The sequence below is a fragment of the Chenopodium quinoa genome, unplaced genomic scaffold, assembly GCF_001683475.1.
Source record: "Chenopodium quinoa cultivar QQ74 unplaced genomic scaffold, ASM168347v1, whole genome shotgun sequence".
NCBI classification, from domain to species: Eukaryota; Viridiplantae; Streptophyta; class Magnoliopsida; order Caryophyllales; family Amaranthaceae; genus Chenopodium; species Chenopodium quinoa.
This window is the reverse complement of record NW_018742461.1, coordinates 3,568,769-3,631,371: the sequence shown is the minus strand read 5'-3', so window position 1 is coordinate 3,631,371 and position 62,603 is coordinate 3,568,769. Positions and strand designations below refer to the sequence as shown.

The 62,603-nt window shown below is 32.7% G+C and overlaps 8 protein-coding genes across 11 annotated transcripts in view; 4 read left to right on the top strand and 4 right to left on the bottom strand.

Moving 5' to 3' along the window:
* LOC110718806 overlaps positions 1-819 on the top strand; it is a 3,119-nt gene extending 2,300 nt beyond the window's left edge. The window contains exon 6 of the mRNA XM_021897718.1: positions 422-819. Coding sequence (XP_021753410.1) covers positions 422-500 — 79 coding nt within the window. The 3' untranslated portion in view covers positions 501-819. The remainder of the gene's footprint in view (positions 1-421) is intronic.
* A 1,133-nt stretch (positions 820-1,952) lies between these two features.
* Positions 1,953-10,589, bottom strand: LOC110718805 (protein unc-50 homolog). The gene is made up of 10 exons (XM_021897717.1): positions 10,183-10,589; positions 7,660-7,727; positions 6,963-6,988; positions 6,230-6,320; positions 4,601-4,696; positions 3,532-3,600; positions 3,303-3,361; positions 3,075-3,197; positions 2,789-2,860; positions 1,953-2,691 (listed from the first exon to the last, which is right to left on the bottom strand). Exons 1-10 carry the CDS (start codon positions 10,270-10,272, stop codon positions 2,627-2,629), a joined length of 759 nt encoding a protein of 252 aa, XP_021753409.1. The 5' UTR covers positions 10,273-10,589; the 3' UTR covers positions 1,953-2,626.
* A 2,728-nt stretch (positions 10,590-13,317) lies between these two features.
* On the bottom strand, positions 13,318-14,454 carry LOC110718804 (transcription factor MYB44-like). The gene has a single exon (XM_021897715.1). It carries the CDS (start codon positions 14,339-14,341, stop codon positions 13,541-13,543), a length of 801 nt encoding a protein of 266 aa, XP_021753407.1. The 5' UTR covers positions 14,342-14,454; the 3' UTR covers positions 13,318-13,540.
* A 13,567-nt stretch (positions 14,455-28,021) lies between these two features.
* On the top strand, positions 28,022-31,616 carry LOC110718803 (biorientation of chromosomes in cell division protein 1-like 1). Of its 3 annotated transcripts, XR_002510977.1 has the most exons (11): positions 28,022-28,674; positions 28,768-28,845; positions 28,937-28,996; positions 29,170-29,313; positions 30,132-30,224; positions 30,336-30,398; positions 30,718-30,794; positions 30,872-30,925; positions 31,042-31,134; positions 31,255-31,348; positions 31,475-31,616. XR_002510977.1 is itself a non-coding variant. In XM_021897714.1 (10 exons), the coding sequence occupies exons 1-10, from the start codon at positions 28,631-28,633 to the stop codon at positions 31,281-31,283; spliced, it is 735 nt and encodes a 244-aa protein (XP_021753406.1). In that variant the 5' UTR covers positions 28,022-28,630; the 3' UTR covers positions 31,284-31,459. The 3 variants fall into 3 exon arrangements, 1 of the variants encoding a protein (XP_021753406.1); XR_002510978.1 differs by lacking the exon at positions 30,132-30,224; XM_021897714.1 differs by lacking the exon at positions 31,475-31,616 and having other exon boundaries at positions 31,255-31,459.
* LOC110718980 lies at positions 31,319-35,007 on the top strand. Its single transcript, XM_021897916.1, has 12 exons — positions 31,319-31,364; positions 31,475-31,693; positions 31,775-31,981; positions 32,056-32,121; positions 32,258-33,012; positions 33,091-33,366; positions 33,462-33,638; positions 33,729-34,101; positions 34,184-34,246; positions 34,368-34,436; positions 34,522-34,581; positions 34,665-35,007. Exons 1-12 carry the CDS (start codon positions 31,319-31,321, stop codon positions 34,787-34,789), a joined length of 2,436 nt encoding a protein of 811 aa, XP_021753608.1. The 3' UTR covers positions 34,790-35,007.
* Positions 34,791-36,835, top strand: LOC110718801. Of its 2 annotated transcripts, XM_021897713.1 has the most exons (8): positions 34,791-34,804; positions 35,104-35,304; positions 35,398-35,532; positions 35,620-35,779; positions 35,882-36,010; positions 36,086-36,229; positions 36,343-36,543; positions 36,643-36,835. In XM_021897713.1, the coding sequence occupies exons 2-8, from the start codon at positions 35,171-35,173 to the stop codon at positions 36,754-36,756; spliced, it is 1,017 nt and encodes a 338-aa protein (XP_021753405.1). In that variant the 5' UTR covers positions 34,791-34,804; positions 35,104-35,170; the 3' UTR covers positions 36,757-36,835. The 2 variants fall into 2 exon arrangements, with proteins under 2 accessions (XP_021753405.1, XP_021753404.1); XM_021897712.1 differs by lacking the exon at positions 34,791-34,804 and having other exon boundaries at positions 35,097-35,304.
* Positions 36,836-36,963: 128 nt separating this feature from the next.
* Positions 36,964-41,191, bottom strand: LOC110718979 (protein FAR1-RELATED SEQUENCE 5-like). The gene is made up of 7 exons (XM_021897915.1): positions 40,915-41,191; positions 39,283-40,390; positions 38,036-39,038; positions 37,867-37,956; positions 37,708-37,791; positions 37,558-37,623; positions 36,964-37,469 (listed from the first exon to the last, which is right to left on the bottom strand). Exons 1-7 carry the CDS (start codon positions 41,147-41,149, stop codon positions 36,987-36,989), a joined length of 3,069 nt encoding a protein of 1,022 aa, XP_021753607.1. The 5' UTR covers positions 41,150-41,191; the 3' UTR covers positions 36,964-36,986.
* A 3,880-nt stretch (positions 41,192-45,071) lies between these two features.
* On the bottom strand, positions 45,072-48,123 carry LOC110718977 (putative disease resistance protein RGA3). Its single transcript, XM_021897914.1, has 3 exons — positions 47,796-48,123; positions 47,561-47,731; positions 45,072-47,440 (listed from the first exon to the last, which is right to left on the bottom strand). The coding sequence occupies exons 1-3, from the start codon at positions 48,121-48,123 to the stop codon at positions 45,072-45,074; spliced, it is 2,868 nt and encodes a 955-aa protein (XP_021753606.1).
* Between the last annotated feature and the right edge of the window lie 14,480 nt (positions 48,124-62,603).

Genomic DNA, 62,603 nt, shown 5'->3' with positions numbered 1-62,603 from the left:
ACCTACTGCATACTATGGAGACAATGTGTTCCTATAATACTTCCAATTAGATCATAATCATACTTAGAATGCAAATTGCACATTCAAGTGAATATGTACATAGCAGTTCTTTTGTTCCTCACAATCAACAAGTCACAAAAAAAAAAAAAAAAAAAAAAAAAAAAAAAAAAAAAAAAAACAATTAACAGTTTGTCCCTTGAATACTGCCAAGTAGATCATCATATTTAGAATGCAAATTGCACTTTCAAGTGAGATTGTGCATAGCAATTCTTTTGTTCCTCACATTTAATGACAGTTTGTTCCTAGAATACTGTCAAGCAGATGATCATATTTCGAATGCAAATTGCACTTTCAAGTGTGTTTGTGCGTAGCAATTCTTTTGTTCCTCACATGTAACTTCAATTTTCATCATGTTACACAGATATGAAGGGTCAATAGGATCCGCGTCGTGTGCTGCTGCTGATCAGTTTGCAACTCAGCTAAGTCGAAAGAGCTTTTGACTTCAAATTGTTAGGGTGAGCGCGGAAATGCCAGCATCTTGTAAGAGTTTTTAATAGTGAGAAAAATATTTTCCAAGAAAGGTGATTTCCCATTTTCTTGGGTTTGGTTTGGGAAGAATGGGAAACAGGTTTCCCAATTGTTAAAAATACTAGTTCTCTGCAGGGTGTAAAGCATTTTTTCTTCGTAAGGGAAGCCATTCCTTTTGTTTATCTTACATTCCTCTTTCCCTTTTCCCCGTACCATTTCCATTTTTCATTTTGTCCCCAACCCTTCTTGCAAGGAACCAAATACATGAAATTAATTTTCAATTGTGGTTTATCTTTTTTAGATTCTTAAAAAAGAAAAGAGCACTTTTGTCTTAAACTAAATTTCTTATAATGATAAAAGTTGCTAGATGAAATAAAACGGCATTGCAGAGGTCATCTTATAAACAAAATGTAGCACTAGTAATCTGAGAACAGCAGGGCAGTTTAAGAGGGAAGGCCTGGATTAGTCCTGGACAGAGAGATTCAGAGGATGTGGCTGTGCAACATACATGAAAATTAGGGATATAACTAAATTTGGCTAGTCCTTCCTGCCTTGGGGTCACTAGGCACTACATCTTCTTTCTCGTCAGGCCAAAGCAGTTCTTCAGTTTAAGTGATTTTAGGGAAGTGAGCTGGCACATTGTGTCTGGCAGTGAGTTCAACTTAGAGCAGCTGGATATCACTAGCAACCGCAAATATGTGAAGCAAGGGAGCCATTCTGGGAGAACTGTTGATCCGTAGCATTGTGATAGAGACAGGTACTCAAGAGCAGTCATGTACTAGAATGCTGTTGGAATTCACTCCAGGCTCGGAAGTAGAAAGACAGTAAAGGAAAAGCGGAACTGAAGAAATTTCCATGGCATCCCTTCCTCCGTGCCCTCATGCTCTTGAGGATTGCCAGGTCTATGCTCTTCCAAGTCCAAATTGTTAGCCTGCATAATTGAGAGGTTATGCTGGTTGGTCAGCTCAATTCCCCATCTATAAACTCTGCAGGTTTTCGAGATGCTTTAATCCTCCTGATGGATTCTGGACTCTCCCACCTCTTTGTTATGTTATAGTTGGGAGTTTTGGTAGGTTGGAGAGATGATTCCATCTTCAAACAGACTCTTCAGGTGGTATCAACCAGAAAGTCCTCAGATCCTCCAAAGTTGGATATTAGGAATTTTCATGGAAATTTACATTAGTTCGATGTTACAATTCGGAAAATTCAGGTGTCTTAGAGGGAAGCGTAGCAACTCTGAAACTTCTAACAATCAGAAAATTGTTCTCTTGCTTTATTTTGAGAACACGGCAGCATTAGCCTAAAATTTTACGTACATAAGTTCTTGTATGTGCAAGATTCTTGGATTGGGACTTAAAATTAGCACCGTGGCAATGAACTCACATAGTCGTGTATTACAGACACCCTTATCCAACATTGACCAGAAAAAGAACAAACTTGTGTATTCGTATTCAACAAACAAGCAACCTGAATTTCAGTTCAAATGTACAAAAACACTACCATACACCCATACGAGAAGGAGGCTTGACTCAGTTGGCCAAGTTTCTCGAATTCCAAGTGATAGACCTAGGTTCGATTCTCATCCAACTCGCCTTGGAGGATTTTCCTTAGCTTATTCCCCCCTCTCAAGGTAAGTGTTCACCTTAACACCCATACACAGAAGAAACAAAGACATTTTCTATTTGCCTGAAAATGTACTGCTTGTAAAGCTCTAATTATCTTCACATTTCCAAGTTTACATTAGTAAAAGTGCGGAATTCTTTTAACAAAGGAACTACTGGAGCGGACAGGTTAAAAGAATAAGCGGAACCATTACATTTAGCATTTTGTTGACAAGATCCACCAATTCCCTTCATCGGCATCCTATTTCTCATTGCCCCAAAAAATTAAAGGTAAAAAATCTGTAGAAATAAGAAGGGGGGAGGGGGGAATAGGCCGTATAGGGTAAAAAATTTCAAAAGCTCCCACAAATGACCATCAGGAAATCTTCATACTTCAAGGGGCATTCATAGCACTTCCTGTTCACAACATGTGCCTACTGTCATCTACTGTTTCCGGCTCACTGTATGTGCTTACATCACAAGCTTCGACCTCAGAATTATAGTCGCATACTGAAGTACATGTTCATTATATATCTCGAGGGATTAAAGCCACTAAGAATAACTGCATAAACAAAATAGAATAAGAATCAGACAAAATCATGACAGTAATTGATAAAGCTAATTTTACGACTAATAAAGGAACAATATCTCATACTTACAAATTGGAGAAAGGATTAGAACAACGCCGATAGGATAGAGGAAAAAAGTTGTCCTCTCCAGGAAGGGTAACACTGCATTACGACGAAGGATTAGTCAAAAACAAACAAAATCTTGAAATAAGCTCTATATCTACTCTAAAATGACAATATGCCATTAGCTTATGGAATTTTTCGCATATGGATAAATATAGTCATTCTGAGCCATGATGGATATGAAGCAACAGTTTTAAACCCGTCTTGTCCTACCAACCAAATAAAATTTCCAGATCAAAAATGTAAGTCTTACCATCATAACCTAGAAAGTTGAGATAATGGTAGTATGACACAGCAGCCATGAAGAGCAAATTTGACAACAGAACAGGTATGAATCCATGTGCAAGAAGCAGTGGTGACAAAAAGTAATGTATCACTGCAAGCAAAAAAATTTCATTAAAAATCAGTAGTAAGCCTGTATAAATGTCTCCAGTTACTGAAAACAAAGTTTATGCAAATACCTGAAAGAACAGAAACTTACCATATAGTAAAACAAACATCGGGAAGAAAGAATTGCAGTGCACATCAAATGCATACAGCCTAACATACCAAATCACACAGTCAAGTCAAACGCAATCACAAGCTTTTAGAATGCAATACCAAAAGTAAACAGAGAGAAACCCCTCATGATACCCAGCGTATACGTGAAAGAAGGCCATTCTGATTGATATAATAATTTGCTCAAGTAGAAATCCAGAAGCCAAACTCACCATTCTACCCGCTGTTCAACCACATAACTATTCGGAGCCTCTTCTCTTAGGTAATTATTTGTAAGAAACCTGTATATTCAAGGCAAAATCATCATCAATATATTCACAAGACATGATTCAAAGACCCAGCATATCACAAACACAAAGTGACATAATGAATCATCAAAGAATATGTCTTTCACATTATTAAGCCACTCTCCTCATATGTTCTCCTCGATCAAGTATCAATATTTGTCCCAGGGTCATAGCATAGTGTATAGATCCCACTCATCCCAGACAGAATTTACAACAGATCAAGTTTACCTATTCAACAAGGACCTTAGCAATTAGGTCATGTACTAAACAAAATTGCATCTTTGTATTACTTACGATTTCAAAATTACTGGATCGTCGGCTATAAGACATGTAATTATTGGCTCACAAAATTACCAGAGACCCATCAATAACAACAGTATTCAGCATCTAGTTCAAAAATGTCTCTCTGGTTTAAATAGGAACTATACAGATTTTCAGTCAAAACATATACACTATATAACCCACAAATAAAACATGTCATTCATCAAAAAAGAAACTTGTAGATGTCATTTAGAGAACAGACCTACTAAAGAGAGTCCACCACTTAAAACCCACAGACATTATACATAAATTGGGCCTAGGATCATATGCTCAACCAAGTGAAAGAATACAGGAATAAGCGTCTAGGTAATATAAAGAACAGGTGCATACCCTAATTACCAAGCTAAAATACAGGAAATCAACAATACAAAGATTTCCATTTATTTTTCCCACCACTGAGGCACAGCCAACTAGCCAAGCACTCAATGATTCATTCATCATTAAAAAAAAAAAAGTACTATCTAATGCACACAGGTTTATCATGATAGCTTAGCATACCAGAGCTGGGAATCATTTAGTTGAGCAAGCAATAACATCCTATTTAATAATTCAAGTGAGAAGCCACAGCATACTAGCATAGGAAGAAAAGCGGCAAATTTCCATAAGAATATAGAGCATGAAGGGACTTCTTTTTTTGGAATGAAGGGGGATTGGGGTAAGGGAGTGGATTTACCAACAACAGGTTGCCAACACTGCTCCAGTTATGATGAAATGAAAAAGCAAAACTGAAAGAACTACGTAAACAGCATGTCCTGTGCTATGATCATACCTGCATTCCGTACCAATAAAAGGCAATGTCAGAAAATTTGCACTAGACAATACCTAAGACTCTAAGAGCAATAGCAAAATAGCAAAGACCTTAAGGAGAGGTCATATATTTTTGTTTCCATAATGATCATATGTTGAACGTCAAGAGTCAACAGAACCATAATTTTGATTTTGTTAGACAGAAAATAATGGGGTTGGGGTACAGGTGAGTGGGGCAAAATACGATATAGGTTCAAAAAAAAAAAATTGGGTCATTAAATTGGAGGGAATAAAGGACAGAAAGTAAGAGACAGTGCGCATGCTTTAATTGGAACATTGATGCGTCTGTTCAAAAATTACAAGCAATGGTTCCATAACTCCTTCAACAACTATCTGAAAGAGTATTATTGAGTGATTCGGTTAGACAAGTGAAAATACATGCCTCCTAGCTCCAACAAAATGACAGTGCATTATTGACAGTCACAGATGTAATAAGCTGTATAAAGGCAGAGTATACTTTCCCAGAGCTTGACCGGAAAAAAGATCAAATTTTCAGAAAATCAGCTGATGCATCTAAGCATCTAAACAATTCCAAAAACTTCAATGTCAGATTTGTGTCCTTGAAAACTAATTTAGCGAAGCAGGTTAGCAGTACTCTCCTCCCTCCTATACGACTTTTTTAATGCAGATTATATTAGATCTTCTTGCATAGATTTTGTTACAGCACAAGAAGCCAATTCTGGTAGAGCTCCTCATCTGTGTTTCAAAATATTCCATGTTTTACAACAGCCATGAAAATCGCTAAATTGTCTCCTGAAGGTGAAAGTCTCTTATTACAGGAAAAGGCAAAGTTGCAGATAAAAGGTAACAAAACCTTCATACCAAAGAGAGGTGTATGTTTTCTGCATAACCTCTACTTAGCACAGCAGTCATTACGGAAAAATCATTTAATCAAACACACAAGTTCTATTTGGAAAAAGTGAAGCCAATGCAATATACTATTTCTTCAGAAGTTCTTAAAAGACCAAAGATATAAGATCATTTTTAAAGTACACCTTGTAACTACTGTAAGCATTTGGGGGAAAAGAAATGGGAGAAATTCTTCTAGATTACCCTGATGATTGTCAGAAAAAGACCCAAACTATTAGACCAATGAAATTATAAACTAGCATATGTTTGGCAGAAAAGATAATCATTGTTTATCTATCAACCCATCAAAAGAATGCTAGACTTTCGGAGCTTGGAAAATAATATTTTCTTGATATTTTCATGAACGAACTACTACTGTTAGGAGAGTAAGTACTCCGAGCAACTATTCTTTGGAAGCACACATGACAAAGTAATGCGCATCAATATTTTCTAAAATTCTTAATTAAGAAGAGCACGTTAAAGATAGTGCGTATATTCTGCTCTTGAAAGCTAAAATGAACTTGCCAACTTATTAATGTTTTAAATTGCATAATCACCCATAATTTTCATAAGACTGCTACAATCGTGTGGCATAAAACAATTAAGTGGCAAAAGAAAAGTAGAAGTTAGAGTTTTTGAGACTTACGCAGCACAATAGGCCAAAGTCGAAATTACTAAGAGAAGGCTGCAGATAACAACAAAAGCAGGATCATCACGAGCCCATTGATTTTTGGTTTCTGAAAAAACAAGAAATGCAGACAATCAGGGAAAAAAAACCTTTGGAGCAATCAACCTTACATTCCAGAAGTTTAATTGCCACTCAGATACAAAACAGAATTTAAATTTCAAGAAGATATTGACTAAAAAGTAACAAGATCATCCTTAACTCACAAGATTGTGTAATACACAGAACAGGATGACAGCAGGTTAAGCTGGGACTGGCAAATGTACAGGGTAAATGAGTAGTTTTTCCAGCAAACACAGTAAATTTCGGTTGATCCAACAGTTTCTTCCCGTACTTAACAGGACATAGGACATAGTAGCCCAAGATACTACAGATTCAAATTCTTCAACTAAGCTATGATGTTGCAAATGATATGAGACCGAACAACAAATGTCTCATCCCATACAAGACATGTTATGTGTCGCTCAGGCAACATTCATGGGGCCCAATCATCCATAAAGGGCATGTGTAAATATATAGCCCCATCAATTTGAAAGCTATACAGTTACAAACTAGACCAAGGAAAACTTTCACATGACAATCTTGCAATAGCAGATCTCAAAATCAGTAGAACCACTCTAAACTCAACACAGCTAATCTTGTTGCGTTACTTGAATAATTGAAAACATGGAAAAGGGGAAGAATAAAAACTTACGCTTGTGGTACTTTGTGTGTTGATAGCTGCATAATTGAACCATATGATATGCCAAAAAAAAAAACACATGGTTAGACAATTGTCACAATACATCTAATAACAGTACATTATTATGCTGATTTTCTTAGTTCAATATAAGAGAGAGAGTATGGATGCAAACTTGGTTGATCATATAGTTAATAATATTTTGTTGAGGGTGCAAGATGATGGCAGGTATAACTTACTAAGTGTAGGTAATCAAGCCATTATTCTGCACCCCCAAAAATAAAAAATAGAAAAGTGGATTACAAAGTATTCTTAGTTTAGTAATAACACATGTTATCCCTTCAAAAGATGATTAACATAATACGTCAATAGATATGGTATAAAGGTTCCCTTACTCACCACACGGCTAACATCCTACAACCACAACTTCTATACACTCCCTAAATTTACAAGAGACACACACAAGCCACTAATAACAGGTGAACCAAAGGGCATCAACAAAAACGTCTTCTTATAAACCAAAAGAGTAGACCTCTGGCTACAATCATAGGCCTCATAATAAGAAGTGAAAATGTTGATACTAGTAAAAAAAAAAATCTAGGCCTGTTCCTCTCCTCACACAATTTCAGAATAGAATCCAACATCATCAAAGCAAAAGATGATTCCACCAATAGTAAAAGTAGAGTTCAGGCAAATGGTAACAATTACTTACACTACTTTTGGTGAGGTACACAGATGAAGCATTTGCCAGAAGGTGTATTCAACATCCATTTGTTGCCACTGCAAACAATCAGCAAAGTAAAGAAACATACGATGAGCTTATACTTTCTAAACTCCCTTCCCCTGCTTATAGAAGAGAAATATGTGCAAGCAAGATTCCAGCAGAGTCAAATCCACAAAACTTTATGGAAAGTGAAATTCAACAAAGATACGAAAGCCAATGTGGGAATTTGAACCACGCTTATTGACAGGAAAGCATCATCAAGCAATAATAAAGCAAGGCGGTGATTTAGTGCATCAATTAAAGATACTGGACAATTATGTTAGTGAACCCTTCTATTCGTACAAATAAAAATAAAAAATAAAAAACTGTCGTGACATATTCAACCATCTTTCCTCCTTGGAGCACGATGAACACAGCTTCCCTCCTACCAAATGATCAACCAGCAAACAACACAGCACCCTAGGATCTCGAACTGACCTCAATAAATCAGATTTGATTCTTCAAGAATGACGAAAGCAGGAATCATATGAATTTTGCCAATAGTCAAATCCAAATCTAGCTTGAACTTAAAAAACAGTCTTGGCCCTCACCCGGTCCCCCCTCATCAGCAAAAGAATTGGTCAGAGATATGCAACAGCGCATCTGTGAGAGCCAGTCAAAGAATGCTATTAAGGAATGAGGAATCTCATAATTTGCACATCCTAGGCAAAAGCTACAAAAACATTATTCATTGCAGTGGTCTGATTCAACTTTTACCCCAAGAACACATTCAATTCTTTCACTTTGTTCAGCTATGATTCCTTGCATAGTTGCATGTATTTCTATGAAAAACTTCTTAGATAATTGCACTAATTTCCACCAGCAAATAATGTTCCACACTTCATGTAAGGTTCAAGAGCAATGCTTGAAGCAAATCTCACTTGAAATATTACTCTTTCAAACCATTAAGTAAAACAAAAGTCGAAATGAACGATCAATATCACCAGCGTAAGCCACATTCACCCCAAGCACCCCCTTACTCCTCTCTCCTCTGATCCCTACAATTGGCATTTACCAGCCCTTCAAAGAAAAGTCATGATCTTGATTGAGCATGTGACATGGTAGAACCTCGACATGTTAACATTCAATCGTCAACCTAACAATTAAATTAGTAAACAGTTGAAATATGTAAGAGCTCTCCATCCATAATTACTAGCATCATGATCTCCAAAAAAAACCTCCCCTGGCAAGCTCTGCGCTGGGACATCGATGTTGTACCAAACTCATGTAAAATCACCATCCTTCTATCTTTCGGTTTCCAGACATTAATATCAACCCAGGTAATTCTCGTATCTATCACAGGGTTCTCGGCTGCGGTTATAATACTGCATCTCAATAGCATACTTAAGGGCAATGGTCATAAAAGGTTGCAGTTGATGCAGCATTTTTATTTTTTTATTTTTATTTTTTAACAGGGTGTACAGCCCAAATTGGCTTTGTACTGACCAATACATAAAAGGGTCCTTGTAACTCAGGTAAAATTAGTTCTACAAATTGTCTGATACAGCAATTGTTGCAGATCCGTGGACTTAAAAACCATGGGTTATATCAAGATGACCAAGCATCAGTCTTCATCCTCACAGTAAGCTCCTTTCCAAGCCAAATAAAACCAGCAAGAATTTTGAAAAGGTCACAACCCAAGTTCATCAATGTGCACCTAGATGGCTGATCGTCTCATCCTGTTTTACGTATATAAAACTTAAAGCTATTCAAATAAAAATCTTTGGAAGATTATACAGTCCTTGCCAAGATGAAAAGTACTCCAGATTCCACTCCTCTCCACACACTCAAAACACAATGTATACTATCAACTCGTCAATCATCCACATAACATCAACTCCTGTCCCGTTTCCAAAGCCTCACTAGACCTCTCACAGAGATTAAGTTACCACCCAGAACCAGCAAGCTAGAGTGGTAATAATCTTATCAGATCCTTGCAACTAAAAAACAATGCAGTATAATGCAATTGGTTAACACAACTCATATAAAAGTAATATCTTGGATCATCACACAACGAGACTCAGTGATGCCAATTTCAAATGTGCAAGTAAAAAAAACAATGCCATATTGTATTTTTAAAGCAAATACTGCCATAAGCATCAATAATATATTATCAAGTGGGCCGCATTGCCTGATTCACCTCCTACTAAAATTGGCAGTTTATCCCAATTACAAAGTCTAATTACATCAGATCCAAAGAGAAGAATTCGAACATAGCCTTCTAATTACAGAAATTAAAAGCTAAATTACCCAAAAAAATCAGCATATTCAATGTAAATTACTGAAAATTAGATCAACAGCAAATTTAAAAAAAATTAAAATAAAAAGAAAACCCACAAATGATCAAATTGCATATTCGAAATTAACTAACAAAACGAAGGGAAACCCAGATCCAAAAGAAGAATCAACAAGCGTAATTACAAAGCAATTGAAAAATTACAGCAAAAAAAAGGGAATAATAGAAAAAATTACCTTGATAATTCGACGGAGGTAATGAGGGAAAACGGGATTAGGTTGCCGAGAAGTGGACGGCAAACGCCCTTTTGACGTCGTCGGCAACATCTTCAAACTTTCGATCTGAGGATCTCTTCTTCGGCGTTTTCACTTTCTCTCTTTAAGAAGTACGAAAAAGAGTGTGATGAGAAGGGGATCAGTTGAAGTGGGCTAGTCGCAAAGGAGGTGAGAGAAGAAGAAAAGCTTCATCAAGCGCCTTCTTCCATGGATGACTTTCTCTCTCCTCTCTTGTTTCTGTACTCCATTGATAGGTAGATGATGATACTCTTGTTTTGTTTTTTGGGTTTGCGAAAAATATACAGCCAGACTCCAGAAGATTTGATTATCACCAAATTTTGTCTAATTCTTTGTTTAATTATTTCCTTAGTTTATTTCCGTGGGTTGCACGGATTAAATAGAGTAGTCGTTATTTATTTAAAATAGTTGTTAATATTCTTTATTTAAAAATAGTGTAAACATTATCTCAATAATTAATTTTGAAAAAGTACTGAGTATTATATTTATTTAGTCTTAAAAGTTAGGTGGAAAAATAGAGAAAAATAAGAATGATGTCAAAAATAGTTTAGGCGGGAAAAAATTTCGTAAGAAGTTGATATGTGTCCCTTAATGATGTCAGCATGTTTTGTTTTAGTATTAGTTAATAGATTAGTTTTAAGTCCCGAGCAGTACCTCGAGGTTATATATTTCGAATCCCCTCAAAAAAAAATAAAAGTTATATATTTCGGAATGTTTATCTATTATGTACTCCGTAATATTTTACATTAAGAAAACACATCAATAATTAAATGGTTTAGTGGTTAAGACTTTAATATACAAACTTGAGGTTGTGAGATTAAATCTTGTTTTCATTTGGTTAACTATTGCTTGTTATCAAATTGTATAGCCCTTTTAGGGGCCATTAGGATTATGAGCTAAACATTAATTACATTGATTTATACGTGATTTTGTCATACATATCTAAATTAATATCAAATTAAGAAATATATTAAATGTTTTTTTAGCTCTAATTGCTACATATAGCATCGTCATTGATTTTTTTTGAACAAATCCAACAAAATCTTTTATGACTAGCTATTTCCTATTGATTAATGGAATTTAAGGCTTAAGTTTTTAATAACTCGTGCATGAATCAAAATTATTTAAGATTTAAGATTTGGTCGTCTTAACGGAAATGTGTTTGTCTGTAAAACAAAAGGGTGAGGAGCAAAAAAAGCAAAAGACATGTGAAATTTTGTACCCAAATAGGCTAACAAGTCCAAAGTTTTCAAATTTACGGTCAAAATTATTTGTTTACGAAAAACGAATAAGGTAAATTTCCAATTTTGTGGAATAGAATCTAGAGTATTTAAAAGCAATTAATGTCAATATAAACTTGTAATATTATCTATGTATGTATCATAATATGTGTTCACATGTTAGATGCGACATTAAATTTAATGGTTTTCATTACTTAATACGAGTACGCTTATAGATTTCTAAAGTCAAATCAAATACACAAAATATTTTGATGAATTTCCTTACTCATTTACGAACGTGTTCGTAATCTAGCTTTGATTCATTGCCTTACAACATTTGAAATTGCTATGCATGAGTACTAAATTATTAACCGTTGATTATAAAAGTTTGAAAATAAATAAATTAGATTCATTTGATATGTTCTACAGGCATAATTAACAAAAAAAACCTTCCAAGTTCCAACTTCCTCCTTTTTTAAAAAATAATAATAATAATAATAATAATAATAATAATAATAATAATAATAATAATAATAATAAATAAATAAATAAATAAATAAATAAAAATCCTCCTTCCAAGTTAGGTTCACAACTTCACATAAAGAAATTGGAGTACTTTCTCAAAGCTTCTCAAGTTGGTCAGAGTAATCCTTCCTCTTTTCAAAACCCTAGCCTTCATTGTTAAATTTTGAAAGAGCTTCCATTGGTTTTAACCGGTAAAAAGTTGTAATCTTTGTATCTTTAAGTTTTTTTTAGGTTTATAATAATGCTTTCTTCTTTTGGGAAGAACTTTTCTCCCTTGAAAGAAAGGGTTTTCGATCTTCTCGAAAGACAAGGGTTTTTCAACCTCCTTCGAAAGACAAGGTTTATCTCCTCTTTTCAGAAGAAATTTTTTTTCTTTTGAATCCATGATATTAGATGTTATGGATTGTCGTGAAATTATTTCGTTGGTGAAAAAATTATCAAGTTTTCGAATACGGACAAATGAATCAGAATAAAAACATTTACATGGCTACAAAGGATCGTTAAATTGTCTCTCCAACAAGGCTGTATTTTCAAGCGATATAAGCGGGAGATGTTTCACAGTGTAAGATCAACTCAACGATCATAGTTTTTATGAAGAAAAATTTATTTGATTCAATATCTTATGTATTTGTTAACGTTGAACCTCTATTATAAATGTCATATTACTTTTAATTAATGAAATATTTTTGCTATTAAAAAAAAAAAAAAAAGTTGGTTAGAGCAAGAGTAGAACGGTCAACCCTTGAAACGGTTGGACCGACAATTAAGAGCCCATTGGACCTAATAATCAGTTACGAAAGTTACAGTTACAGCCCATGAATTAAGACACACTCGAATTTGTCCAGCTAATATTAACATCCCATCACACCTAATCGAATTGACCATGATACCCCTCCTTCCCCACCGGCCAATGTCCCAGTGATTGTACTGGCGGAAACCGTACAACCTCCGTACCCATGTGACATTTTTATGCTTTAAAATTTTTAATTAATTTTTAGGTTACTCGGTGTTTGATTTTCATGAATTGAGATACGAATATGATATACAATGTCATGAAAATCGAACTAACAAATTTGACAATTGGATTTTATATTCGGCTACTCCGCTACTTCCCTACTAGTGTTCGATATTCATCAATCTGGCTACATACGTGAAACAAGTCATGATAATTAAACTGAATCTAACTCCCGTCCAACTAAAAATGAAGCGAATACTTTGTGTGATTTTAACAAGTAATGCAACAAGTCCGATAATAAGATTTTATCAAGACCGAGAACATAATTTAAAATAATAATTTTAAAGAAAAAAATCCTAATAAAAACTCAAAAGCCAATTTCTACCAAAAATGTGCTGCTTCATATCCATTTTAAAAACCTAAATTCACTGAATTTTCTACTCCTCATTTCTGTACATACATTTTGTGATTTGAAACTACCGAAATTTTAAAAGATTTAAAATAAATGAATGTCTTTTTTCTTTTTTCTTTTTTTTTTGGAGATAATTTCTTCCTTCTTCATCATATCATTTATCATTTGATTCATGTCCTTTGATTGAATTCAATGGAAATGGCCATTGTAAAAACGCTCAACGACGGCGTTTCGAGCAATATCTCCATCAAAATACACCCCACTCTTCTCAGCCTCCGCCATATAATTCCTCACTTCCTTCCTTATCATCTCCTGCATCACATTCATCAACTCAGGTCCAAACGACATCGTTTCCTTCACCGAATCGTTCTTCTGATTCACCTCCTGAGTCATCGCCTCAATCCGACTCGTTGGTTGCTGCTGCTGCTGCTGATGTTGCTCTTCCACTCCAGGAAGCGAAAGAGTCAACGCAGTCAACGGATCATTCTCAATCTTCTCCTTCTCCTCCGCAACCGCCGACCTGAAACCAACGCCGGAATCGCTGACGTCAGATTCCGACGGACTCAACGGAGGAGACGAGTGAGAAATCTCCGGCCGTTTTTCCGGCCGATAAACCTCATCTCCGGCGACGATCGACGAAAACTTCCGCTTCAAGGTGCTATTCCAGTGATTTTTGATCGCGTTGTCGGTGCGACCATTAAGCAGCCTCGAAATAGTGGCCCACTTATTCCCAAACTTCGCGTGCGCTCGAACGATGATATCGTCTTCCTCCGCGGAAAACGCCCGGTGTTCAACCTCCGGCGAGAGCTGATTACACCACCGGAGACGACACGATTTTCCAGACCTTCCAGAAATCGACTTGCTAATAACAGACCAATTCCTAGCGCCATGCTTATCAACAAGCCTTCGTAGGAGTTGGTCCTCTTCGGGACTCCACGGGCCTTTGATACGATCCGCCGCCATTGAAGAGGAGGTTTGAAGGTTATCCATGATACTGTAACCCTAATTTTTGAGAGGGAGGAGAGAGAAAATGAAGGAGGAGGAAGGATAAGAGGTGGAGGCCGGTGGTCTCTGGAGAGAGAGTGGGGGGGGGGGAGAGAATGAGGAGAATATAAAGGAAGGGAAAAAGGGGGAAGAGGTAAAAAAATGTGAAGGAGGAGGATGAGGAGGTTACGGGTATTATCCGGTAAGCGGTTAATTGGGATACAGCTGGAGTGGGGGCCACGCGTCCCCACGTAACTGCTTGGAAATTTACTGGATTTAACTAACTAAAATATCGCCTCGAATAACTTTCTAAATTTTTTAATTACAATTTTATTTAATTAAATTGCCATTCATCATTTATCTTTTTTTAAATAAATTAAATTGAATCAATGTTGTCTTGTAAAAAGAGAGTAATTATATTAAATGCTTTTCTAAATTAAGATTGTGATAAAATCTCACAGGACTAATTTTTTGTTACATATAAATACATATATGGTTATTTTAATTTTTTTAATTTAAGCTAAAAGTAATAAAACTATGCTTAATGTATGAAAAGATTACGTAATTACGCTTAATTTTAATTTGTCTAACTATTCAAAGAATCTAAATATAATTTTAATAACACTATCTCGGTCTAATATAATAAGGTTGATGGTTTCGTAATGTATAATTGCGATATGCGAGCGTTGTTCAGATATATACGTAAATTTGGTATACAGATATATACTTCTCGAAACAAACAATGGTATTATTGGTATATGTGTATATGAGGTGGCTTTTTGGATATAAAAATAATCAAATCTTCATTCTTTATCACTTTGTATTTGCTTAGAATATCTATTCCATTTTAAAAAAAATTGACCTAATTAACCAGGCATTAATTTTAATCAATGCATCCGTACTGAAATTTGATGATCTAGATGACACTCGGTTACTTTTAAAACTAAAGTAATTCATGAGAATATTAACTCTAACCCATGGCTAAGGTTAGACATACTTTTTATTCATAAACCACGGAGTAGTTAATATGAGTAGCAAACTTACAAACTATTTATTTAAAATCATCTCCTAACTCCTAAGCTAATTTATTTTGTGTAGAAAACAATTTAAGGGACGGTCAAAGACAAATTTATAACAAGATGTTATTTGAGAAGCCGCGAAATGATTATTTACTCATACTCTTAAATAAATAATTCAATAGTGTGATGAACTAGTTGACTCTTCTTTTTTTTTTTTTTTTTTCACACACTATCTATGCATTTGATTTTGACAATGTTTTTTTTTTAAGCAAATGATGCACAAGAGAAAAAAAAAATAATTCAGTTAATCACAATAGAAATTGTTTAATTCAATCCGATATATTAGTATATAGTACTATGTACTATAGTAATGTTTTGTATATAAGCTCATCTAAAATTCCTGTTAAAAAATAATCTAAAATTATCAATGATTTATTTTATTTAACAGATTAATTTGGAATTAACGTTTCAATTTTTCTATTTTCGAACCGTACTTGTAACCAAAAATTAAAATTTCATTGAATAGTAGCCGTAGTAGTTATGGAAGTTAGGGGGAAAAAAGGAGCAGATAAGATTATACTCCAAGGGAGTTTTGACTGAGAGACAGGCTGTAAGGCACTGGAGGGAGTGAAGTGTCATTTGTAAAAACGGAAGTTGAGAATCTTAAGCTGAGGTGGACAAAACGACAAAAGTAGAGGGTTTGCGTGGGACCAGGAAACGGAAACGATTTTGCTGAGTTGTAAGTCCAGCCTGTTTAACCTGCGTAAAGTTGGACAACACTCTAACGGCCTATTGCTTCACTGACACCAGTCGGTCACCGTCCTTTCCTTTTTCGGTTTCCCCCCTTCCCCTCTTTTTCAATTTTTTCCCTACCAATCACCGGTTTATCAATCATCTTAATTCTTCTCCATCTATAATTTTTGTTTTAGGCTAATTTATTGGTAATAAATACACCACCTCACACATAGATAATTGTGTTTGGGTTTGGGTTTGGATTTGGATTTGGATTGATGAGTGGTGTGTGATTAATTGGTGATTAGTTGGAGATTGTATCGATAGTTTCAGATGCGGACGATTTTAGTTGAGTCCATACGTAGGTTGTTGTAAAGAAACAAATAAGAGATTGATTTGAAAAAATTAAATAGAGATTTGTTAGAAAGGATGAAATATGTTATTTGTGATTTTAATATGTTTAAAATTGAATTTGAACGTACTTTAATAAAGTTATTATGTTTAATGAAACATTATTGACTCAAATAATTGATTTATCCCAATTGCTCTAGAATCTCAATAGAAGGTAATAACTTCGATTAATCATTATTGTCTCAAACACATTAGGAGTCGTTTAATTGGATTATTTGGAATGGGTTGAAATGGAGTTAGAATCCATTCCATCTAGTTTTTTGTTTGGTTGAGGTTTTTGGTAATGGAATCTCATACCCAAGGGAATCTAACTCCCCCCCCCCCATACCCATGAAATCCCATACCCACCATTTTTCCTAAGATTCACAATTCATTCTATTAATGAAGGATAGAATCCATTACAGCAATAAAACCAAACAATTTTGGACTAGTATGGGTTTTAGAATTCACATTCCACACCTCTCTAGTATGGAATTCCATATCAATCTATTCCAACTAGATGAACCAAAGCTTGACTTGAAGGAAGGCGTGGATAGTACTTTTGCTCGTAATTAAGTTGGAAAATACTCAAATAAAAAGTTAAAATTATCATTACCAACTTTCAAATCGAGGTAAGCATATAGGTGATTAGTTGGATATTCTACCGATCGATTGTTTCAAATGTAGACAATTTTAATTGAGTTGTTACATAGGTTGTAAGAAAACATATAAGAGACTGATTCGAAAAAAAATAAATAGCGATTTGTTAGAAAGCATGAAATTAAATACATTATTAATTTACGATTTTAATATGCCCATGGCGGAATTTATACGTATTTTCTTAAAGTTACTATGTTTTTGTTGATACAAATGTTATAAAAAATTTTTGACTCAATAATTGATTGTATCCCAAATGATCTAGAATCTCAATAGAAGGTAATAACTATGATTAATCATTATAATTGTCCCAGACACATTTAAGTCTGACTTGAAGGAAGGTGTTGTGGATAGTACTAATGCTTGTAATTAAGCTGGGAAATAATCAAACAAATATTTGCTTTGTTGTCAAAAAGTTAAAATCATTACCAACTTTCAAATCGAGGCAAGCATACTAATCGTTTGGAATTAACTCAGCAAATTCTCGAACATATCTCTAGGATAGAAATCAAAGCATACAAATTACATTACATATTTACATACGTTACAAATCAAAGGTCCTCCCCCTCCATATGAGTAAATGAATAATGCATGACCACAATCCATCCACACCCATGCATAATGACCGTAAGTCCGTAACCATGCAAATAATGTGGACTGTAGACTTGTGGAGTGTATAAATGTATGATAATCTTTGTCATTCTTGTGGAACTAATGAAGAAAGTGAGCATATATCTACACAATTTGCCATTTTTGACTTAGCCGCACATACAACAACGTAAAATGGGAGTGCCATATTATGTTGCACTTTACACATCTCGTGCATTGTAGCAAGAAATGTAGTACGAGTATATAAATTTCACAAAACTCAATTTTCCTATGAGACATAATGGGATTGTAACTCGTAATTAGAGATAGAGATTTTAATTTGTGACATATATAACATAATATCGATAATATTATAGGTAAATTCTCGCAAATTGTCACGACCATGACATTAGTTTTCAAGGCAAACACATATACAAGTATACAATATAGTTCCAAACCTAAACTATTAACTATAGAAGCCATTTGACTTTCCGATCATGATAATTTGTCATTATCTTCATAAAAAACCTTAAAATTGGCAAAAGTGGGATAAGATAAAAACAACTACTTCAGCAATGTTAACAGGTTACAATGCTCAAAACAAGTACTAAAAGCTAAAGTAATAATTAATTATAAAACTAGATTAGATTAGTATTACAACTTTGCAGGATTGGTTAAAGTTAAGGTCATTTGAACATTGTTAAATTATACACAAATAGACAAGAAAAGAGAGTCCTTAACTTTAAGGGACTTTCCTTGATCCTTCCCTTTGAATAGTTTACTTTTACGTCTGAACAACAAATATGGAATACAATAATTTATAATACTATAAAAGTATTTATTATTTGTTATTGTTAAACGGTTAGAGAGCATTTTCTCAAAGAAGATAAGCATCTCTCGATTGCTACATTGTCTTTGTCTAGCACCTGCACTAGCATTCGAATGTATTTTAATTTTTCAGCGCCCAACAAACTTACAAGATATACTTTTGTTTCTTTTAATAATTATACTAATAAAAATAATAATCTCTCCCGACTTTTACACTATTTTCATACGGCTGTTATATTGTATCGATTAATATTATTCAATTATTTAGGTTCGAAGAGAGTATTATTAATAATATAATTATACAACTAACACCAAAGTAGTGGGAGCAGCCGTGCTATAGTCTATAAAATATTACGAAGTATTATTATATAGAATATGTAACTCAAGGTAGATCCAATTTCAAGTACAACTTTATAGTCGTGGGAGAAATTTTCTTATATTTATGATTGAGACACAAAGATTTGCTCTTGCAATTTAATTTATTGTGCGATTTGACAGCCATTACATTATATTTTGTTAATTGAAAAGGTAAGCATTATAAGTAGGTTAATTTATGGTAAAGTTTTCTACTACTTGCTTATCCGTTATAGAGTGGGATAAACTACCAGATATTTATAACTTGTTACTTGAGTCCTTGCTGTTTCTTCACGGCATGCATATAGACCACTTTGGCAGAGATTTTTGTTGTTGGGGCGCGTTTTAGTCTAACTTACTTCTGGTACCGTAAGAATCTTATTGAAACAGATAGAGTATTATAGATCTAGCAGTTTATTAATCGACTCTAATTCATAAGTGTCATATAGACTCACAACTTGTTACAAATTTTATGGACTTCATATGGATAATGGTAGCTTAGTTGACAATTAATATCAAAGAGGGATAAGTAACTCTAAGGGTAGATATTGAATTTCGACTATATCATTGCTCTTTAATTTGATGTTAGGATGATGGATAAAAATTTTGGTACGTGTGGTCGAGAGGGCAGCGAGGGTTGATATGACTATCTCAAAACCACTAATTGTTATCAGGTTATGAGATGATATGTATGTATAATTAACGAATGGTAGGTTGAAGTCATGTCTAAAGGTCTAATGATTATGATGGAAAACCAAATTATTGATACCGTTAGAATACGTGCTCATATCAAATAGAATAAAATTAAATCTAATTCCATTACATGTCATCCCTATCCATGCATTCTCATCAAATTAATTATGTACACGGATATTATAATTTATAAAAGTCAGCTCATAAGTGATAACATATAAAAGGTCGTCCAAGATAATTTCTTTTCATACATGCATTAGTATTTAGTATACAAGAATAACTTTATAACTCTACCTCTTAATTCTTATTATACTTATACGTTACTCATTCGGTTATTCAATATCTGTTGCTTTTGCATTTTGCAAAGAAATTAGTTTAAGGTGTTATATATAGTTAAATACCTACCATGCATGTAATCTCTCTTCCAAGATAACTAAAAGAATAATCGAGTTGCCAAATTATTTTGGCATTTGGATGTGATAACAAATATTTTTGGTAGAACAGTAAACAAGGGACATGTTGGAATACACCAAACTAAATTTAAACCACGAAAACAAATTTTGTATTTGGCTAAATAGTGAAAATTTTTATATTCACCCAGATGCAAGATGCACGAAGGGTATTTTTTGTTAATTTGATGATCAAATGAGCAATAATAACCATTCTTTAATTTAATCGTCAAATTAAGAAAAAAAAAATGCACTGTGCACATAAGTGTATATAACAACCTTTGGCCAAATAGCAATGATGAATTTAAATACTTGACAAAATATACGGAGTAATAAAAACAATAATTAATATAGAAGATAGAACATATTACGGAGTAATAAAGAATTTATTTGAAGTACAAAATATACCGTACACCTAAGTGTATATAACAATCCTAACAATAATATGCATTGGCATAGTAAAAGCAACCTTTAAAATAGAAGTTAGAACATATTACAGAGTAATAAAGAATTTATTATATTTGAAGGACAAATTAAACAATAGAGAGTATAACATTCAAACTCCTAAGTCTATTGATGAGGATTTGTAGTCTTGTAAATATGCAAATCTTCTGTTTTCCCTAATTAATTAAGTAAAGTTATAACAAAAAATTTAGCATCATTAATTTGTTAAAATTTGACCAATTAATTAGCTTTAATTCGATGGCTTCAAAAACTTTAATATGAAAGTTACGTAGTTTGAGATGGAAATATATACCTAACTAATTAGCTAGTACTGAAAAAATAGATACAAGAAAAAAAAGGAACTAAACCACCATATATAAAGTATGTCATCATCAAAGTAGCTAGAACGATATTTTCAAAAGGTGGTTTTGTTGATGGTTTAGAATTTTTATGATACATCAAATGAATATATAGTTGATAAATGGTCAAAATGATACCGCCAACTAATACCTAACGAGTTAGTTAAACCCATATTTGCATTAAGAATAGGAGGCACCAATCGTTGAAATTCATGCGTACGCAAAATAAAAGAGATATTAATGGTATGTATTTTGGTCTTTTGGAGGTTATGAAAGTGAAAACGGTTCTTAACCGAATACCAAATTACAGTTTCTTTTTTTGGAAAATGAAAATGAAAGTTTTATCTACTTTGTTGCTTCCGTTGGATGATTGTTAAAATTCTATCATAAGGGTCGTTCGATAATTTCATGATCGGATATATTTTTCCTCATTATAATTTCCGCTAATTTATCTTTGAGATCTAATGCAGTTTAAAAAAAAAAATATGCGTTGAAAAGAACAAAAAATCCAAAATATATTAATTTCGATCAATTAATGGAGCGATCAACTCTATTATACACTAGTTTTGTGTTCGGGCGATGTCCGAATTGTCCTAAACCTTTTAACTTGAATGTTAAGTACGATCCTATAACCCCTTTTGATGATGTAAGAAGGTTAAATACGATCATATAACCCCTTTTAATAATGTAAAATATTTAGACATATGATATCATATCGCTTAGCTTATTTATATTATAGTGTACTTTTTGTAGTTTTATTTGTAAATAGATATCTATGTTATTAGTTTACCAAACTAAATTTTTTTTTTTTTTCTGATTAAAACTTATTTTTACTGATTTTCTATTTTTTATTAAAACATATTATAAATGGATCTCATTTAAAAGAACTTTTTAAAACAAATTTTATGATAGAAATAGTACTAAGTTATAAGATATTTATTAAAAGTTACAATTAATTTTGTATATATGAAATATTGGAAATATATCGATAATAAAACACTATACAATATTTTTATCTTACAAAAATCTATCCAAAATTCGCTTACTTATCATCCTATGTGTCACAATAATACCTATTTTTCGCCTACGCTCGACATTTGGCGAAAAACTGAAATGCCAAATGTCGCTGTCTCGTGGCCTGACTGCGAGACCGGCTTTATATATTAGTGATATGATATGATATGATTTATCCTTCTGTCTCAATCTAATGAGCCGATAGGTTTAAGAGCATTTACTAAAATAAAAGTTTGATGTTTGTAGGCTTAATAACCGTTTGATAATTACAAACTTTGAATACACAGAATTTGAAACAATAATCATGAAAATCCTCTTATAGTTACTTTGAAACGTAATATATAATTTCACCCCAGGCCAATAAAAATAGTAATATTTCGATCATCCCATAGGAAAATCAAAGAGTTAGATATTGTATGTTTTGTGTTATCTTTTCAGTTAAATTTATCTGAATTTAACTTAATAAATTGATTAGAACTAATTACCCCTAATATTTATATAATTTGTATACTTAATTGGACTTAATCTACACTGATTAAGCTAATTAACCCTATGTTTTTTTAAGGATAATCCGAATAGAACAAACCGTACCCTTGAATCACTCTAACTTTATGTTTAACATAAAGTCATATGGGGACACAATTGGCATTTGGGAAGTAGTATATTAGTATAAGCTCTTTATTTTTTCCCAAGTGGTCGTAGTAATTGACCTAATTGTCTTTGGCACCTGAACAACCATCTTCTATCACGTGCCATGGACCAACATTGCACTTGTTTTTGTTTCCATACTATTACCCTATATTTCGTATTTATTTTATCATAAAGTATATGCTTTACCAGTTAGGAATAATGTTCATCCATATTTCGTATTTATAGGATTAATTACTAGATCATATATTCATTATGTTGTGAGATATTGGGTGTTTGCTCGAGTGGGAACAACACCACCATCTTCCTTCTGATCTTGCCAGAGTTTATTTCAATTTCATCAGGAACTTTTATTCCTTAGATCTAAAGGTAAAGGAGATCCAGGACAACTTTAATCAGATTTTATTACTAATCAATTAAGTCAAAATTCTTAACTTAATTAATTTAACTACTTCTATGTGTTGATTGTATGGCATATTATTCTCTGATAAAAGTACTTTAGGTTTTGGTAAATAGTACTATGGAGTACATATTTGTTCTAAGCAGCTAATTCACGTTGAATCTATAGAAATATTGATAAGTTTTAGTTGAAAGGTAAACCCAATTAGAGTTAAATGGAGTATTACATATATAAGTTGGCATATATAATCAACTCGTTTACTTACAAGAATCAGACTAATATTATATTATAAAAACTTAAATAAACCTGGTCCACAATAAATTATTGTGGACCCGGTATTATCACGTGACTCTAACTTTCTCTCCAACATCTTACTACTGCTTCCTGCCTTCCTCTATTCCCACCCAAAACGCATGCTTTTGATTTCTTTTCCCACTTTCTCTCTTTTCCGACCTCCGTTCTCCCATTTTCTCTCTCTACAAAATCAACACCGATTTTTCTGTAAAATTGCTCGAATTATTCTTCAATGGCAAGAACTAGAGGTGGTGGTACAGTTCAACCGAGAAGAGGCCTTCGTTCTTCAGCTACTCGACCACTTTCTGGTATAATTGTTGTTTATCATTTGATTTCTGCAATTTTGAGGTTATTCATTGTTGTTTTTCTTTAATTTATATTGTTTGTGTGATTTTTGTTTCGTATTGAAGATTATTGAAGATCTAGGGTTTTTCGATTTTTTTCATGATTTGTACTGTATTTCTGCAATTTTGAGGTTATTCATTGTTGTTTTTCTTTAATTTAAACTATTTGCATGATTTTTGTTTGAATTTTGGTTCGTATTGAAGATTATTGAAGATCTAGGGTTTTTCGATTTTTTTTTTCCATGATTTGCACTGTATTTCTGCAATTTTGAGGTTATTCATTGTTGTTTTTCTTTAATTTAAACTATTTGCATGATTTTTGTTTGAATTTTGATTTGTATTGAAGATTATTGAAGATCTAGGGTTTTTCGATTTTTTTTTTTCATGATTTGTACTGTTTGTTCGATTTTTCGAAGGTAATGCTTCAGATATTGTGTTTATATTATGGTACATACAAAAAAAGGGTTAATTAATTTAGTGATCAAATGGAGCATCATGTCAAAGGCAGTGTAACATCAAGTTTTTTTCTGTTTTTTTTTTTCTTTTTTTCCCTTTCTTTTAGTTTGACATAAAAGAGAACTGTTGAATAATGTTAATTCAATGTGTGTAGCTCTTTGCTCAACTCAATTTTATGTATAGTAATGATTTGAATAGAGAAGGCGGGATTCATATTGACGTATTCTGGAAGTGGTGGTTTGCTTGAGGGCTTGTTTTCAGCTTTCTGTATAGTTATTTAATCGCACAATTTCATACATATACTCCAATTTAGTCAATAATGATGATTTTCTGAAATCTGGATTTTGCCTTTTTCCAATGATGTTTATATATGCATTGCTAATAATTATTTAGTTAAGTAACTTCAAGCACCACAAAGTATATGTGTTTGTGTCAATTCATGTTTCGCTGGGTGTAACTTCTTGTTGATGAATTTGGCCAATTAATTGGTGATTGCTCTAGTGTAGTTTAAGGTGCTATGAGAACTCTTTGTAGATTTTGTTTGATCATTTGTGTCATATCTTTTGAGCTCTATTACTCTTTGTTCTGAGAGAGCAAGATCCTTTTCTAGGCAAAAGCATTGTTAATTTGTGATTATTAGTGATGGAGTCTATTAGTTTGGTAGTCTAACCTGCATAAGCTTCTTGACCCATTCTTTTTGGCAGTGGTTATGAAAGCCGAGTACGGTATACTTTGAATTCCTGAGGTATCTATATAGCAAGAAGATATGGTAACCAAACATCATGAATAGCCCTGCTGGTACCAGGATTACATCTAGCTTCTCCTTTTGCCACTTCATTTGTTCTCTTAATCTCGATCTCGAGTTCTTTTCTAATGAAATCCCTCTTAGTTCTCTTTTTATATATTTAAATAGAGTATAAGCAGCAGAGAAGTAACAGTGAAGGTTTAGTTGAAATTACTGCTATATAGGTTGATGTTTAATCTTGCATAAGTTGGATTTTCTAATTTTAGTAAAAAAAAAAATATGATCATGCAGAACATTACTTGCCAGAAGATTGATCTGTATGGAGCATTGGTGCCTTGGTTTCTGTGAGGTGAAAGACTTGATTCAGAAGGAATTGGATGTGCAGATTCAAGGTTCAACCATGTTATCAATGATATGGTTACCTCTATTTGTATATAGTTATCAATGATATAGTTTCCTTATTTTTATATATAGTGACCTTTGTGTAAAAGTCGTCAAAATTGATAAAGTTACCTTATTTTTATATATAGTGACCTAAGTGCAAGCGTCGTCAAAATTGATATTGTTACCTTATTTTTATATATAGTGACCTTTGTGTAAATGTCATCAAAATTGATAAAGTTACCTTATTCTTATATAGTGACCTACGTGCAAGCGTCGTCAAAATTGTTATTGTTATCTTATTTTTATATATAGTGACCTCTGTGTAAATGTCGTCAAAATTTATATAATTTGATATAATTACCTTATATTTGTATATAGTGACCTCTAGGTAAATGGGGTCAAATTTATATAACTTGCTTTGGCACGTGAGACCTTTGGTCCACAATAAAGTTTATTGCGGACCAGGTTCACCCAAGAATTATTGATATTATATAATTGAAATTTCCAAAATAAAAGTGCTTACTATACTCTTTCTAAGTTTATATACATGAGCATAGCACAAAAAAAAAGAAAATAATTGAATAATAAAGTTGGTAAATGAGTAATAACACAGAAAAATGAATGAGCATAGACTATATTATACTCCGTGATTAAAATACTCCCTCATATACTACGTAGTAAGTAATGCTTATTTTAATTTTTTATTATTATTTTTTTTTAATGAAATATCAAAGCCAAGGATTAGAGGTTCAAACTCGCTCCATTGCATCGTCATAGATAATAGTCGTTAATAATTCTATCAACTGTTTTAGTGTGAACATAGGGTATAAACACAAATTTAAATATTCTCCTAGTAACTTACTAAGCATAGAAATCATAATAATTGAGGAACACAAAGCTAGTTTATCAACAATTGAGGAATTTATCACAATAAATATTAATAATCAATCTAAGATTTGCCTAAGAAGAATAAAAAAAACCACAAGATTAAGGCCTAAATGTTACCCACCTACCAATTAAAAAACTTGATTAATTAATAATCCATAAGTATATACTACGTAGTAAATGAAAGCTAAATAAACCTAAACTTGCTTTCCTAGGCAAAGCACATGCTTTTCTTGCAAAAGTTGTTTTCTCCAAAAAGGGAAAATAAAATCCTAGACAAACATAAAATTTAAAAAAGTTCGACCCTTTTTTTTCCTTACAATTTTGCATTATTGTCACCTTTGTCAGCCCGAATCCAATGACTTTATTTAATTATATTTATTTTATGATATGATATAATATTATAATATAAGGTTGAGGGTAACATGTGTTACACATTTTATATTGTTAGTAGCAGAAAGTTTACCCAATCAGAAGGAATTGCTTAAAACATTAGTGAATGTATGACATCATCATGGGAATATTAGTAGGTTAATTAATTTAATTAATTTGGATTAAGATATACTGATCTTGTGTAAGAGATAGGTTATGATTCAACGAACATGTAGAACACATATCAAGAGAGATCCTGTTGTTTTGCACATAGTTACATACATATATACTTTAGTGCGATTTGCACTGAGATTTGAGTTGGGCGAATTATAGTTTTTTTAGTTCTGTGATTATATATGATCCTGGTTTTTGGATTTATTAGAAGTAATTTGAATTAATTAACTTTGTCATGATGAATTTAGGGATCTTTTCTTGTGATATACTCTTTCGGTTGATTTGTTTCAAACTTTCAACATGTTCATGTGTTTATATTATGCAGTCTATTAATATCTTTTATTGGATTTAGGTTTTTCTTTTTTTAGGTTTTTTTTTTTTTTTTTTTTTTATTTTTTTTTTTTTTATTTTGGTGAAGATTGGATTTAGTTTGTGATAGTACTACTTAAACCTCGATATAAAATGAGAACTATAGTTGAATGGGGACATGAGGTATATGTTATTGAGGTTCGATAAAGTTGAATTGAAACCCCATAATTTTAATTTAAATAGTCAGATTAATTAATTTAAACATCGATCAACAGCTATATAACTATCTAATGATAAGGTTTTATCGCTTTAATTATTAGCTTTATCTTGTGAGTTGGGCTGAGAAAGGTGACTCATAGGAAAGTTCATCTTAAAGGGGAGAATCTTTATCCAGAGTATGTTCGACAATAGTAGTTGTTGCAATAGATGTTAGATATATCCCTTTGTATGTTAGGTATCATATTACTTATTATTGCATGCGGTTGATGTTAGCTTTCAAAGTAGTTTTCAAATAATTTATGTTTTGAATTTACACTTTGGATTAGAAAAAAGAACAAAAAAAAGAGTTATATACTATCTTCAAATCTATCTTTATCTCAAAGCTAGATCTTATAGTGTTTCAAAAAAAAAAAAAAAAAAAAAGCTAGATCTTATAGCTTTTCCTTAACACTAGTTCAACTACTAAAAGCTAACTTACAACAATGAATTGCAGAATTACACCTTTTATCTTTTAAGTCAAAACTCTAAAAACTACTTAAAAAGGTGTTTATGAGTTGACCCTTAAATTGTACTACAACCTATAGAGCATATATGAAAACTATATAATAATTAAATTTTAAACCAAAAGTTTTTGCCGAACCATGTTGCTATATGAATCATTTTTTTCATATGATGTCTATTGAGATTTTGTAACAAGTCTTAGAGATAACCAATGATCTAAAGTTATAATCGATTCAAAATATTAAAGACACGTTCTTATTTAGACTAATTGATTATTCTCCCAAAACATGAAAACATGCACGCATGATTGAACAAGTGTTATTTGTAAGTTTTCATACTTCAAAATAAAACAAGACAGAAATAAACATTACATCATCAGGCTAATTAGCAAGCAATTATATGATTATTGTATGTGTATCGGTATGAAAACAAAGGACCTACGGACAGGCCCTTTTGGGTGGGAGAAGATTGGTCTCGGTCCGAGTGATGATTGGCCGAGGATTCCCTGCACAACAAACACACGTAAACTGGCTTCGGGGGGTTGTGTCGAGGAAGGTCCCTCCGATGCTGAAGTCAGTTATGTATTTAGAGAGAAAGCTGTGTAAGAGAGTTTAGTGCTTAGGGCTTTGTGTGAGTAAAAGCGTATGAATGAACTTACTTTTTTTTTTTTTTATTGAACCTCTTTAAGGCTTTTATACCTAAGCTTGATGTAATTAGTATACACTACACCCTAGTGTAGGTACCATAACCTACACCCCCTACAAAACGCAGCGTTTGCGTTTTTCCCCTACCCCCACAAACTACAGTAACTACCCCCACTCACTCCCACTAACCACAGTAAATTAGAAATAACTTCCCCTACCCCACATATATATTATTAAAAAAAAAAAAAAACTATCCATTTCAAATTATTCTCTCTCTAAAAACCATCTTCTTCATTTCTCTAGAATTTCTCTCTCATCAACACCGTCGAATCGGAACGAAATTCTCTTCAAATTATTGCAAAATTGCTTCAAAACACTTCATAATTGCTTCAAATGTCTGATATTCGAGATGAAATTAAACAATCACAAAAAAAAGAGTAAGTAATTTCGTTAGTTTTGTTCATTTTTTGAGATTGTAGTGCAATTTTATGTGTGAAACCTTAATTTTGTTCATTTTGTTGCGATTGTAGTGCGATTTTGCAAAAAACCACTACAGAGAAGAACATGAAAGAAGAAACTGCAAAATCGGAGCAAAATGTATCTAAAGAGTAAGTAATTTTGTTCATTTTTTTTCGATGACAATTATAGTGCGATTTTATGTGTGAAACCTAATTTTTGTTCAATTTTTTGCAATTGTAGTATGATTTTGGAGAAGAATACTTCAGAGACGAGTAATTTGTTGAAAATTTCTGAAGAAATGTATGAACTCTAACTTTTGTAAAACCTAATTTGTTCATATTCTTGCGATGAAAATTATAGAGCGAATTTATTTGTAAAACCTAATTTTTGTTAAAAATTTTTGCGATTGTAGTAATTGTTCTAAGATTTTACTGAAAATAACTAAAACATTAACAATTTATTAAATAAAACAGAGACGATGATGATGATGTACCTCTTCAGTCAAGAGTAGACAAATTGAAAAAAAACCGCCAAAATGATCCAATTGTAGATCCGGAACTTTTAAAAGATATTGACAAGTCAATTGGTACGGATTTAACAATGTCTCCACTACCAAGGTAATTAGTCATTTACAGAATATATTATGTTCATGTCTAATATGCTAGTTGTATTTGATAAAATTGGTTTTATCTTTGTTTAATATGTTATTTGTATATGATCATATTTGATACTCATAATGTTCATTTATAGATATAGTTATGATCATATATTTATATTTGTTCATATGAGTATTTATTGAGATTTAAAAACAAAAGTACATTTCATTGAAACATCATTGTATATGATCATATTTGATACTCATAATGTTCATTTATAGATATAATTATGATCATATATGTATATTTGTTCATTTGAGTATTCATTGAGATTTAAATAACAAATATACATTTCATTAAATCATCATGCACATATATAAATATGATAATAATCATTTCAGTGATATGCATTCAAACTAATGTCATGTAATTAATTTATAATGTAGTGATGTGCCATTTAGAGTGATACACTTGCTTCAATTTAGAGATGGGAAATCTGAACCATTAACTCTAAAGAAGGTTATAGAACAAAATGAATATGGTAATAGTTATGAAAGATACACTTTAAACAAGTAAGTTTATATGTATAAAATAATTGTTTTTACATTCAATTATTGTACATTGTATATATATACCAAACTTATTAGGTAATTCTTAAAATTTTAGTGAAAAAAAAAAGGTTCGAGTGAAATTTGTTATGTCAAAATCAAGACCACCAGAGACAAATCAAACAATAAGGTATAAAAGCTTTATACAAAATAACTAATTATCTTCTTCATTGTATAAATTAGTTCATACTTTAATATCATATTATATAAAATAATTCTGTTTTTTTTAAGTGAACAAAGTGAGAACATTCCTGCTACTAATGCAACAACTAAGAGTGTGTCTGCTACACATAACACAACTGACAAAGAGAGTAGGGATGAAAGGTATACTAATGATCAATTTTATATAAATAAATGTTCATTTTTATAACAGTATATTTTATGTACAATTTATGTGCATTTTTTATTTAAAGTATTTCTTAATATTGATTTCAGCAAGCAAGAAGAAGTTCAACCAAAAGTGCAAAGCAATCCAGTAAAGAATAGTCTTGGCCAAAAGTAAGAAAACTTAAATGTTCAATTTAGATAGACTATATGTTCATTTGAAAATCAGTACAAAAAAGTTTGCTCATGACCAATAGTAATATAAGTTATATGTTCATTTTTTTATTTACTAATCAAAATTGTAAATTCAAACATATTTTTAATGAAATATCAGAAAACCCAAAGATGATTCAAGAATAACAACATTAAAGGACAAGATGCAAGAAATACATTTAAACATAGAGAGAAACCCAAAGTATGTTTAAATTTAAATAATTGAATTAATTTAATCAATTAATGAATATATTTCAAAGTTAATATCATACATTTACAGAAAGTACAAAGAATCGACAATCAGAATTATGAGAAATCTCAAAAGAATGGAAAAGGCAAGCAAGGAAATCAGGAAAGGTAAATGATCATATTTATTGAATATTTTTGTTTAATAGTCATAAATATCAATTTTAACAATACTATTACTTTTGAAGGTGAAGCAAAAAAGAAAGAAAAAGGGCCAATAGAAGAGAAAACTGTGGAAAAAGGTAAAAATTTTAAAATGTACATTTTTATTACAAAAAATGTTCATATTGGAAAAGCATAATATTAAATATTCAATAAGGTTAAAAAAATTAAATTTTAACTAAATAAATTTTAATAGAAGGACAAGAAGGAAAAAAAGGGACTGAAAAAGAGAAAAGCCCTAAAGACAAAACTGTGGAAGATGTCTTTCCAAAGACAACAAATGTAGAAGGTAAAAATTTATAAATGTACATTTTTATTACATAAAATGTTCATATTGGATCTACATAATATTGAATGTTCAATAAGATTAAAAAAAATATATAAATATTAACTAATTAAATTTTCATAGAAGGACAAGAGGGAAAAAAAAGAGCCTGAAAAGGAGAAAATCCCTAAAGAGAAAACAGTGGAAGATGAGTCTACAAAGACAACAGATCCGAAAGGTAAATAGTGGAAAATGTACATATTCATTACCTGAAATGTTCATTTATATTGTATATAGTAAACATTTGTCATCCAATTTAATAAATGTTTATTTAATCTTTTATATTTGATCATTTCATATGCAGCACAAATTGCACCTGATTTTGTTCAAATTGAGGATGAAACTTATCTTCTAGATCAAGATGATGATAAAGTTTCCACAAAACTTAGTGAGGAGACAGCTCCATCATCACAAAAAAGTGATCAGTCAACCAAAATGAAAACAAGATACAAAATGGTTGCAAGGAAAAACAAAAACAAAAGCCTTGTTGTTGTGCCAAGTGGTAGAATTACAAGGAGCCAAGGTAATCATAATACTTTTCTGTTACACAATAAATATTACACTTTCAAATATACTAACATAAATTTTTTTTAAAAAACAATAGATGTTCTGTTAGATGAATCTGAAAAGGGAAGCCTGAAGAAGGATGTTGAACCTGCTAAAGAAACCGCAAAAATAGGACAGAAGAGAAGAATGTCTACAAGGAATTTTCCTATTCAAAAGGAAGCTGATGCACCACCTCCAGCACCTACTCCAATAAAAAAAATGGCAGGTGCTCCTGCTGAATATCCTCCAGACCAAGGCAAAAAGGGTAAATGTTCAATCTTAATGTATAGAATGATCATTTATGATGGTATATCATTAATGTTCAATTTCAATATATAGGTGGGAAAAAGAAAACTCTAGAAGAAGTGAAGAAAACTTCTAAGGTTGCTGGCAAAAGAAAAGCAGGTATATAATGATATATTATAAATGTTCAATTTCTATATATAGAATGATCATTTGAGAAAACAATTTTGTTCATTTTATCATTTGCTTACTGTACATTTTCAATACTTAAACAAAATTATATATATTTAATTTTCAGATGTCAGTCCTGCCAAGAGAAATGCTGGAAAGAGAAAAAAAATACAAGAAGTACCATCAGATGAACCCTCTCAAGATCCTACTGATGAAAGTTCTACTGACAGTGATGATGATAGTGAAGAGTCAGTTTATAGAGCAGAAGAAGAGCCTGTCAGTGAGGATGATTATGAGGTGGAGGAAGAGGAGGAAGAGGATGAAGTAAAGCCAAGGAAGAAACAGGCAAAGAAAGGGAATTCAGTGAAGGCAAAGGTTGAAAAGGAGGAGCAAAAGATGGTACTGTATGATGAAGGAAAGATTGAAGGTAGGAGAAAAAAGAAAATGAAAACTGAAATGGTTCAAGCAATAGAAACTGATGAAGTTGAGGAAATTCAGGAAGATGAATTTGAGGAAGAGAAATCTTCAAAGAGAGGAGGACATGTGAAGTTCATTGCATGGATAAAAAAGATGACACCTACCCAAAAACAACAAGTTGTTGATATAGGGTTAGGATCACTTCTTGACATTAGTTTACCTCAACTTGATCAAAAGTTCTGTAACTGGTTATTGGGAAGTTTTGAAGAAAATAGCCAGTGTTTTGAACTACCAAAGAATGAAAAAATAGAAATTGAGGTAGAGGATGTTAGGGTAGTTTATGGCTTGCCTACAGGAGAAATTCCAATTGTTGAGCCAAAGTCTGATAAAATTAGTGAGGAGTATGCAGAATTTCTGAAGAAATGGAGAAAATCATGGTCAGGAAAAACTCCATCAGTGAGTCAGGTATGATCAGTTTTAAATGTTCATTTTAAATACATTAAATGATCAAAAGTATAAATGTTTTGTTCATTTTGTTTGCAGATTGTGAATGGATACATAAATGATAAATTCACCAACAACAGACCACCAAGTGAACATTTCATTACTAACTTTTTAGCAGTGGCTGTGAACTGCTTGATGAAATGTGTATCAAACAATCAATGCCATTTCAAATTTCTTTATTCTATGATGGACAAAGAAAACATAAAAAATTTGAACTGGTGTCAGTTTGTATATGACTCACTTATCAAATGTCATGTTGATTGGAGAAAGCAGCAAGGCAAGGGGTTCTACAAAGGCCCTCTTCAATTTCTGATGGTATATTCTTAGATACAAAATGTTCATTTAAATTTAAATAAATGCACTTTTTTTTATTGTTTATGTTCTGTTCCATGTTTTCTTTTTTCTTGTAGTTGTTCTATTTTGATAGAGTTCAGAGGTTAGACAAAAGGCCTCCAAGAAAAATTCCTATCATATCTGCATGGAATAGAGACATGGTTCTTGAGAGGTTGAAGATTGAATTAGAATTGGGATTTGGGAGAGGGAAAATTCTACCAAGGATTGCTGCAGAAGTTGAAGAAAGTCCTAAGGTTATAAAATGATCACTTTTGTTAACATAAATGTTCATTTGTATAATCTGAAATGTTCAACTGCATAATTTTTAATATTCATTCATATAGGTTTTTATGGATGATTTTGTTTCCCTGGTAAAAACAACTTGTTCAAACCTGTCAAAGCTTTCTTCAAAATTGGTGAAGGCAAAGGATATCTTCCCTGGAAATGACTTGGTGAAAAAAGTTGATGAAGTTTTAGGAAAGGTGGTAGCTAGGGAACCATCAATTCTAAGCCAAGATGAAGAATTCTTTGGCAGTGAGGATTTCCTAAATGCACTTGCACAAGCTGAGAAGAATCTGATGCAAGGGTCTGAAAAGCAAACAACTGAGAAGCAAATGACTGGGAAGAAATTAACCAAAAAGGGAAAGGAAAAAGAACAAGAATATGACATCAGAAAAGCTTTCAGCTTGGGGTTGACTCCACCTTCTCCAGCCATTGGTAAATTCTAACTAAAAGAGACTATATATCCTAATTTTTATATGAAAAATTCTAAATTTGTGGTCTAAATTGTCCTAAACAGAAACAGGGCCCACCTTTTCAACACTTGGTGATATAATTGAACAACCAATAATTTCAACAAATGGTAATATGTTCATATATTTAATAATAATGTACATAAACTTAAGTAGAAATGTTCATTTCTAATTATTATGTGTAAATACTATTAACTTAGTGTATCTCCAAAATGATGATTTATAATACAGCTGAAGAAAAGGATGTGGGTAAAACTTCAGCAGCTTCAGAACAAAGAATTGAAGAATTTTCTAGAACTGGTATAATGTTCAATTAAAAAGTGTAAAATGTTCATTTACAAACAAGAAATATTCATTATTAATTGTATTTTTTTGTTAGACGCAGCAACTGGTTCAAAATTTGATGCTGACACTAGGTCAGATAATGAAGGATTGCCTAGAACAGGTATAATGTTCAATTATAAATACTCAAATGTTCATTTACAAAGAAATTATATTATATCTAATTAAATTTTTTCTTAGATGCAGGATCTGGTTCAGTGGTTGATGCTGACCCTAGGTCAGATGGTGGTGAAAAAAGTGATGATCCAAAAAACACAGTTGAAGGTGGAAAACAAAACAAGGAAGATGTTTTTGAAAAAAACAAAAAATGATGAAAAAGTGGAGGGGTAAAATCCTGAAGACATGTCTTACTATTAGGGTTATGTAATGGTGTAGGATAAAATATCTAGATGGAACAATTTAACTTATGTTACTATCGTGTTGTAACTTGAAACTGGTGTTTCTCAAACTATTGTATGTGTGAACATTATTTTGTTGAATATGTAATATGAATGTGTGGTTTATGTTAAATCAATAGGTTTATGTTAAATCAATATCTTTCATTTTATGAATTGAAAATGATTCAGGGTGTTACATAAGAAGCTTTTATTTTATTAATATGTACTGACATTGTTTCACTTTTCAGTGAAAACAAGAAGATTGTTGCTTCATCCTCAAAAGTCACAAAAAGGTACATTATTTATATTAAGTAAATGTTCAAAAATAATAATGAACATTTTCATATACCTAAATGTACATTTGTGTTATGTAATATGACCAGGAATGATGATAAGAAAAAGTCAATTGCAGAAAAGAAGAAAAAAACTGAAAAGGAAAAGGTTGAAAGGTATAATTTCAAATTTATTTATATACACTCAAATGTTCATTTATGTTCCTCATAATTTTCTTAATTTAACAATATTTTATATTGAACAACAAGACCAAAACGCGAAAAGAAAACAATTCCTCCTGCTTTCCGATCTCCTTACTTGGTCAAGTACAAGGATCTGTTTAAAGATGAGAAAGCCATGAACCAAATTGCAGTAGACTTTGCTCTTGGTGGAAAAGATGAAAGGTAATTACTTACACTAATTAAACTTAAGGTTTAATATCTTTTATAAAAATATGTTCACATTCATATTATTAAATGTTCATAATGCAGTGCACTCTTATACTATGATGGCTTGAATCTCATCAATAGAAATGAAATGAAAACTCTTGGAGATGATGTTGAAGTGACAAATTGTGTCATAGATGGATGGGCAAGGTTTCTTAATCATAAAAAGCCGAGAAACAAGATTTATTTCTCAACAGTGCTTCATGTTAGTCTTTCTTCTTTTTTTATATTATTGATTCTATTTTCCTATGATAAATAATTGCTAAAAATTCATTTAACTTCTATATGTTTGTTTGTATTTCAACAGCACATTATGTGCACAAATAGAGTTTGTCAAGAAGGATCATCAATGAAGACAAGAATTAATGCCTTCATAGAAAGAATTGACAATGAACTGAAGTTGAATAAAATTGACAGCATTGTTGGATATAAACAGGTATTAATTCTTGTTTAATACAAATGTTCAATTACATTCAATATATTGTCCAATAACATTATATAATTTGTTCAGGTCTTCTTCCCAGTATCAACTTCTCAACATTTTTTTCTGTTGTGCGTCAATCATATAGAAGACAAAATTCATATAATTGACAATAGAAAACTACCAAAAAAGGTATCAGTCAAAGCAAAATATGAAGAACAACCAAAAATGATGGTGAGATAATATGTTCATTTATAGTTGACTACATGATCAATTATTTTTATTTATTGTTCATGTCTTCATCACAATACAAACTTCTAAACAATTTTTACTCTTTTTTCTATCAGTTAAAAGGATTGGCAGAGTACATGAAACACCTTGGATATCAAGATGCAAAAAGAATTGAAGACTACACAGTTGTTTTGGAAAAGATGAAATGGCGTAGCAACAATGACTATACAAACTGTGGAGTTTACATTATGAAGCATATGGAAACCTTCACTGCTGATCCTAATGAGAGTTGGATTTGTGATTTAAAACCAAACAATGTAAGAGTTATAAATGATCAATTATTTAAGATATAATATTCATTTATGAAACAGTAAAGATTGTTTAATTAAAATTTGACAATTCATTTTGTTCAACAGGTGGAACAAATTAGAAATCTAAGGCTCCAATACACAGCAGAACTGATGTTATTTGAAGAAAACACTGAATCAAGAGCAAATAGAAGGAAAGCTAGAAAATTTGCAACTTTGTAGTTTCAAATGTTCATTTACAACTATGTATATGTTCATTTCTTATATATGACTATTTTTTTTTTTTAGAAGTAGACTTATGGATTTTATTTTAATATTATTGTAATTGATATTTCATTTTAATCTTTGAATGAAAGTTTTTTATATAATAGATCGAAAATTCAAAATTACAAAATAGTAATTAAATCAACATTACAAAAAAGTCTAATGTTTATAAAGTTCTGGAATACTAATTATTTATCTTTATTAGCCAAACGTTTAGCTACACTTGTATCAAAAAAGGCTAACAACCTATCATATTTAGAAGAAATCTTTTTAGAACCTAATTGAACATTTCTTGATTGAAGAATTGGAACACGAGCACCTTGATCATTTCTTTGAACTGTGGGAGGAGTAACTTGAACATTCTGAACAGGAAATCCTTGATCATTTATTTGAACCGTAGGAGAAATAACTTGAACATTTGTTGATTGAACATTCCTGGAGTTGGATATGATCATTTCTGGATTGGTGTTTGAACAATTCTGAGTTTGATTTTGAACATTCCTGGGAACAGTAGGTTGAATAACAACAGGAGATTTTGTTGACGCACTAGTATGAATTGGAACTCTTGGATTAATTTGAGAGTAAGTTTTAACACCAGAAGCACCTTTATTTGCAACAAAATTAGAACAAGGTTGAACAGCAGAAACACCTTCAAGATTTAAATCCTTTGCCTTTAAAAAAAATTAAATTGATCATTAATAAACCAGTATATGATCAGTTACAAACACTTATACAAACAAATATGGAAAAAAAAAAAACCTTAGCAATAGATGAAATATCAACATCAATAGATATGATAGATGAAAGAGAGCTTTCACCAGTAGCCTACAAAAAAACCAAAAAAAAAATATAAAAAATAAAAAATTAAATAAAAAAAAATTATAATATAGATCATAAATGTTCATATACCTGATCAAAATCATTGGAAATACTATGATTTGATTCCTTAGAACTAGAAGGAATTTCTTCTACAACAGCTGATTTTAAGCCGACCTATATTTTTAAATTATAAAAATCAATATTAATAAAATATAAATAAAATGTTTTTTTTGGCACATTTGAATTTACCTGAGCCCGTTTATTGCTCAAAACAATCAATTCAATGGGATCACTAATAGAATTAGCATAAGTAACAGCACAACCGTTCTCATCAAGTTCCTATTTAAAAAGAAAAAACATAAATGATCATTTACGAAAACTGAAATGATCAATTTGAAAATATGAAATGATCATATACCTGTACAACTGCTTGCCCTATACCCCTTTTGTAAGGAGTGTACAGAGACTTTTTCCTCTTGAAATTACCCTTTGCCTTGTTACACTGCTTCTCCAAGGTACTCTTAGGCCTTACATTCCTCTCACCTTTAGGCCTAGCTTTTGGAGGATTCTTGATCTCAAGATCAACAATTTCAACCTCTTTAACAGGTTCACTAAAGTCAATTACACCTGATACACTCTCAACCTTTTCTTTTAACAGATTGAAATAACACTCAACCTCTGCCCTTGCATTCAAAGAATTTTGACAACTTGTTATCAACTTAACAAACTTTCTGATTGTTTGTGACCTCCAAACACTAGTAGCCACAACATTTGTCCTCAAAATAGGTTCTTCAATACCATGACTACACATGGCAGCCTTTGTCCATCGTTTCATTATATACTCTTGTGGAATATTACGCACACAATGCAAATGATATACTCGAAGAGAATGAGAACAAAGTAAACCAGTCTCACTAAAGTACATGCATGTGCAACAAATTGCATGTGTTTCCTTATTAAAAACAACTTCATGCTTAATTATATCCTTCCCAGGCCTCCAAAGAAGATATGAATATTCTGGAAAACGCAAACCATTATCAACATGATCATAAGCTGTCCCCCTAATGAACTCCTCTTCAAAAAGAACATAAGCTTGAATAGTGTACAATGATCTTGCATGAACTAATATACCAATATTAGCAAAAGCTAGGTGCCTATTACCCCTCAGAGTATTGTAATCTCTTGCACCTTCCTTACTTCTCCACTCAGAAATGACATCAAGAAAAACATGATAAAAATCACATAAACCTTGAGTCTTATTAAGACGTTGTGAAACTGACTTATTAGTAGTTTCACTACGTTGAGAAGACAATATACCACCAGACCAATACTTCTTAGAATAAGCAGGACACCACATTTCCTTTATTTTATACAAATCACATAACCAATCATCATTTTCACATTTGTATTTATCACACATCCTGTATAACAGAAATGATCATATATTAATTTAAAAATGAACAAAATATAAATTAAAATATGTACATTTGTGTAAAGAATAATGATCATAAACAATATGGACACTAATAATATTATGATAACATACATAACAAAGTAAATTGTATGATCATATGTAAAACACTACATGTTCATATATATATCACATAATAATCAAATATATCACATAATAAAAATAAAAAATAAATACAAAAAACAATAATTTACCTTTTCCAGAAATATTCAAATTCAGCAGGAGTTTCACAATACTTCAAAAGATATCCAAACAAATCTGTAAAGCCTTCCAAAGCTCTCAATGCTCCAATGTGTTTCTTAGAATTTTGTTCAAGATGCCATACACATAAACGATGATGAACAGTTGAAGGAAAAATGTTTCTTATACCCGCTGCAATCGCTTGTGCTTGATCAGTCATAATTGTAATGGGACTTTTCCTCCCCATTGAGTGCAAAAATGTATCAAACAACCAATCAAAAGACTCGGTGCGCTCATTAAGAATAAAACCCATACCAAACATGACATTGTTACCATGATGGTTCATCCCAACAAATGGAGCACATATCATTCCATATTTATTAGTTCTATAAGTTGTATCAAAAACCAACAAATCTCCAAAGTAATGATAATCTCTCATCATCCTACCATCACGCCAAAAAAAACTAACTAAAGCACCACTATCATCTTGTTCAAAATCATAATAAAAATCTGTCTCATCCACATGTCTCTTGGCAAAATATTTAATCAATTGGTTACCATCACATCCTTCAATTTGGGCAGCTTTTTCAGATGACAATGCATTATAAGCATCAGAAGCAGTAAAACAAAGATTAGGAGATCCCCCAACCTCCTTCTTTAGAACCCTCAAAGAATCAGTAACTTTGACTCCACTCAATTTCATTGTTGAAATGAAAAGAAGCTGCTCTTTATTCACATCTCTTTGAGACCTTATCAAATGCCTTTTTTCAGGAGGAATCATAGCATGATTATGAACCATTTCATGTCTTGTACATGTATAGACCCCTAAATGATCAATATGAAACTGCACAAAAGCTAAACAACCAGTTCGATGATCCAACTTCTCATAAATCCTTTTATTCTTACACTTATTATCTTTGAATCCCTCATTACAACAAACAAATCTTTTCATCAAAAAAGAATCATCTCTTCTTCTCTTACTCTTCCCAATTCGAATTCCAAAACCTTTCCTAAAAGCATATTCATTATACGCTTCGAAAGCTTCATCTTCAGATTTAAATTCTTTATCCTTTAATTCAGACTGTTCTGCTTCTAAATACATAATATCATCATTTTTTTCCACTGCACAATATACAATTATAAATGATCATAAAGAGTTTCATGAATGAACAATAACAAATAAGTAAAATGTTCAATATCAAAACAGCACATGATCAATTGCAAAAAGAATTTCAGCACATAATATTTTGAACAATATTTTCATTATTTACCACTACACATAATATCGATATAAAAATGTAAAAATAAATGATCAAAAATGACTTTAAGACTGAACATAAACACATTAGTAACAATGAATAAGAAAACATAAACGATTAATTGAAAGTATAATCTACAAAATATACGACAAAAACACACAATTCTAAAACACAGAGAAAACAACAAATGAAACAACAAATGAAGCAACAAAATGTTCATACAAAGTACAACAATCCAAAAACGTTCATCATAATGTAATCAAAGTAGTAAATTCAAAAATCGAAAGTGAATAATAATACATCAATTAAGTTCAAATTAACAGAGCATTATAACAGAACAAATTAGGGATAATTAAAAATTGAAAAATTATGATCACAATTACTCACATTGTTGCACAAACGAATCAACGAAACGAAGTCCAGAAGGAAACACACGCTCGCAATCGCGATCAAAATCAACGCAATCTCCAGATGCAGAATTCGCCATTGATGATCGGTAACAATTAACGAATTCGTTCAAAAAATCAAATGAAGAAGATGAATTAGCGAGAGAAAAATGTAGATCTAAAATGGAGGTTGGTTGATCAATTGAAGAGAGAGAAAAAATAGGGTTTAAAATCATATATATACATAAATTGAATAATAAGAATCAAAGGAAAAAGGAAAAAAGAGGAAGAAAAGAAAAAAAGAAAAAAAGGAAAAAAAAAAAAAAAAAAAAGGAAAGAATCGCAAATACCAGCTACAAAACGACGTAGCATAGGGGGGGTGTAGGGAACACACCCTACACTAGGGTGTAGGGTAAAATTTTCAAGCTTGATGGGCCGTGGACCAAAGTGGGCTTGCCACAGTGACTGGACCTTGGCTGACTTGACATGTGGAAGGGAGAGTTGAACCTTGCTTTGGCCTTCAAATTAAATTGGATCATTTGGACCGGTCCAATTAAGGTGAAATTGGATCCAAACAGTATGCATACAACAATCTCACGAGAATTGGAAATGATTAAATTAAACTTCTTTACAGCTAAAAAAGTAATCAAAATTGCTTAAATATACAATTAATTGCGTTCCCCAAATTAGGAAATAGTTTTAAAATTGATATAAGTCAACTAAGGCAGCTAGTAACACACATGCGTGTATCAAAATTGCTTAAATATACGATTGCTTAAATATACAATTAATATTTTTAGTTCTCGACATTGTAAAATTATAAAAAGTGAATATTCATAAAACATACATTGAGACGATTCAAATAAGATCCCACTTGACTAACTGTTTTATCGTAGCTATACATCACAAAAGTTACTCAAAGTGTAATTTGTAAATAGTGTAAAAGTCAAATGGTTTCAACTAAAAAAAAACGGAGGTAGTATCTTGTAAGCAACAACTTTTACTTTAGAATTTGTGAGTAATTACCTTATATTGAGTTTGTATTTTGGTACTATTACCAGTTGACGGATTTCGTCAAAATTTTTGTTACTTCTAAATTGAGCACCCTAAATTATAATCGAAGAGTTAGAGAATTTTTTTTTGGAGAGACTTCAATGTAAATTGGGAGTAAAATAAGTAAATTGAAACCACAAATGCATGTTTGAATTATATTATATTAGCCCCATATTGAAAATCCTTCATTGAAAGTTTGATAATTTACCCCAAATTGAAAACCCTAATATAATTTGGGTATAAATTAGGCAAATTAAAACTGAAAAGCATTAATATGGGATTTAAATTAACTAGATATAGCATTAAGGTGCTTAAAATAGGTTTTAATGGGGCCTAATCTATGTAATTAGAGTTATTTTGTTTGAAATCGTTGAATGTGGGTCCCACTAACGGAAATTTTAAAGGAATTCGTCAAATGGTAGTGGTACCAAAACAAAAACTCAATATAAGGTAGTTGTTCGCAAATTTAAAGTAGAAGGTAGTTGTTTGCAAAAATAGTAGTTTAAAAGGTAGTTGTTGACAAATTTTTCTATAACGTACGGAGTAGGAGTTAAATTACATGGTCTTTCTAAGTGATTCAAATTTTCTATATTTTTATACCAAACAAACTAAATTTTATTTTTGAGGAATCCTCAATCTTTACAGATAAACAAAATTTGTTTATCAAGTGACAAAATATTTAATAAACTACTCCGTAACAATTTTGTCCGGTCATCATGGCCTTTTGGTGAAAAAATCAACAATTTTGGACTCATATATGACAAAAATTTGTTAATTATTTACATTTTTAGTTTTTTTACCATTTTGTTTATTAAGTGATAAAATTATATTTTGTCATTTTTTAGAAATTAGGAAAAAAAAATCACTTCACATTAATAATAACGTATCATGGGAATTAATTTCCCATTATAAGTTTGTAACCAAATTAAACAAGACGTAAGTTTTTCCCTTTGACTTTTCCTCCTTTACATACATGGTCATGCCTATACACATTTAATTTTCCTAACCTAAAAGATTAAGGTAAAAGTAGGGATGACTTGGATGAGCAATTCTAGATAGACGTTCATATGTGGGATTTGATTCTAATATACTTTCAATCCAAGATACATCAATCATTAGACTACCAAAAGTTAGATTTACAATTACATCATCAGGCTAATTGTTCATGAGCTCTAACAAGCTCTGCATAATAAAGGATACCATATGAGTAGTACATTGAAACAAAGAGAGGCAAAAGAAATCGAAAGGATAATCTTATTATATAATACGTACTTGGTAGAGAAGGTAAGATAATTCGTTTTAAATTTAAAGGTAAGAAATTTGTATTGAACAAAGACCCTAGGGAGGGACTTATCTTCTAGGAAGGGCCTTCCCAATGCCTAGGATCTCGAAAGATTGAGCTTATGAACAAAAACTAACAACACTACTAATAAAAAAAATAGACCAATCAAAAAGAGCAAAGAAATAAGAACTGAACTAACATAGCTGCAGGCCGCAAGATGCGAGCTGAGAAATATATATAACTTGTTCTATACCAATGGAGAAATGTGGGCAGGCCTGGAGGCATAACATAGAGCTCAGCCTGGTGATCTGAATACTTGATCAACGGATGTGTTAGCATCAGATCGATCGAGGGCCATAGCTATTGTAATCAATGCTCTTGAACGAGGCGTTACAACAGAGAGTCTGCTTGAACTTCTAACTGAAAGCAGCTGTAGCATATACACAAATAAGTAAGACTACTTGGTAACAAGAATGCTGCTACATTAAGTAAAGCAGATGCTGCAAATAAAAAGTTCAAAATCTTTACCTTGAATTAAGAATTTTGCATCATGTTTTGTATAAATATACTAGGTACTGGTGGAGCAATTTTTTTTTTTTTTTTTTTTTTATAAGAATCAGGATATTCTAAGCCATACTTGTTCAGAAGAACGAAAGGCTAGGCTTGCTCAGAACGACATTGACTACTCCACCCTTATCATAGGACCTCGTCAAGAATTCACTGCAGATACAAGGGAAAGGGGTTAATACAATGATCACCAAGCATATAAACTTTGAGACTGATAAAACAATTGCAGTAGGTACGATACTCTAACATGTATGCGACCGGACTAATCAAGAATCACTGCAACCCCCATTTTAGCTCTCTTACCTAGTAAGCTAGACAGGAAAGCTTGATTTCAAGTTACTCCAAACTTGTTCATCAGGGCACAACCAAATTAAATCCCAATCAACAGGACACTTTCTCTTTGAGATGTGTACATTTATCAATTATTTTTTCTAATCTTATTAATTAATAGCATTGAATTATTACTCTCAACAACTATCAGTTAATCACAAAATGATAGGAGAAGCTTCTAGAAATCAAAACGTACTTCAATATCTTGAACATAGCATGAATAGTCACAGCTCAATGTTAAATGTCAGAGGTGAAATCTTAGTGGGAGTCCTTTTTTTTGCAAAAAAAACCAAGCATTTACTAACCTAATGCTGCAAATTATATTTAGGCTTCTTAAAATAAGACATGGCAGAATGTTCACCTAATTTCACAATGAATTTTCAGAATTTATTTTACAATCGAACCAGCAACAACGACCCTGGAGCTACAATCTAGTCGTCAATCAGGTGTGCACACAAGCACTACCAGGATTTCTCTAGTCCAGTATATATTAGAAAGCAAACACATAATCATACCAGATAAAATGTTGTTGCACAAACATATAGAAGTAGATGGATCAATGAAAAACAATGGCTAATACTACATTAACTGAACAGAAAAGTGAGTTGATACCTGAAGGTGGGGGGCAAAATAAAAATGACAAAATGTCTATGCTAGCTGATAATAAGTAAGACAACAGATAACCAGCACAACCAGCAGAGCAATTATGACCTCCCAAAAGTTAAAAAAGGATCACAGATAAAATGTTGTAAACTAGTTTGCTGTGAATGCTAATAAACGTACTGGCATGTGGTTGATTCAAGATAAGGATAGACTAGGCAGAATTTTGCATTATGTTAAGTTCTAAAATAGATCAAAAAGAAAGTTTGAGATGGCACCCGGAGGCAGAGGAAAAAAAAAAAACCGTGGGCAGAGGAACACACAAATTAAAAATTGAGAGTGAAAATATATATGGCAATCTGTTTTAACGCAGAATGAATGGATTGGTTAGGGATGCGTTGAATCTTGGGCCAGTCCTCCCCATCTGGTTCTTTGCATCTTTTTTGTATTTCTGGACATCGAACTATCACAAGGTTTTGTAGGGAGGCGAGGTTCCGCATTGATTCAGGAAGTGATTTAATGGCCCGGCAATTATTAATAGACAGGGAACGGAGACAGTGTTGAAGGGATTTCCATGGCATACCATCGTCATCGACCTCGTCTTCAGAGAAGCTAAGTTGATCATTTTTTATAAACTCTAATGACTCCAAGGCGGTGAGATGCTCCAACCCCCCTCTTCCAAGTCTCCTCAAATTTGAGCAATGAGAAATTCGAAGGCTTCTTAGGTAGGAAGTGTATTTGTATTTCCGGAATACATCCCCATATTCTGATAAACTCTCCACCTTCTCATTCCAGAATATGTGGAGTTCATTGACTGGAGAGTTTATTAAGTTGAGAAGACCCCCGTCATCTATAAGCAGCTCCCTTAATACGACGTTACCTTGTGAATTTCCAAAACAGTCAACCTCATCCAAGCCCAAATCTTCGAGACTTCCACGGGAAGGGAACGAAGTTAACTTAGGGCAATTAATGATATCCAATTCGGAAAGACGAGGAAATGTGAAGCTACTCCTCAAGATACGGTCATCATCATCATCATCCTCCCTCCACCATCCTTTCAAACTACCGAGATCGTGAATGTAGAGTAATTTAAGGGAGGGGAAGAATGCCGTAAAATCTTCTCCTTCATTGGCATTGTTGCTGCTTGTATTCTCCATATATTCCAGCTTTTTTAGATGTTCAAGTCTCAGTGATTTCAGATTACACAGTTTACTCAACGATGGTATCTGCTCCAAATTCTTACAGTATAAAAGATTGATCTCGACAAGAAGTGGGAGGGAGAGTGCCCAGTTATCCAGTGCTCTACCCCACCATGGAATTGTCGTACCCATGTATCCACACAAGCTGAATATCTTGAGATTTGAAGGTGGCTCTAGCTTTTCCATCACATCTTCCCACTCTAAACATCCATCATCTTCATCAGCATTGTAACCAAATCTTATTGGTTTAAGAAAGCTTATTTCAACCTTAGTGAGATATTTCAAACCCTTCAAATACTCTTCTCCTCCATCATTCTTGTAAAATTTGCCGATTTCGATCACTATGCCACCTTTCAAGTTGGTCAGGGGTTTAAGGTCTTTGAGCTCTCCCATACATTGCTCCTCTGTTGAAACTCTCGTTTCCATACCCACCACAAATAATGGTAGCACCCTAAGATTAGTCAACTTACCCATGCCTGATGGCATACTACTTAAATCACACCTAATTAAATCAAAGTGCCTAAGATTTATCAATTTATCCATGCCCGAAGGCATACCACTCAAATCAGAACAACCACTTAAATCCAAGTACCTAAGTTTTACCAATTTGCTAAAATCCTTTGGCAACTCCCTCAAATGTATGCAATATGTTAAATCTAAAGTCTGCAGATTATGTAGTCTAGTAATAGAATCAGAGAGTGCCTGTAACTGAGAATTAGACAAGTCAAGATACCTTAAATGCAATAGATTACCAATTGAATCAAGCCTTTTTATACCTATTGACTGCAAGCACAACACCCTTAGACCAATCCAACTATCAATTTGTGCATCCACCGCCACCGAATCACCCAACACCTGGAAACCGGACAAGAAATCACCCCTTGAAATCAACGAACGTATCTTACTCTTAAATGAGTAACTTTGTGAAAAAGTACCACGAGCAAAATTCACATGACGAACTTTATCTCCCAATTTGGTTGTATTAGAACTCACTACACCAATTTCCTCCCTCCCCACTTCTTGAGCAACATCATGCATTTTCACGTACTCAATGTCACCATATTCATCCTTCTCTACATCCTGAAAGAAACATCTGCGAACCAAAATCAGGAAATGCTCCTCTGCTGCATCTTCTATGCTTTGATCTCTGTCCAGCGACGCAATGTAGCCTTGTGCTATCCAAAGGCTAATCAACTCCTTCCTCTTGAGTCTATAATCTTTGGGAAATAGTGCACAATAGCTAAAACAATTCTTCAAAGAGGGTCTAAGGTTGTGGTAACTAAGCTTTAGTATAGACATAATTTCATTATCACCTTTTCCAATTCCAGCAAATCCGCTGTGCTCAAATGTCTGCCACTTATTCATATGCTGACCAAATAGAAGGCTTCCTACCACCTTTATAGCTAGCGGAATGTTATAGCATTTTTCAACAATCTTCTTCCCAATTTCAACTAATTCAAGATGATTTGCATGTTCGTGTTCCCCTTTGTCAAATGCTACAGACTCGAACAAGAGCCACGAATTCTTTGGAGACAAACCTTACAATTTGTGCACATGTTTTTCCCCGATAATTTTTGCAGTGATCTCTGAACGTGTTGTTACCACAATCCGACTACCCTCTTGACCCAGTATTAAGAACCTGCACAGATTACGCCATTTCTCACAATCTTCATTCCATACATCATCAAGAACAAGCAAGTACTTCTTTTCTCTTAACTGCTCTTGAAATTGCTTTTGCACAAACTCCATTGAGGAGGTATCGTCAGGCCTTTTACCAGAAACTAATTCTAGAATTTTGCAAAGAATGACTTTGACATCAAACTGCTCCCCATCTTGATCGGACACACAAACCCACAACCTTTAACTTAGGATCCGGAAACTTGGCTTCAACCTCGTTATCGTTATACACAAGCTGGGCAAGAGCAGTTTTACCCAATCCTCCAACTCCCACAATAGTCACAAAGCGGAAACTTTCATGAACATCATTGGGACCTAACAACATATCAATGACAACCTTTTTATCGTCCTCCCTCCCAATGATATCCCCTGCATCCACGTAGGAGCAAGTTTCCTCCCTCCTTCTACAAATAGGATTATAGTCAACACTAAGCCCAAATTTGTGATGGTTACTGACAATAGTATCCAACTGCTCCTTAATGTCCTTAACCTGACGAGACATCTTATAAGCTTGACTCACCTCCCTTTCCTTACCAAATATTAAGCGGCGTACCTTATGAAGGAATTTATGATCCGTGTTGCCATCAAGCTGCTTGAGCAAATATTTATAAAATTATTTTATGTTTCTTTATACTCATATAAATAGACGAGCAAATACAAGTTAATCTAATAGATCAACTAGAAAATGTCAATATAGAGGGTAGTGTTGTCTTTCCTACATTTAGTAAGGGTTGTAATCTTAATAATCGTAATCACAGTACTTTGATTTTTACACTATTAAAAATTTATTTATATGCTTACTTTAACTATATTTTTGACCCGTGTAAGGCGCCCGGCCCCGATGGTACGCATGCTATCTTCTATCAAAGATTTTGGCATATTGTTGGTTATGATGTTTATAAATTTGTTAGTAGTATTTTGCATGGTCGTGTCTCTCCGAAAAATGTAAATAATACTAATATTTGCTTTGATCCCAAAAGTTAAATCACCAAAGTCAATGTCAGAGTTTCGACCCATCAGTTTGTGTAATATGTTGTATAAGCTTGTCTCTAAGGCTATTGTTCTCAAATTAAAAATATATATTCTTCCAGATATGGTGACCGAAAATTAGAGTGCATTTGTTCCTGGAAGACTTATTACAAATAGGAACGTTACAATGTTTTACGTATGACTACATATACTAGTTACCAACTATTTGGCCCTTTTTTTTTTTTTTTTTTTTTTTTTTTTTTTTTTTTTTTTTTTTTTAATGATTCGTGTATCTATCAATTCTTGGTTAATTTAGTTGGTGTTGCAAGATATTTATTTTGGTTTGATGTACTCAATGGACTGAGTATTATTCATTTTAATTTGATGTTTGTTCTCGTTTGATGTAAGACATTTTTACCATGTATAACTAGAAAAATTAACTAAAGGAAAAATTTATTTGTACACTACTTTGATATCTAGGTGAAACAATTGAATGTGGCCAACTAGGTTAAGATAATGATTTGTAATCGATATTAAACTATTTATTATTTACTCAATTTATACTCCATATTTATTAGACAAACTTTATTTATTAGTCAAAAGCTAGCTAATAAGCCTACTAATTTTATATGGTAGTGGTGTTATTATTATGCGGCAATTTGATCATGAGAATTGTGATCAATAACCATGTGAAACCGACAGTAATTGGCTGCTGTTTATTGCTACTATCAATGCTTGGAACTTTTTCCTTACAAAATTAATTAAATTCTACCCCCAAGTCTTTCAATTAGTATTACCACCAATTCCGGCATTATTTCTAAGGCCAAATTAGAAAATAACACCTGCTAAATACCCCGATTTTGTGTTTAACACCTGTTAAAAAAAAGTTTTATTATAACACCTCCAAAAATCCCAAAATTTTGGTTTCACCACCCACTAACGGACTTTTGGATGGAAATCGTTAATGGGACCCACTAGGGACACGTGTAAGTTGTTTATTGGTTTTAAAAAAAGAAAAATACAAAAAAAAGAGAAAAATTCCTAAACCCTAACCCAGCCACCAGCGGCCGTGACTCCACCGCCGGAGACCCCCAGTGTCGCTGAACCCTTTCCTTCACTGGCGAAATTGCTGGCCATCAACCCCACCCACCACAGCCCATCCTTTACCGTCGAAACCACGATCCCTACACCAACGAAAAGGAAAAGTTGCCACCACCACCTCTTTTTCCCGATCTCCCTCCGTCGAAACCACACCAGCCACCAACAATCCTTTTCGCTAGTTTAAGGTTCGTGGTTTCGCGTCACCAACAAGGGGTGAGGTCACAACTGGATCTGGCAGGGCTGCGGATGGAATTGGGCATGGTTTTCTCCGGCTAGTGGGTTGGGGCCGGTGATGGGGCTTGGATTTCGGTGCTTTGGCAGTTGTTGTGGTGATGGGGTTGTTGTTGTGGTGATGGGGCGACGGTGGTGGTGATGTTGCGTCGGTGAAGGAAGGTATTCCGGCGGTAGTGGGGGTCTCCGGCGGTGGAGTGACGTCCGTCGGTGGTGGGGCTGGTGGCTGGGTTAGGATTTAGGGTTTTTTTTTTTAATTTTACTTTTTTTTTAATTTTTTTTTTAAGCCAATACCTTATTGACACATGTTCCTAGTGAGCCCCACTAACGGTTTCCATCCAAAATTCCGTTAGTGGGTGGTGAAACCAATATTTTGGGATTTTTGGAGGTGTTATAATAAAACTTTTTTTTTAACAGGTGTTTAAAACAAAATCGGGTTCTTTAGCAGGTGTTATTTTCTAATTTGGCCTTATTTCTAATAATTAAACTTGACTAATACAATATTATAAGCCATTACTACAAGACTATAAGTTGGTGTGGATTACTTTTATTTGATCCATTAGTGTTAAAAAAATTCCCGCTCATTGCTTATTGATATAAAGTTCGGATTGGAGGATGGATTTCCATATAAAGTATATGTAGTCATACGCAAAACATTATTTAAATTCAATTTGAATTCTACTTTAATAATTTTTAGTTGTACGACATTACACGTTTATAATATGATTTGAGAAAAATCTTGGCCTTATTTCAGATAGTATGTTGTTATCGATTATTATTGTAAGTAAAGCTCCAAATTAAAAATAAAGATTGAAACAATATTTTACGTAAAATGACTTAATTAAGTACTTATACTTATATACGGAGTACTTCATATTAGGTCATGGGTGTATTGTGAATGGTGCAAATTGCCTAATGGTTTGGACTTTTATACAGAGAATACAAAAAAACTTCTGCGGTTAAGTAATGTGGTAGCTCAATGACATTAACTTTTATCTATCTGCTTTCACGTGCATGCTCATCTTTGGTGTAATCTTGGGGTACCACAAATTCCTTGTGGGGTTGGGGTAGGAGGAGGGTTGAGGAAAGGTCAATTAAGTTGTGAGATAGAAAAAAAAAAAAACCAAAAAAAAAAGTGTATTTATAACACAATGTTGTATACGATGAGTGTATATAGCTAAATAGTATGATTTGATTGGACTGGACTCAACTAATCGATTCTATCATATTCAATACAAATAATGTTTCGTTATATTTGAGAAATTGTTATATACGAAATATTCTGTGTATGCAGTTTATTTGTAAATTTTAATCTTCAAGTGTTAAGCTAATTAAGAAAAATACAAATAATATTCATGCAATATACACGATCTATTCATATGCAATAATAATTAAGAAAATTCCAATGGAAACCGTTAAGACCGTAATCAAAAAATAAAATTCTTGATTCCGACGGAATAAATTTCATCAGAGATTTCCATCGAAAATCATTAGATCCGTCTGAAATATCCTTTTAAATTTGCAGCATATTTCGACGCATTTTTATGTCCGTCAAAAAACAACTTATTTCATGTAGTTCATCTTAAAGAGGAGAATCTTTATTCAGAGTATGTTCGACAATACTAGTTGTTGCAATAGATGTTAGATATATCCCTTTGTATGTTAGGTATCCTATTACTTATTATTGCATGCATTTGAAGTTAGCTTTCAAAGTAGTTTTCAAATAATTTATGTTTTGTATTTACACATTGAATTAGAAAAAAGAACAAAAAAAAAGGTTATATACTATCTTCAGATCTTATAGCTTTTCCTTAACACTAGTTCAACCACTAAAAGCTAACTTACAACAAGGAATGGTAGAATTACACCTTTTATCTTTTAAGTCAAAACTCTAAAAGCTACTTTGCGAAGATGTTTATGAGTTGACCCTTGAATTGTACAAATTTAGAGCATATATGAATTATGAACACTAAATAATAATTAAATTTTTAACCAAAAGTGCTTGCCGAACCAGGTGGCTATTATAAATTCTTAAATAGATCTGGTTCACACAAATTTGTTGTGAACCAACTAACATTAGAGATACTATGATTGTTTTATTAATAAAATAAGGTCATTACATTAAAATAAAGTTATTATGTTGAAATAAAAGCGATTGTGACATTAGAAAAGTTATAAGAGGTTAATTTTTTGTGATGTAGTTAAACATAAATTATATTAAAGGTCACACAAGTTTTAATAAAGGTTACTATGTTAAAAAAATAAGGATACTATGTTAAATTTACGGTCACTATGTTCCAAATAACGTTAGTTTTGCGTGTATATAAATCTCAGGTCCATAATAATATTATTGTGGATCAGGTCCATGCAAGAGTTTCTGTGTTGCTATATGAATCATTTTTTCATATGCTGTCTATTGAGATTTTGTAACAAGTATTAGAGATAATCAATGATCTAAAGTTATAATCGATTCAAAATATTAAAGACACGTTCTTATTTAGACTAATTGATTATTCTCCCAAAACATGAAAACATGCACGCATGAATTGAACAGGTGTTATTTGTAAGTTTTCATACTTCAAAATAAATCAAGACAGAAATAAACATTACATCATTAGGCTAATTAGCAAGTAATTATATGATTATTGTATGCATACATCAATCTCACGAGAATCGGAAATGATTAAATTAAACTTCTTTACAGCTAAAAAAGTAATCAAAATTGCTTAAATATACAATTAATTGCGTTCCCCAAATTAGGAAATAGTTTTAAAATTGATATAAGTCAACTAAGGCAGCTAGAAATCATCATCGTGTAGGTTAATTGTCGAGTATGGAAACTTAAACAATTTGATTATCTTGGATGTAAGCTGAGATTGATGATAATGATTTCATGGCCGGAAAAAAAAAAAATCTAGCTTTGGTTAAATTTAATTTATAAGATTGGATAAAGGGCGTCATGTTCTTCAAACTTGAATAATTACTCAGATCAAAGGCCTTAGAATAAGGTTGTTAATGTTGTGAAGGACCGAGAGTAAATGAAAGAATTTCGTATGATTATTGACTACTAAACCTAAACCGTAAGTCCATAGCCTAAAAATTTGATGTAAGTGTACAATTAAAAGTATTTGTCTATTAAGCACATGTACTCGGAAATTCATCCACATTCACCCTCCCCTTATTTAGCTGCATAAATGGAGCGCTTTTAAAATTTCAACTTATCACTGATGAGGCAGAGATCAAAGCTGACCTTCAAAAACTTCTTCACAATGTCGATACCGAGAATCTTAAGTTTTGTTAAATTACGCCACGTTTTAAAATACACAAGAGTAGATTATGTGAGTTGGGCAATACCATTTAAAATCTGTCACGCATTTATTTACCGGACTTCAAATTTAAGCGAAAATCTTAGGCCCAAGATTATGTTGGGCCGTATTGTTTTTCCTTCTCTTATCCGACGTGAGACTGCTTACACGTGTCCAATACTCATACACAAGTATAAGCACTTGCTGTTTACGAGGGCTTCCAAACGGAGGGTTGTGAGACAATAAAGATATGTCTCGCAAGGGCAATGTAGGTATTTTAGACGTTATTTTAGAGATGTCTCATTGAAATGTTAAATAGTACCACTGGAGCTTAAGTGGAACAAAATACACTCTCAGCGGTATAAAATATAGTCTCAGTGGTACTCAAAAAAATTCAATTGAAGTTTAAGTGGAACAAAATGTAGACTCAATAGTTGTGGTCCCTATAAATTTTTGTCCGTTTTTCCACGTGATCATATGTCTGAAAAATATTAGTGGAGCCCACATTACTTTTTCACTCTTCCTATCTCTCTCCTCCTTTCTCTCTCTTCATTGTACCTTTGTATTTTTTTAATAATTGTGAGACATTTCACTTATGTCTCACAACCCTCCATATATACTTCCTCTGTTGTTTACACCAAAGGGCAAAAAAGAATTGAAAGGTCTTCAACACTTAATCAACACCAACAATTTAGGATCATAGGCCAAAAGGCAAAATATACTTCTTTTCTGCCTTAATTAGTTGGATTTTTAACTGTCAAATTATCTTTTAGTTGCTTAGTTTTGCCCCTCCACTCCATGACCCTCCCTTGAATTTTCTCTTGGGAAAATATAGCTTGAGATAATTCAACAACCACATTAAGCACAACGAACACCGACCTAATAAGATCTGCGTGTGTTTCCTAGAGTTTTTGATCTTATGGTTTTGGGTATATGCACAAAACTATTAGTACCTAGGGAGACATGAAAATTAGGTTGATTATGGAGCATTGAGATGCACTCACTGCTTCCACTCTTACTTGCTAGCTACTACATCTTGCTAGCTCCGCTTCCACACACCCTTACACTCTTCTTGTTGGCTCACTACATTTTGCTAGCCTCTCTTCACTTACACGGTGGTGTGTCTTCTCACACACACACCTCACGGCAAAATGCTATGATATATTTAATAACAATTACCAAACTTCAAGCTTCCAAATTACACCTACTTCCATCATTCCCAACTAACTTGGACTTTTAGTCCACACTTTCAATTCCCACGCTAACTTTCTTCCATCACTCCCTTTTTTTTATTCTGTCCTTTATCATTTCTTTCTTACTCCGTACAAGTTACAACATTAATATTAGAATAACCCAACATCAAATAAAGTCCTAAAGCTTCACACCAAACCCAACGTCAAATAAAGTCCTAAAGCTTCATACCAAACCAAACTACGCGGTCTCACTGAGTTGCATTCACACTGTAGTGGCTCAGATGGTCAACAAGCAAATTCTCAGAAATGTACTCCAAGGTAAATAGCTGTTAAGCGATTGGTCTTAGCTTCTATGATACGCGTATCTTCAAAGGATTACTGTCCCACAATAATGAGTGACACATAATTGTTCATTTGTATGGTAACGACTAACGAACAGTTGCGTACCCTTTGTAAATAAAATTATACTTGCCGGCTTGCCGCATTTCGAAAATTAACCGTGATGTGTTCAAGCAAGTAAGATTGCTAAACAGATTCATTAACTACTATATTATGTATTTATGATGATACACCAAACATGGAAAAATGAATTAGCATTATTGATGCGTTTTAGTGGTTTCCGGTGGGTTTTGGTAGTTTTCAGTGGGTTTTGGTGGTGGTTTCCAGTGGGTTCGTGGGTATTGGTGATTTTCGATGGGTTTCGGCCTGGGGTTTTAGTGGGTTCAGTGGTGGTGCCGTGGTGGTGGTTCACGGTGGGTTCAGCGGTGGTGGTGGTTTACGGTGGATTCGGTGGTAGTGGTGGTTCTGGGTTTGGTTGTTTAGTGGTTTAGATTAATTGTGGATTTTTTAAAATTGGATTAGTGCTTAATTACATGCCCTTATATTATAATAATCATGTTTAAAAACTTTTGCCTCGGCCTCCGCAACTGGTACAATCGTTGCAACTAACCATAAACGGAGGAAGTAAATAATACTAACATTGCTTTGATCCCAAAAGTTAAATCACCAAAGACAATGTCAGAGTTTCGACCCATCAGTTTGTGTAATGTGTTGTATAAGTTGGTCTCTAAGGCTATTGTTCTCAGATTAAAATATATATTCTGCCAGAGATTGTGACCGAAAATCAGAGTGCATTTGTTCTTGGAGCAACTCCTAAGGTTATTTTATTATTATTATAAAATCAGTGAATGTCAATTCCATATTATAGGGTTTAACATTGATTCAGAAAAGTTAGTATAACCAAATTAGGGTTCTTCGAACTTTTGAAGCCGGATTGTTGAAATATTGTTTATAATAATAGAAATTTGTAATATACTGTAAATTAATAATTGCCCTGTTATTTTTTGGGTGTTTTCTGGTTCATTCGATTTGGTGAATTCTATAATCTATATAATGTTTAAATCTTTTTTATTGACATGTTTATAGTTTATTGTCATAGTTAAATGCTTACTATTAGTGGGTTTTGTTGCTCAATATCTTGTTTTAGTGATTGACATCATTTGACTGAGTATATAGTTGAAAATTTGATGTTTCTTAACTAAATGCATTGCTATGAAAGTATGAATACTGCAATTTAGTCGAATAAACTAACACGGGTTGACCGATTTCATTGGGCGAGCTTGTATAAGTCATTGAGTTTTTGGAAATTCCTCAACTTTTCTATAAAATTCAGTTTGCTTCCTGTGAGGCTTTCGAGTGTTTATGTTATATAGTTTCGTTTGAGGGCGCCCCCATTACTCACTGTGAGAAACATTTTTGTTTCTCACAGTGGCAGTTTTGTAAATAAAATGTACCACTTTAGTCACGGTGACATATTTTATTTACGAAATGGATGATAAAATTGTACCACTTTAGTCACGGTGGTACATTTTATTTACGAAACTGCCACTGTGAGAAACAAAAACGTTTCTCACAGTGAGTAACAGAGATTTACTGTTATGGTTTTGTTGCCTGTAATGAGTCGTAAGGTAGCAATTTGCCTACTTCTGATATGTGTACAAACTTCTATTACAACCTCGGAAACAGACCCTGACTATGGTTAGTTTAATCATTTCTTTGTCTTTTGTGGTTACTCTTAGGTCAACATCTCATTTTCAAATTTTCTTACTTTCATGGATACTTATCTGCACTTGTGCTTACTCATTCAATCGACCTTGTTTTTTATTTTTTTGTCCAATTGAATTTAGTTTGAACCTATTAGCAATTTAGCACACCATTGGTGAACATTGTTTTGTGTCTGGTTACTAACTAGATTTTCTCTTCATTCTTGTTATTTGTGTATACATGATTGAAGTTATTTGTTTTTTTCATTTGTAGCAGTGTATGGAATCTGGAAGTAGTGGGGATATGGAAGACTCATCGGCTACAAGTCAAGCTCCTCCAATTCCAAGTCCTCCTCCCGAGCCTTGAGAGTATGACCCTTGTCCAATGACGGAAAATAATGACCCCTTTGAGCAGCACAATCAATCGAACCAACCTTCTGAAGCTACTGATGTTGCTGCCCCCTTAAGTGAAACTTAAAAAAAAAAAAAAAAAACTAGAAAAAGGCGCTCTCCTCATTGGGAGCATTTTATAAAGAAGGATGGAGAAAACAAGGCTGAATGTATCTATTATCATACATGAATTGGTTGTGCATTTTATAAAGTCCATAGTAGTTTGTTATTATTAAAACTATGGACTTTTTTTTTTTAAGAAACTATATGTTTGTATCAGGTATTCAGGTTCAATATCACCCTATCAGGTTGTTATTTTTTAAAACTCATGGACTTTATTTTTTAGGTTCAGTATCGGGTGGTGGTTATATTTATTATTATGGATTTTTTTTAGGTACTGTTCAGGTTTTCAGGTTGAATTTTTATAGTTAAAAAAAAGGAAGTATAAAAAGCTAGTAAAAAGCATCTAAAATCCAATTGTAAAGCAGGTGTTAAATAAATAAAAAGACCCAAAATAAAAAGTCAGCTTTGTTTCAAAAATAAAATAATAAAAAAAAGTCAGCTTATTGGTTCGGTTCGGATATTTGGTTCGGGTACCCGTATTTCGGGTATCCGAATTTACGGGTACCCGAACCTTATCGGAATGGTTTCGGGTATCGGTTTTAGCCTTAACGGTTATCGGGTACCCGAACCAATAACGTTATTGGAACGGGTACCCGTCCCATGCTCTCCCCTAATTATAGATAATGCTCTGGTTGCCCTGGAGTTGTTTCATTAGATGACAAATAGGAGCAAAGGTAGGAAGGGCACTATAGCCCTAAAGCTAGATATGAGTAAAGCCTATGATCGTGTTGAATAAATGGGGCTTTTTGTGGAAATTGCTTCTAACCATGGGTTTTGATGGTCGCTGGGTGAATCTGATTATGAACTATGTGACTACTGTTTCTTACTCTTTTATAGTGAATGGTAATGTTTGTGGAGCGGTGCTTCCTTCCCGGGGGCTCCGTCAAGGGGATCCTTTATCTCCTTATTTGTTCATTCTGGTAGCGGATGCTTTTTCCCATATGTTACTAAATAAAGTGCAGGTTGCATGGAGAACTTCATGGGGCAAAGGCATCTAGGAGAGGTCCGGCTATCTCTCACTTATTGTTCGATGATGATAACCTCCTTTTTGCTAGAGCAAATAGACGTGAATGTGAAACAATAGTTGATATACTCAACAAATATGAAGTAGCATCTGGTCAGAAAATTAACTATGAGAAGTCTGAAGTTTCTTTTAGCAGTGGGGTTATTGCCGAGCAAAGGAGTGAGTTGATGGGTATTTTGAACATGCGTCAGGTTGACAGACATGGGAAGTATTTGGAGATATGAAGGCAAATACTTCAAGTTTGGAAAGAAAAAATATTGTCGAGAGCTGGAAAGGAGATACTTCTAAAGGCTGTAATCCAAGCGATTCCAACATATCTAATGGGGGTGTATAAATTTCCTTGCTCGTTTATTCAAAGCATTCGCTCGGCTATGGCACGTTTCTATTGGGGGCAAAGGAATCAAAAGCGCAAAGTTCACTAGAAGTCATGGGATTACATGTGCACTCCAAAGTGCCTAGGAGGGATGGGTTTTAAAGACTTGGAGGTTTTTAACGATGCTCTTCTTGGCAAGCAAGAATGGAGGCTTGTTCGTATGGAAAATTCTTTGTTGGGGAGGGTTATGAAGGCAAAATGTTACCCAAATAGCTCTTTTCTTGACTCTTATCTTGGAGTGGCATGGAGTTTTTCATGGAGGAGTATATGGAGCTCAAAAGTTCTTCTCAAAGAAGGGTTGATATTGTAATACCCTGTATTTTTAAAACGTATTTTCTAATTAATTAATTAATATTTTTTTAAAAGGATATCTTAGTAATTTATTTTACTATTTGAATTTTGGAGCTAAAATGATAATTGAATTTTGGCGCCAAATACATTTAAAACTCAATAATTATTTTTGAATTTTGGATAAGATTTATTTTCCATTTATTTAATTTTAAAAACCGGATTATATATATATTTCGGATATTTTAATTAAAGCAAAAACTATATTTTATTATTTAATTAATAAGGTCTGAAAATTCCTAATTATTGACTAAGATTTTCGAATTTTCCTAGTGTGGAAAATCTGATTTTCTAGGTTAATTTATTTAGTGAATAATTAGTATCTTTTAATTAATTATTTTATACAATAAATATTATTGACACAATTATTTTTAATTCCTTAAATCTAGCAAAATAACTCCCTAAGATATACTAATAGGATCCGAAAATTTGAGCTATGGAAGCTCAATATTTTCGGCCCTCATGATCAAATTTTGGGTGATTTATTTTGGAAAATTGTATTTTTAATTATCTCCTTAAAATATCTTATTTTCCTTAATTTTATTTCTTCATCTCCTAAATATTTGATCATCTTATTTTCCTACCTTATATCTTCCTTGATTATTCCCCAAGTAATCTCTTTTTCCATAGTATTTTTCATGACAACACACTTTTTTTAATTCTATTATTCTTAATCACCTTAATATCAAAACTTTCCATATTCTCTTCTCCAAGTAATTCCTTAATTCTTTTTACCATAATTCTTCCTACATTCTCCTACCATAATTCTTGCACGAGCTAGCCTACAAATACCCCCTCATACCTCTCATATTCTTCACACCAAAAACTCAATTCTCTTCTTCTCTTTTACTCTTCTTTTCCCTCAACCTTTTCCTACTTTTCTTTTCCTATTTTCTAAAAGAAAATCTGCCCGTATATCTTTGGAGTCAATTTTTGAGTACTTCTGATCAGTTTTGGGATTTTTCTATTTCAATTAAAATTGTTCCTCTCAAAACATCCTTGAGGTTAGGCTCATGAATCACCCAATTCGGAGTTATATCGAAAGAGTTATGACCTCTACAAGTTCTGCATATTCTTTCCAACGCAAATTCAATTCTCTTTAATCCTATTCCTTTATTTTCTTCATGGTTAGTTTTCTAAAATATAAATACCTATTTAAAAGTTATAATTTTATATTAAAGTATTTTTTTTAAAAGAGTTTTATTGTCCATGCACATTAGATTTGGGTTTATGTCTAAAGATGTTGTGATAACCTTATGGTTATATGTTAACTGCAAGGTGTATTCGTGATGGAACTTTGAAAGTGCGAAGTGTTGATTGATATTCAAAATCAAGGTACGTTTAGGTGGCTAGATACCTTCGAAAGTGATTGGTTTGAATATCATGTTTTATATGATTTTATTGGTGATTGAATTAAATGGATTTGAATCATGATTTATGAAATAAAGTATGTTTGGAGGTATTGATTTTAATATTTGTTTTAGTAAATGTATTTTTAAAGGATTTATTTTAATATCATGTTTTGAATGGTTTGAAATTATTTATTATGTTTAAAGGAATTTGGTTTTAAAAAAAAAGTATGCTGGATTGTTTTAAAGAGTTTTTAAAAAGGTTTTTCAAAGGAAGAGTTAATAATTTTAAAAAGTTAATTATATGAGATTTAATTCAAGTATTTATTAAAAGCTTAAAGCACGTTGAATTAAATAATAAGGAGTTTTGAGTTAACCTATTATAAATGTTGATTTTATTCAAAGAGGAATTTTATTGAATTTTTATTAAAGCTTTACAAGCATGTTGATAGTAATCTCACTATGCGGATTTGGTAGATAAGACTTTAGACTTTGTATGACCGAGTCTTTCCTCAAGAATAGCCTTGCAATATAAGGAGACTAACTTGGGGGGTGTGCACACTTGGGTGAGGAATTGGTTTTATTGAATTGATTATTGAAATATTGAATTATTGGGATTGGTTTTATAAATTGTTTCATCGAATTATTGAGAATTGGTTTTAAAACATAAGTTTTGGAATTCATTGGATTAATTATTGGAATTGGTTTTAAAAATGTTTGCAAATAAATTGAATTTACTTATCTTGCACTTATCGTACTTAGCATATTTTGCTAATCCGTATTTCATATTTGTTTTGGTTCGCCCTGTTTACCGTTATGGTAAGCAGTACGTGTTCACTATTTTCAGATGGAGTCATGAATAAGCAAATGGGAGTCTCAAGATTTGCTTCACCTAGTTTAGGAATGTTGGTCTTGTCTTTATTTTGAGTACTTATAACAATGTTACTATTTTTATAAGTATTAACAAAAGAAAGTTGAGTTTCCGCTGCAAGTTTTGTTATTGAGTTAAGTATTTTGAGTAGCCTTGCGTAATCATGCGGCGGTAATACGCATAAGTCTATCTCTACGATATAATTATATGTATTATACTAGTATTTCCGTAGAGGGAGATTTGGGGGTGTTACAGAGGCGCATTGGTAATGGTTTGAAGGTGAACAAATGGCGTGACCTGTGGCTCACCGATGTCGAAGGAAAATATGTGTTGAGTGAGGAAGTGGAGGACTTGAACACCGTTAGTGAGCTGATAAATTTAGAGACCATGGAGTGGGATTTGGACATCATCACTGAACATTTTAGTGAGAGGGACCAAAGGTGTATTTTGTCGATTCCACTGAGTTTGCGAGCTCCAAATAATTCGTTGACTTGGGATTTCTCGAAGGAGGGTGTTTATACCGCAAAGACTTCTTATATGCTGGGGAAGGGATGCAATTTCGATGATTTCCACCTTGATTGGATCGAAATATGGGGTATTGAGGCTTCTCCAAATTAAAGGTACGACATTTCCTTTGGAGTTTATGCACTAATACTTTGCCTACTAAGTACCTGTTGCGAACTCGTCATATGATGGAGGATGCTTTGTGTCCTTGGTGTGGATTGGAAGATGAGACGAGTGAACATGCTTTGTTTGATTGCTTTCGGGTTCAAGACTTGTGGAGGGAGTGTGGCTGCGAAGAGCTTATTATTAATAGAGGAGGAACTTTGTGCGATCTGGTGGTTCGGTGGAGGGATTCCAAACGTGTCACAAATCATCCTCAAGCTGCTGACAAAGGCTGATTGATGATATTGCTGCTGTAACTAATTCTGTTATGATAACAGAATAATTGCCTCTCCGTGATTTCAGGAAAGTAGTTACAACAATATTAGTGCACACTAATAACGTGACCTCTATGCATTATATAAAGCTTGTATTTGTCATCATTGTATTTTTGTAATTCATATAACACAATTGCAATAAAAATACAAGGAGAGTTTTCTGCTACTCTCTTCTTCTTCTTCCTCAAAATACAAATCATAGCTTATTTTTTCAATAATCCTTATGGATTTCAACATGGTATCAGAGCAGGATTAACTGCTTTCTTCATCTCCCGCTTCAATTTTGTTGAATCAATTGATCTTTAATTGAAGATTTCTTCATATTCTGATTTCTGATCTTTCGAATTTGAGAGATTCAAATTGTTGTTTGTTTATTCTTGATTTCACAAATAAGGCAGAAAATTTGCATAATATTCACAGTTCAATAATAGATCCTGGATCTGTATTTTACATTCATCCTTCAGAAAATCCCTCGGTTTCCTTGGTTTCAGAAAAATTCAATGGTGAGAACTATATAGACTGGAAGAGAGGTATGATTTTGGCGTTGTCTATGAATAATAAGTTGGCGTTTGTTGATGGAAGCTTACCTCAGCCAGAATCAACATATCCTTTGCTGATTGCCTGGAACAAATGCAACAATATGGTTATTTCTTATCTACTGAGGTCTCTTGATAATACACTGTCTAAGAGTGTAATGTTCTATGCAACAGCACAGGAAATAT

Coding starts and splice junctions, on each gene's coding strand:
- LOC110718979 (XM_021897915.1), bottom strand. CDS start 41,149: ATGATTTTAAACCCTATTTTTTCTCTCTCTTCAATTGATCAACCAACC. Junction 40,391..40,914: donor TGATTCGTTTGTGCAACAAT/GTGAGTAATTGT, acceptor TATATTGTGCAG/TGGAAAAAAATGATGATATT. Junction 37,957..38,035: donor TAGGGCAAGCAGTTGTACAG/GTATATGATCAT, acceptor CTTTTTAAATAG/GAACTTGATGAGAACGGTTG.
- LOC110718803 (XM_021897714.1), top strand. CDS start 28,631: ATGTCTGATATTCGAGATGAAATTAAACAATCACAAAAAAAAGA. Junction 28,675..28,767: donor AAACAATCACAAAAAAAAGA/GTAAGTAATTTC, acceptor TTGCGATTGTAG/TGCGATTTTGCAAAAAACCA. Junction 28,846..28,936: donor GAGCAAAATGTATCTAAAGA/GTAAGTAATTTT, acceptor TTGCAATTGTAG/TATGATTTTGGAGAAGAATA.
- LOC110718977 (XM_021897914.1), bottom strand. CDS start 48,123: ATGTCTCGTCAGGTTAAGGACATTAAGGAGCAGTTGGATACTATTGTC. Junction 47,732..47,795: donor TCCTAAGTTAAAGGTTGTGG/GTTTGTGTGTCC, acceptor GCAAAATTCTAG/AATTAGTTTCTGGTAAAAGG. Junction 47,441..47,560: donor CTTAATACTGGGTCAAGAGG/GTAGTCGGATTG, acceptor TCGAGTCTGTAG/CATTTGACAAAGGGGAACAC.
- LOC110718805 (XM_021897717.1), bottom strand. CDS start 10,272: ATGTTGCCGACGACGTCAAAAGGGCGTTTGCCGTCCACTTCTCGGCAA. Junction 6,321..6,962: donor ACACACAAAGTACCACAAGC/GTAAGTTTTTAT, acceptor TTGTTTTTTCAG/AAACCAAAAATCAATGGGCT. Junction 3,362..3,531: donor GTTGAACAGCGGGTAGAATG/GTGAGTTTGGCT, acceptor TTGGTATGTTAG/GCTGTATGCATTTGATGTGC.
- LOC110718980 (XM_021897916.1), top strand. CDS start 31,319: ATGAGTCTACAAAGACAACAGATCCGAAAGGTAAATAGTGGAAAAT. Junction 34,437..34,521: donor TGAAGAATTTTCTAGAACTG/GTATAATGTTCA, acceptor TGTTAGACGCAG/CAACTGGTTCAAAATTTGAT. Junction 34,582..34,664: donor TGAAGGATTGCCTAGAACAG/GTATAATGTTCA, acceptor TCTTAGATGCAG/GATCTGGTTCAGTGGTTGAT.
- LOC110718804 (XM_021897715.1), bottom strand. CDS start 14,341: ATGGATAACCTTCAAACCTCCTCTTCAATGGCGGCGGATCGTATCAAA.
- LOC110718801 (XM_021897713.1), top strand. CDS start 35,171: ATGTTCAAAAATAATAATGAACATTTTCATATACCTAAATGTACATTT. Junction 35,533..35,619: donor CTTGGTGGAAAAGATGAAAG/GTAATTACTTAC, acceptor TTCATAATGCAG/TGCACTCTTATACTATGATG. Junction 36,544..36,642: donor GTGATTTAAAACCAAACAAT/GTAAGAGTTATA, acceptor TTTGTTCAACAG/GTGGAACAAATTAGAAATCT.